This window comes from Lolium perenne, chromosome 3 (assembly GCF_019359855.2).
Source record: "Lolium perenne isolate Kyuss_39 chromosome 3, Kyuss_2.0, whole genome shotgun sequence".
NCBI classification, from domain to species: Eukaryota; Viridiplantae; Streptophyta; class Magnoliopsida; order Poales; family Poaceae; genus Lolium; species Lolium perenne.
In genome coordinates, this window is record NC_067246.2 from 35,926,568 (window position 1) to 35,998,656 (window position 72,089).

Genomic DNA, 72,089 nt, shown 5'->3' on the forward strand with positions numbered 1-72,089 from the left:
CAACAACAACAACCACCCCAATGGCAACAACAACCACCCCAATACTGCCCCCGTGACTGGGAGTAACGCTGTTCCCGTCAACCCCAAAGACAAGTCCACCGTCAACTGCTATGAATGTGGATTGGTGGGTCACTACTCCAACGAGTGCCCCAAGAAGCTTGCCAAGATTGCCGCCAATACCGCAGCACCTGCTCAGCAACAGCGCCGCTTTGCAGGAAGAAGGAACCAGAACAACAACAACGGCCGTTTCTACCACATGACTGCCAATGAAGCCCAGGAAGCCCCTCAGGCCATGCCAAGTATGTTCCCCTGTTAACCCCGCTGCTCAATCCTTCTTAGGAACCTAACTTTTCTTAAAATCTCGGGACGAGATTTGTTTAAGGGGGAAGGGTTTGTAACATCCCAAAAATTTCAAAACAAACAAAATGAATTTCCCTAGTTCCAAATTTTGGAACCAACAAAAACTTTTATTAAATTAAGTTTGATGCATAGTAATCTTGCTAAATTCTTGTGCTATTGCCATGATTGCTTGTTAAAGTATATTCAAATACTCTTAAACCCTAAACCTCACATTCTTTTTTTTCAATCCAAGTTAAAATAAAATAAAAATAATTAAAATAAGAAAGAGGCATATGAGCCTATGGCTATTTTTATAAAACTTTACCCTAGACCTTTCCACTCTATTTAGAGGATTGGAAAACCTTCATAAACCTTATCTAGTACTTCTCAAATCATTTCCAAGTTGAAAACAAAGAAAATAAAAAGAAAACTAAAAATGCCATAGAGGCATATGAGAGCAAAATAGCAAATTTGTGAAATTGAGGATCTTGACCATAAGACTTGTAGTGAATGGTTGGATCACTCCTATATACCATTTCAACATTCAACAACATCAATTGGGTCAAGCATAGTCAAATTAAAAATCAAATGCAACATATGCATAGACGCATATGTGACACATAGCCATTCCACCAAATCTTGACCTATGCACTTCTACCTTGACCAAATGGTGTGAAACCTTCTCTAAACCTAATCTCACATTATATGGACCCTAACCCATGCCCAAGTAAAGCAAGGAGAACAAATTACAAGAGTAAGAAAAATTGACATGTCACCTCTTATGTGTTATGGCCAATTTTGCAAATCTTTGAGCTAGACCTTTTGGAATGGTTTCAATGGTTTGGAAATGTTCCTAAACTATTAAGAATCACTTTAGAGTCAAGAAAAATCAAATCAAAAAGAGAGAAATCAAATAGTGAGAAAATCCCATTTTCACTCACATACACATTTAGCCATTTTGGCAAATCTTCAACCAAGGCCACTTTGGCTTGTGCCATTTTTTGTAAAACACTTATATATGAATAACAAACACAAATGCATCAAAGAAACCCAATTCAAATCAAAGAAATTTGCAAATGCAACTTACATGTGATAATGGTCATGTGACCCATTTATAAAATGTTACCCACTTTACACCCCTGGTTTTGACTTTTCCTAAACCAACATTGACCAACTCTTGCCATGTCATCCAAGACCTCATCAAGATGAACAAGTTTGATGTTGACCATTAGGGTTGACTCTGTCTAGGTTGACCAGAATAGAAGAGACAAGAGGAGACTTTGAAATAAAGAGAAGATTAACCCCAAATTTGAAAACTTGCAAAACAACACCAAATTGACCACCACCACCACCATTCCATCTCTATGATTATATGAATGAGATCCACCAAAGGAATTTCCAAATTTTGAAAACTTTTCTCTTGCGGCCATTTTCACAAGCACCTTGTGGGCAGAATCTAATATGAAGCCCATGCTGCAAATTTGGTTGGACCAAGTCCACCTCTGCCCCTCTCTGCTGCTCTGGAGCCTCCCTGCACCTCTCCTTTACCTCACCCTCCACTTGCCTGCCTTTGCATTGGACCATCTTGACCAAAATAAAACCATGCCGGCCCTCTTGTCACTCACCATGCTCACCCCCTCTCCTCTCCCATCCAAGTCGCCTCAGCATGTCACATACCTTGCCCTCACTCTACTGATCACGACCATTCACCTGCTGACTCGAGAGGACGTCGACATTGGCCAGGACCAGCGCGCCCAGACACGCCCAGAGAACGCCCACGCGCGCCACGGTGCGCATGGTGACGTCCCCTGGATGCGCCAGAGCATCGCCATGCCCCGTCGCCTCACACCTCCCCTCGCTCTCCCCAGGCACAAGTCGCTTCGCCACGAGGCCCTCTACCTCCCAGACACCGCCGCTTGGCCACGGACCCGCTGTAGACGATGCAATCATCCACGACTTTCCGCCGCCGTACTGCCATGACTCGAGGACGATGACGATGACGACGCGACCTTTCCTCCTCTGGCCGCACCACGATGCGCTTCAGCATCGCCTTGACGTCGCCAACAATCCACACCCATGCCTTGCCCTTTCGTCGCCCTGAATCGACGAGCTCGTCGTCGACCCACCACGGCACCCCGCAACACCCCCTCGCCCTATGAATAGAGGCCCTCTCCGATCAAACTGAGCACGCCCACAGCTTCCTCTCCTCACCCTTACTCTCCTCGCCACCTTAGCTCGCTCGATTCGCCACCGCACCACCCCAATCGCCAGGTCACTGCCGCGCACCAACGCCAGCAATCGCCGGAGAAGAAGGCCACCCCGGACGACGCCACTGCTTCCAGGGACTTCCTCATCGACTCCAACGTCGCGGCGCACCACTCCGACGATCGCCGGAGCTCCGACGGCCGCTCCGACCCCCTACCGCCGCCGCTCCAGCAAGCTCCTCCCCCGACGAAGACGACGTCCCTGCGCCGTTCGATCGTCGTCTGATCCAACGACCTTAAGCACTGCGTACCGTTTCGAGTGAGAACTCTCGCTGACTCATGGGACCCCTTGTCAGCTGGCCCGCGCCGCTAGTTGGGCTGGCCTATCTGCGATTCAAATCTTTAGGCCCAATTACGTTCCCGCCAGCCCAAGTCCTTCACATTTCAAACCCTAGTTTTAAATCAAATTTGAATACTGGTGCTGTGTTCAAAAATGCATAACTCCAAATCTACTGAACCAAATTTTACAAATTTTATATATTTGGAAAGCATAGAGTTTTCTCTACACAATGCCACTGGATTGAAACCCATATCTGTTGTAGAATTAAAGTAGCAAAATAAACAAGACAGTGATTGTTCTGCCTTAGAATAATTATTAAAAATCAACCACAAATGCTTTTAAGTAAATTCCAACTCCTATAAATCACATTACACTTGTACTAATTGTTTATGCAAAAATATGCCATGCTTATTTTGAATGATCATGGCCTAGATTAATTAAAGGACTATATGGCTATTTCTAGTCAAAGATATTGTCCAAAACTATTAATAAATCATAAGGGAATTTTTCTCTCACTTAAATCTTGTCACCAACAACTCAAAATGAGGTAGAGACTCTGGTCATTTAAGTCTCATATGAATTGTTGTTGATATTAAATCTTTAACATGTTAGGATTAAATGGTATGAGGTGCTCACCTCATTTAAATCATTTTTCTTAAATGATAAGTGTGAAGAGGTTGACTTTGGTCAACCTAGGTCACATATTATTCATGAGAGAAATTAAATCTTAATAAGATAATGAGAGGAAATTATTTCTCTAAGTAATTAAAAGTAACACCTAAGTTAGTATGAGAAGAAATTATTTTTCTTAAAATAAGAAAGGAACACCTCCACCCACTTAATAGTAGTGTGTGATGCTAGATTAAGTTGTGTAAATCTTGTGTGTGCTTAGTTTAGTATGTAAGTTTGGTATGATGATTGTATACCCCGTATTCGTATTTTAGACGCTAGTACCAAGGAGTATCCAGAGGAGGAGGAGGTCTACTTCCAAGGAGAAGAATACCACTTTGGCCAATTCACCAATCAAGGTAAGATAATACTCTTGCAAAGTGCAAAGCTCACCATGAGCAAGGCATTACCCCATTTACTTTATGTTTATGATCTTATTTCCCAGTTTTACTTTACAAGATTTATTTACTTTTGTTTTATCAAAGTACTTTTTGATTTATGATTCACTTGATTAGTATTGGATTAGTACAAGAGTATCAAGGTTAGCCTAGAAGAAAAGCAAAGTACTTAGCACCCCTCATACTTAGATGCTAGTGCTAAATTAAAAGTGACTACTTTAGTTGGGAACTTGTGAAGTGAAATGACTTTGAAAACCTTGGAATGATGAGTCATTCTATTGAAAGATTTTGAAGGTGAATATGACTGGTGAATGACTTGGTGAATTTTACCAAAACTGATGGTTGGGTTCGGATGCGATACCATTCCAATTTTACAAGTACCCCCACAATACCTGAATTTGGGTAAGGCATTTCATCTCATCTTATTTGGTGCAAGGACCACCTAACCTACAGGCATACAGACTATCATCTCAAGGATTCAAGGAACAACATCATTGCATATTTATTGCCCCGTACAGATGCAAAACAAAAGAGATTTGGTCCACTTATTACTTCATAAAGGTGCACAACAAATAAAAATGTTTGTCTTTTCTTCCTAAAATGTCGCCTGCTCTGCATAAATAATGTTTGGTCTCTTTTAGGAGTATTTGGTTCAGCAAATTTGCCATTACACTTCTATCTTATCTGACCACCAATCAGGGTCTATGCATTCAACACTTCTTTTCCTACTTCCTATTGCCACCAACTGGGTAGACATGTGATTGTGCCCTTTCATACTATTTAGCAAAAATGTTGCTATTTGGTATCCTGCACCTTCATTTTCTCTTCTTTGTAAGCTAACATTGGCCTTCTTTGCTTGCATATTGATTATGTACCATTGAACATGTGCAGGTTCCATCCAACATGTAAATGAGTATTGAGGAGAGCAAAGAGTTAGATAATTACGTGTGCTCGGATCATGCTAACAAAATGACACATAGAGAACTTTAAATTCATACCCAGGCTCACCAAGTTCTGATTCTAAGGTTCGTGAAGTTAACTAAATGTTCTGCCTGTAGATAGCTTTATCTATCTTATAGTACAAACTTCAAGAATTCCATATTCAAAGTTGGTGTTTCTTCCTTTGTTCCTCAACTTTTCCTTGGATAATGTTTGGTGTTATCTAAACAAGTAGTCATGCGATAGTTAAACTTTGTTTCATGAGTTCCTTGAGTCTATGCATGCTTATTCTTTCTTACGAAAAAGATTACTGTATTGTGTTTGCGGGACATTAGTTTGTCTCTTGTCAAGCAATCTTGCATCTGCTGGCAATCTTAAATAGGCCGAGTGTGGTTTTTTGGATCCCCAGAGCCTTGGAGCCCAAAATTTTCAAAAAAAAAAGAAATTATGTAAAATTTAATAGGTATGTAGTCAGCATAAATATATATACGTATAGCTGTTGAAAAATTTAAGACCTTTTTAACAAATGAAATGTGTTTTTCGATTTTCTTTTACATGAACTCCAAGGACCCCGAGCTCTATTTATGTTATCTGGTTAATGTTACTGGTTAATGTTACTGTCCTTTGGTTGACAAGATAAGTTTGGACCTTAAAGTGATTTGTGCGATTATCTTGGAATACATAATTAAAGCTCTGACAAGAGTAACTTGTAGAATGTAGAGAATGTTTGTGATCTGCTTTATGGCCTAATCTTTTAGCAGTGATAGGGTTTGTGTGTATGTGTGTGTGTACAGATTGTCTGGCCTAACACAAGATATTGTCATCCATTAGCATCTCGGTTCCATCTGTTCCGTGTATCTAGACTAATCTGCGATATCCTTTTTCTGGATGGAGGGAGTATATGATATAGCTTTTCCTCATTACATTTGTATCTCGCATCCCTCTTTAATTTGGTATCATAAACTGCAGGTTGAGCCAAAAAGGTGGAAGAGGTAATCGTTTATGGCCTCAGTTCTCCATTGCTAGTACAAACTAGAGGGTGGCGGTTTACATTGCACAAGAAAGGGAACTTGGCTATTTAACCGTCATGTTTGATTGTTTGGTTGTTGCATCTTGTCGAAGTAGCCTATGTGTGGTGTAGCTCGTGTTGTCAACCAGTTCCCTGCAGGATTAGTTACGTGTGTGTGTGTGTTAAATCTATCATTTGTCAGAATAGGAGTGGACGCTACGGGCCTACTCCGTACATGTTTGTACATGTTCTTCGCACTTGTTCCTTTTCACCACTTTTTATCGTATGAACATAGAATGAATACTACACCTTGGCAAAGATGGTAGTTAAATCCTTCTTGGAAGTCTTCATTTACTATTCACAAGTCACAGTCTACTCATCATTCAAACCAAGAACCCTTGATTTGTATATAAAATTAGCAGCACACTGTTCTCTCTGGGGTTACTTCCACAAGTTCAGAGATGAGGTGCAGATCCTCAAATTAGCAAGCAAAACAACAGTGATTTTGGCTTTTTACCGACGATAACAAACAAAAACACATACATAACAAAATTAGTTACAAGCTAAACCAACAAAGTTGTCTAGTATCAGAATTAGGAAACAACATATGACACAAAGCTATCTATTAGAATGGTAGACCTTGTTGGAAAAAATATCGGAGTCTAAGTAGATACAACCCCATGCCAATCATCGAGGAGTCCAATGAAGAAAGACCTGCGATAGCAGGCAGCTTTACCTAGTCTTCGGCTGCCCAAGACCTGGCAAGGGTTCACCTGGAGATCTACCGAGTCAACCATCGGTGCTGCTGGTACCACTCGTCATTTGTCAACCTGGAAGTTACAAGGGCATCGGTAAGAAAAATAAAAGTATGATGCGATCACGCGACTGGAGATGTTTTCTTCATCAACAAACAAATGAGACAACTGATGTGCTATTGTTGGGGAATTATTTCAGTCAGTTGCTCATGTGGGTACGGTGCCGGTTGCAATGAAATCCAAGAGTAGTACTCATCCTCTCAAGGGATAGGTTGGGCAAAGGGAATAAGAATCGAAAAGGATTCCCTCCAAAAAATCAATTGGGTTGGGAACAATATTACTTATTGATACGTCCCCGACGTATCCATAATTTATGTTGTTCCATGCTTGTTTTATGACAATACTTACATGTTTTGCTTGCACTTTATGATGATTTCATGCATTTTCCGGAACTAACCTATTAACGAGATGCCACAGTGCCAGTTCCTGTTTTCTGCTGTTTTTGGTTCCAGAAAGGCTGTTCGGGCAATATTCTCGGAATTGGACGAAATCAACGCCAAACCTCCTATTTTTCCCGGAAGGCTCCAGAACACCGAAGAAGAGTCGGAGAGGGGCCAGAGGGCCACCAGACCATAAGGCGGCGCGGCCTGGCCTGGGCCCGCGCCACCCTATGGTGTGGCGCCCTCAGGTGCCCCCCTGCGCCGCCTCTTCGCCTATAAAATCCCTTTCGACCTAAAAACGCAGTACCAATTGACGAAACTCCAGAAAAGTTATTGTGGCGCCGCCGCCATCGCGAAACTCCAATTCGGGGGACAGAACTCTGTTCCGGCACCCTGCCGGAACGGGGAAGTGCCCCCGGAAGCCATCTCCATCAACGCCACCGCCTCCGCCATGCTCCGTGAGTAGTTCCCCCATGGACTACGGGTTCTAGCAGTAGCTATGTCGGTATACTCTCCCCCATGTACTTCAATACAATGGTCTCATGAGCTGCCTTACATGATTGAGATTCATCTGATGTAATCGGTGTTGTGTTTGTTGGGATCCGATGGATGATACATTATGATTAGTCTATCTATAAAGTTTGTGAAGTTATTGTTGCTGCAATCTTGTTATGCTTAATGCTTGTCACTAGGGCCCGAGTGGCATGATCTTAGATTTGAGCTCTATACTTGTTGCTTAGATTGTATCTACAAGTTGTATGCACATGTCACTGTCCGGAACCAAAGGCCCCGAAGTGACAAGAATCGGGACAACCGGAGGGAATGGCGGTGATGTGAGGGACACATGTTTTCACGGAGTGTTAATTCTTTGCTCCGGTACTCTATTAAAAGGAGTACCTTAATATCCAGTAGTTTCCCTTGAGGCCCGGCTGCCACCGGCTGGTAGGACAAAAGATGTTGTGCAAGTTTCTCATTGCGAGCACGTACGACTATATACGGAAAACATGCCTACATAATTAATAAGCCTGATGTTCTATCTTAATGCTTTGATTCCTATCAATTGCCCAACTGTAATTTGTTCACCCAACACTTGTTACTTGTTATTGGAGAGTTACCACTAGTGTAGATCGCTGGGAACCCCGGTCCATCTCTCATCATTATATACTTGTTCTACATGTCATTGGAAGTAGTATCAACTATTTTCCGGTGCCATTGCTCTCATATTGCTATTAATGCTGCTGTGTTACTGTTACTATTGCTCTCATATTACTGCTACTTTCACATCACCCCTGTTGCTAGTGCTTTTCCAGGTGCAGCTGAATTGACAACTCAGTTGTTAAGGCTTATCAGTATTCTTTACCTCCCCTTGTGTCGAATCAATAAATTTGGGTTATACTACCCTCGAAGACTGTTGCGATCCCCTATACTTGTGGGTCATCAAGACTGTTTTCTGGCGCCGTTGCCGGGGAGGCATAGCTCTACTCATAAGTTCACCTGGGGAGTACACTCTACCTCTCTCTCTGTTTTTATTTTATTTTGTTTTGCTTAGTTTACTTTTGTCTAGTTTATTTGTGCTTAGTTTATTTCTGTCTAGTATTATTTTGCGTATTTTACTTTTGCTTAGTTTATTTTTGTCTTGTTTTATTTGTCTCATATACCCAAAAATCCATAAAAATTTGAAAAACCAAAAAATAAAAAACTGCTGTTATGGGAGAACCTACAACCTACTTGGAGCTTATAGAATGCTATAATAATTATAGAGAATCAAGAACTGGTAAAATAATGGGTGCTATGATAGAAAAATTGAATACAATGGCTAGAATCTTGCTTAGACGCCATGATATAAACTGTTGCTCTCAACAGGATAAGCATTTTAAATTTCAATGTGGCTCTAGTGAGAAATTTTTAATTAAGAGCTATAATCGGAATTGCTATATTCATTATGGGTTCGAAGAGGTAGAACAATTTGTCTTATTTATGGGAGCCTCTGAGATAGAATCCTTCATGGTTGAGAATTATGAAACTTGTGCTATTTGTAAGGACCTTAAAGATTATGTCTCTACTATCCTTAATTCTTGCATAGAATGCTACAGTAGGAATCCTTATATCCTTGATTATAAAGAGAGACACATTAATGCACAAGAATGCACTCACAATTTGCAGGAACCTGTGGAAGAAGAAACTGATGAACCTGAAAGCGCATTGGATGAAAAAGAGGAGGAAATTGATGAACTTGAAAGCTCATTGGATGAAAAAGAAGAGGAGAGCGACGAACAAAAGGAGGAAGAATGGATTAGCTACCCATGCCAACCTTCTAATGAGAGTAACTCTTTATCTCTTACATTATTTGATTGTCCTCCATGCTTACCGAAAGAGGTTGAATGTTATGTTCCTGTGGATTCTCTTGAAATATTACCTATGAGTAAAACTTGTGAGAATAATTATACTACTGTTATTTATGATAATCCATGCTACTTTGATAAATCTTACGATAATACTTTGTTTGTGCCTGATGTCGAAATGCGTGGTACTAAAGAATTTTGCGTAGCGAATGTTTATGATAAAGCTTTAGATGATGGTCCTATGTTACTTGATAATATTAATTGTACTATTAATGAAAATGGGATTGGAGAGGATTTAACTTTATCTATGTGTCCCATATCTCTTGAGATTGATCAACTACCTTGTTATATTATTAATAAAAGTAAGTTTGAAAGTTTTAATTCCACTATTCTTGAACTTGATAAAAATTATGTGTTTGGAAATCATGAAAAGTATGCTGCATGTGATAGTTATATTGTTGAGTTTATTCATGAAGCTACTGAGAATTATTATGAGAGAGGAAAATATGGTTGTAGAAATTTGCATGGTACTAAAACACCTCTCTATGTGCTTAAAATTTTGAAGCTACACCTGTTTTATCTTCTTATGCTTGTCACTTTGTTCTTCATGAATTTATTTGTGTACAAGATTCCTTTGCATAGGAAGCATGTGAGACTTAAATGTGTTTTGGATTTGCCTTTTGATGCTCTCTTTTCTTTCAAATACTATTTCTTGCGAGTGCATCATTAAAACTGCTGAGCCCATCTTAATGGCTATAAAGAAAGCAACTTCTTGGGAGATAACCCATGTGTTATTTTGCTACAGTACTTTATTTTATATTTGTGTCTTGGAAGTTGTTTACTACTGTAGCAACCTCTACTTATCTTAGTTTTGTGTTTTGTTGTGCCAAGTGAAGCCTCTAATCGAAGGTTGATGCTAGATTTGGATTTCTGCGCAGAAACAGATTTCTATCTGTCACGAATCTGGGTCTAATTCTCTGTAGGAAACTCAGAAAATTATGCCAATTTACGTGCGTGTTCCTCAGATATGTACGCAACTTTCATTAGTTTTGAGTTTTCTGATTTGAGCAACGGAAGTATTTTATTAAAATTCGTCTTTACTGGCTGTTCTGTTTTGGCAGATTCTGTCTCTGTTTTTTGCATTGTCTCTTGTGGACTTTAAGCGAGGTTTTCTAGACATAGAGAGCTGTAGCTAATGTTTTATTGAGTTCTTGCAATGTGCCACTACAGGACCAAGGTGGATTCAAATTTTTTGAGTACTAACCCCTCTAATGAAGTTTATGAGAAGTTTGTTGTGAAGGAAGTTTTCAAGGGTCAAGAGAGGAGGATGATATATGATCAAGAAGAGTGAAAAGTCTAAGCTTGGGGATGCCCCCGTGGTTCATCCCTGCATATTTCAAGAAGACTCAAGCGTCTAAGCTTGGGGATGCCCAAGGCATCCCCTTCTTCATCAACTTATCAGGTTCCTCCCCTGAAACTATATTTTTATTCGGTCACATCATATGTGCTTTACTTGGAGCGTCTGTGTGTTTATTTTCATTTTGTTTGTTTGAATAAGATCGGATCCTAGCAATCCTTGTTTGGGAGAGAGACACGCTCCGCTTTTTCATATGAACACTTGTTCTTCGTTTTACTTTTAATGTTCAATGATAAAAGTTGGAAGCTACAATACTTATTATTATTTGGTTGGAAAAGGAAAATGCCTCATATGTCTTGGATAATTTGACACTTGGCAATTGTTTTGAGCTCTCAAGTAGATCATGATTAAGTTTTTGCATGTGGTTTAAACCTATTAGTGGAGAACTACCGTAAAGCTTGTTGAAATTGGTTTGCATAATTGATCTCTCTTAAGGTCTAGATATTTTCTGGTAAAGTGTTTGAGCAACAAGGAAGACAGTGTGGAGTATTATAATGCTTGCAATATGTTCTTATGTAAGTTTTGCTGTACCGGTTCATACTTGTGTTTGCTTCAAACAACCTTGCTAGCCTAAGCCTTGTGCTGAGAGGAAATGCTTCTCGTGCATCCAAAACCTTGAGCCAAAACCTATGCATTTGTGTCCACCATACCTACCTACTATGTGGTATTTCCTGCCATTCCAAAGTAAATTGCTTGAGTGCTACCTTTAAACAATTCAAAATGCTTCTCAATTTGTGTTAATGTTTTATAGCTCATGAGGAAGTATGTGGTGTTTATCTTTCAATCTTGTTGGGCAACTTTCACCAATGGACTAGTGGCTTCATCCGCTTATCCAATAATTTTGCAAAAAGAGCTGGCAATGGGATTCCCAGTCCCAAATTAATCAAACTAAATAGACACTCCTCCATGGTATGTGATTGTTGGACGGCACCCGAAGGATTCGGTTAGCCATAGCTTGTGTAAGCAAAGGTTGGGAGGAGTGTCATCATAATAAAACTAAAATAAAAAGGCACTCCTTCATGGTATGAGATTGTTGGCAGGCACCCGAGGATTCGGTTAGCCATGGTTTGTGAAAGAAAGGTTGGAAGGAGTGCCACCCAAAAATAAAATAATTCATGGGAGCCGCTCTTTGAAGGTTTGTCTGGCAAGGGGGTTAGAGTGCCCACTACCATTCGTTGACAACAACAAACACCTCTCAAAATTTTACTTTTATGCTCTCTTTATGTTTTCAAAACCAAAGCTCTAGCACAAATATAGCAATCAATGCTTCCCTCGTAGAAGGGCCATTCTTTTACTTTATGTTGAGTCAGTTTACCTACTTCCTTCCATCTTAGAAGCAAACACTTGTGTTAACTGTGCATTGATTCTTACATACTTGCATATTTGCATTCATCATATTACTTTGTGTTGACAATTATCCATGAGATATGCATGTTGAAAGTTGAAAGCAACCGCTGAAACTTATATCTTCCTTTGTGTTGCTTCGATGCCTTTACTCTGAATCTATTGCTTTATGAGTTAACTCTTGTGCAATCTTTTGATGCTTGTCTTGAAAGTACTATTCATGAAAAGTTTTGCTATATGTTATCTATTTGTTAGCAACTATAGATCATTGCCTTGAGTCACTTCATTCATTTCATATGCTTTGTAATAGTATGATCAAGGTTATGTAAGTAGCATGTCACTACAGAAATTATTCTTTTTATCGTTTACCTGCTCGGGACGAGCAGGAACTAAGCTTGGGGATGCTGATACGTCCCCGACGTATCCATAATTTATGTTGTTCCATGCTTGTTTTATGACAATACTTACATGTTTTGCTTGCACTTTATGATGATTTCATGCATTTTCCGGAACTAACCTATTAACGAGATGCCACAGTGCCAGTTCCTGTTTTCTCGTTGCTTTTTGGTTCCAGAAAGGCTATTCGGGCAATATTCTCGGAATTGGACGAAATCAACGCCAAACCTCCTATTTTTCCCGGAAGGCTCCAGAACACCGAAGAAGAGTCGGAGAGGGGCCAGAGGGCCACCAGACCATAAGGCAGCGCGGCCTGGCCTGGGCCCGCGCCACCCTATGGTGTGGCGCCCTCAGGTGCCCCCCTGTGCCGCCTCTTCGCCTATAAAATCCCTTTCGACCTAAAAACGCAGTACCAATTGACGAAACTCCAGAAAAGTTACTGTGGCGCCGCCGCCATCGCGAAACTCCAATTCGGGGGACAGAACTCTGTTCCGGCACCCTGCCGGAACGGGGAAGTGCCCCCGGAAGCCATCTCCATCAACGCCACCGCCTCCGCCATGCTCCGTGAGTAGTTCCCCCATGGACTACGGGTTCTAGCAGTAGCTATGTCGGTATACTCTCCCCCATGTACTTCAATACAATGGTCTCATGAGCTGCCTTACATGATTGAGATTCATCTGATGTAATCGGTGTTGTGTTTGTTGGGATCCGATGGATGATACATTATGATTAGTCTATCTATAAAGTTTGTGAAGTTATTGTTGCTGCAATCTTGTTATGCTTAATGCTTGTCACTAGGGCCCGAGTGGCATGATCTTAGATTTGAGCTCTATACTTGTTGCTTAGATTGTATCTACAAGTTGTATGCACATGTCACTGTCCGGAACCAAAGGCCCCGAAGTGACAAGAATCGGGACAACCGGAGGGAATGGCGGTGATGTGAGGGACACATGTTTTCACGGAGTGTTAATGCTTTGCTCCGGTACTCTATTAAAAGGAGTACCTTAATATCCAGTAGTTTCCCTTGAGGCCCGGCTGCCACCGGCTGGTAGGACAAAAGATGTTGTGCAAGTTTCTCATTGCGAGCACGTACGACTATATACGGAAAACATGCCTACATAATTAATAAGCCTGATGTTCTATCTTAATGCTTTGATTCCTATCAATTGCCCAACTGTAATTTGTTCACCCAACACTTGTTACTTGTTATTGGAGAGTTACCACTAGTGTAGATCGCTGGGAACCCCGGTCCATCTCTCATCATTATATACTTGTTCTACATGTCATTGGAAGTAGTATCAACTATTTTCTGGTGCCATTGCTCTCATATTGCTATTACTGCTGCTGTGTTACTGTTACTATTGCTCTCATATTACTGCTACTTTCACATCACCCCTATTGCTAGTGCTTTTCCAGGTGCAGCTGAATTGACAACTCAGTTGTTAAGGCTTATCAGTATTCTTTACCTCCCCTTGTGTCGAATCAATAAATTTGGGTTATACTACCCTCGAAGACTGTTGCGATCCCCTATACTTGTGGGTCATCACTTATCAAGTCCATCAGACGTCTGAAAATCCTCGAAGCACCTTTGAGCCTCTTGAACTGCATTTTTTTATGTTCTGGCAACCAGTGTTCGCCGGCTAATGTAAGACAACAGTTGGTAAAGCATTCTAGGATAGTGCAAAAAAATAGATGAAATTTACTACCCACAAAAGAGCAAGGAAAACAAATAATGACTCTGTCTTAAAACAAAGAGTGGGCTAAAGGGAACTCATGTTGTAGTGAAATGTTCTTGGCCAATAAAAGTATACCACAGAAGTGCTGATTCTTCCTATAAATGTTGCAAGACTACTCAGCCATCCAGGGGGTCTGAGAGGGGCAAAACAATCCTGGTCGCACGTTTCTACTGCTACAGTGATTTTTACATCCCACTTTCTACCTCAGCCGTTAGATTCAGTAATTTCTTTCTCACCCTTCCCTGCTCATTCTGAGTTTGTGACGCCTGGGCCCGTGCGTGCTTGGGGCCACTCGTCTGGGACTGCGAGCGTTCCTGCTCGCGTCCGCGAGAAACCCAAAAACGGTGAAACCCTAGCCATCTGAGAGCCTCTCTCTCCTCTCCAATCCCGTGCCCACTCTTCTCCCCGAATCCCCGCTCCTCTCCTCCTCCCGAATCCGCCGCCTCCTCTCGCTTTCTCTCCCGCTGTGCTGGTCGTCGACGGTGAGCGGCGGGCGCGGGCGGCTTCCCGGAGGAGGCTAGCGGCGCGGGCCGCGAGGCGAGGAGACTGGCTCAGAGGTCGATCTCGCGCCGTCTCACCCTCCCGGCCGCATATGCGGGCACAACGGCAGCGGCTGCCTCAGGAGAGGAGGATGCGGCGGCGGTCCTTGGTGCGGGACATCCGCTCGAACTGGCGCGGGGAGACTGGATGAAGCGACGGCGGCGAGGCTCGAGATCCCCCGCCTCATCCTTCCCTGCCTCTGCACCCGACGATGACGGCCCAGCCATGTTATTTAGGCGAGGAGGCAACAGATCGAGAGGCAGCGAGATGAAGCCTTCAATCCTTCTTCCATGGCGCCACCTCGACCTCACGGATCTTGCCAATGGCTATGACACCAAGGTGAGCGTCTCCCTCTATTCTCGGATCTGCCATGTTTGCTGGTTCACTACCCACGCCCCTTTCTTGTTCGTCAAAGTTTGATTTGTTCATACTTTCAGGTCCTGCGTGTGAACTGTTTGATGAAATTCGTCTGTGCCAATTCTTTATTGCTGCTGATGAAGCAGCTGCCGGCCAAGCAGAGATATTTATAATGTGACGGACTGCTGCCGGAAGAAAAAGAAGACAACGACATCGCTGCCACATGGGATCTCCTTCTATGACGCTGCCGTGGTGGGTTTTGTTAGGTCTGTGCTCAGCGCTTGTTCATTTTCTCTAAAAAGACTTTGAGACACATCTTGTTGAATTTGTATAGCTTTCCGCTGGGAAGGACACCAACATGGTTATAGACTTATAGCTGTTGCTCTTGGACTTGGGATATGGATCGTTGGGTGTTAAAAGCACTTCATAGCAGCTTGGTCATACCATGGATTCTTTGGAAGCTCTTTTCAGAAGCAGAGAGAGTGTACTACACTGGAGGATTAAAAGATCTTCGCAATATTTGCTTTCTCAATGTTAACCTGTAGGTATCTCCTACTCTTCAATGAATCTGTATTATGGTGTTCTTTATGTGTAGTATCATCATCGGGTTTGAGTTCATACTAAATCAGAGAATGTTTCCAGGCACCGCCAGCTGCAGCCATTTTGTGTCATCTTTAAATGATTTGCTTGGAAGTGATTGCTTGCTAGAATAGTCTGAAAATGCCTCTTATCTTTGCTTAGACCATGTGGCTCGGTTCAGATTTTTATTTTCTGTGCAATAATCACTTCTTTTTTCCATTTTGGAGTCCTTATAATGTGCGGAGGAAATTATTCAGCAGCAATGCAATTGGGTAACATAGAAAGACTATTAAGTATGCTCGTGTTAATATTCTAATCGCTGTCAGCGAAGTGTTCCCTTCAAATCTATGAGGTCCCAAAACTGATGTGTTGTGTTGGTATATTTCCCCCTTCTCATCCCATGTACCTGTTCAGATTATTGAATTGCATACACGGGAGCAGTTCAAAAGTTTGCATTGTTGATTCACAGTGTTGGTGCTGATGCATCTTTTCTAGGATGTATCGGTTCTAATGCATGTATGAAAAATTCATTCCCCTTTCTCGCGTTGTGCATGTCAATTCGGTACTGGTAGAACTTCTTATCTTGCTCTTTATTATTATTCTTATTCTTGATATATAGTTACTGAAGTTCAGTTTTATAAATTTATGAATGTATACGAGAAATTAGGTTTCCTATCTTTTTCTACTTTACTCGCTTCGATGACTGGTTTACCTGCTAGAGCAGCATCCCATTGTTCAGTAGAAGGTGAAGTAAGGAAGACATTGGTCAGGTTCTTAATTCATTCATACATTGGTCAGGTTCTTAATTCGTTCATACATACTCTCTGATTTGAACTAGCACATAACAATGTTGCTTATTGTCTACAGCTAATGCCATGTCTCTCTAGAATGCAATATACTAATAACTTTTATCCCAAAATTTCCAGCGCCAGTTGGCCGCGCTGCAAGGTACGCTGAAGATATCTGAAGGATTGATTGGCACTGTCAGTGTCTAGGTACGTAGCCTATGATTCTTAACTTCTCGATGCTTATGTCAGGGAATATATTGCCATGAATATCTTTAGCTTGCACTTTCCCTTTTTGGATAACCAGCACCAAGGCCTTATTCATGGTAGGGTAAATGCCTCTGGTGAAACAAACATAAGCAGAGGTTCATATGCTATTATATTGATTAAAACATACAGACGGAGATTGAAACAAGCATGTAAAAAGAGTTTCATAATGAAGGAAGATAGGAGTGACCCATTTCATTCGACATGGTTCAGAAAAATCTTAATACACTAGGGCTTGCTATAAAAAGTAATCCCATAGAATCTGGTTGCTTTGTGTAGCATCTAAAATCAATTAAGACAAATATTTGTTTAGTTTCATGGCGAGTATGTTTGTTAAAGGGCCTCGATATAGTTATAATACTGTTAATTTATAATATTTAAGATGATTTTATAGTTATAAGCTTTAAGTAGTACCTTGCCATGGCCATCCTAATGGTTTAGTGCACGCTATTGATTTTTTTCTATTTGAAATGGCGTAGTATAAGTTATAAGCTTTAAGTAGTACCTTGCCAGTTGCCATGGCCATACTAATGGTTACAGTAGTACATGCTATTGATTTATTCTGTTTGAATTTCTGAGTAAAATGTTATCCAGATGCGAATGGTACTGTACACAGTTGTAAAAGCTCCCTACGAGTTTGTTACATTTAGTTGGTAATGTTTAGTGTGGCAGCCACACAACACTATTAATTTAGTTGAAATGACATTCTTTCCCCATGATCATTATTGCATAGAGACCATCTTAATTAACTTTTCACTTCATGTAATTATATGTACTCCGTAACATATTTTTTAAGTGACTGTTACACAAAGACATGAATTATGGCATTGCAGAAGCAAAGTGCCATGGTTATCATCACTGTTTTTTAAGATATAGACTCTATGCCTCTCAATCCATTGGGCTTCTGTGAGTGCCGAAGTGTTTCATGATGAATGGTACATATAATCTTGCGACGTTTTTGTATATGAACTTCAGGTCCCATTTATTTGAACACGTGTCTGGTATTATGGGTTTCAGGGAACGACCTATGATCTTGGAATTGTCCATTCGATGCTATGAAGGTAACAGGTGCTCAATTGGAGGTACAACAATACATTCATGTTTGTTTTCTTGATGTAGTTCTGCTCATTTCAGTTGTATGTTTTGCTTTCCTTATCCTTTTGTTTGGTACAAGATGCCATTTGTTTTTAGTTAATCTGTCTTAAATTAAAGTGGCTAGGAGCTTAGGAGATGCTAAACTTGAGCTTATTTGCCAAAACAATGTTACTTTTCTTATCTGCCTAAACACCATGTGAGCTCCTCCTAAATTGCAGTAGTGGGAAATTAGTTGTTTATAGTTATATTGAATTAGGTAGTTCGGTTATATTGAATTAGGTAGTTCGCCTCCTGTCTACAAATGCTAATTTCATCACTCAAGAAGTTTCCATGGATTCCTGAAAATATATGATATTCATGCTCTGTATTTAATTGTAGCTCACAATCTGGTTGAGTGAGGACGGTGGACCAAATTGCAGTAGTGGGAAATTAGTTGTTTATAGTTATATTGAATTAGGTAGTTCCGTTATATTGAACTAGGTAGTTCACCTCCTGTCTACAAATGCTAATTTCATCACTCGAGAAGTTTCCATGGATTCCTGAAAATATATGATATTCATGCTCTGTATTTAATTGTAGCTCACAATCTCACATGTTCAAGATATATCATTACTCCTTGGTATTATGTTATATTAATTTAAGTGTGGTGTGCATTGTTCCAGGAGCCCCCCAAGTGTATGAAGCATGCAAAGAGGACAGTTCTGAGCACAGACGATGTTGACGGTGCTCTCAACCTCAGGAATGTTAAGGTGCGTTCCCTTCCAACAACTAAAAATAGGATGATAAAAATGCAGAGTTGGTAGATAACTATACATAGTATGCCTTGTATATGTGACTTTGGTAGTTAAATTATCTTGGTACATTTTCCCTTGATTTTGTTTTGGAATCAAGTTCAGAAGTTTTCAAGCAGTCTAGCTGACGCCATGTGCTTTATTGCTTTGCATTTTCACTCAGCCTGTATACGGATTTGCTTCTGGTGACCCCTTGCGGTTTAAAAGAGCTGTGTACCATAATGATCTCTTCTATATCGATGACAGGGAGGTCGATTTCAAAGAGGCAAGGATATTATTGATAAATGAATCAGATAAATTTACACTTTCTTTATTTTGATAATGAATTGGACATATGTCTGCCGCATACATATTACTGAAGCTCCTCTACCCAAACTCTCGACACAGCATTTGTATCTCACTGGCTAACTATTGAGGGCGTCCTCCAGCCTGCAATTCTAGATAATCCTCCTATCGATGGTTAGCTCTTATATTAATCACAATGTCTTGTCCTCACTTCTAACATCTCCACATGTTCTGCTCATATTTTTGCTCATATTTTTATCTGCTATAAGGAATATATTCATTCTTTTCAACCTTTTTGCGAGAGGATGAGAGACGATCAGCTATGAAGTGGAAAAATCCATTTTACACACCTATCTATTAGGTGCCACTTTATACATGACGTGCCATCAAATTGATCCTAGCCGCAGTGGTGTCGAGATTCGTGCTGAGCACGTTATATAGCACTTTTCTGCTTTTGGCATCAGGTGTACAAAAGGGTGGTATAGTGATCTTGGAAGCAAATGGGGATCCATGGGCTTCGGATCATTTAGCTTCCCCTGGTTCCCATGTTCATTGGAAATTCCCTCTCTTGCTGATATTAATTTTCTGTCAGCTTGCTCATGTATCTGTACTCGGTGGAATTTACTATATTATATGAACTATCTTTTTTGTTCAGTTTTTAAATTTGTTACCGCACAAGCAGCTATTTAATGGTGAAATACCACATAGTTTGGTAAAGTAGTGGGATGACTGGTTTCTGTATGACCTTTTATTGAATATTATCTTGTCCCACTTAAAGGTTTCTTAGCTACTGGGGTGGTCCTTTGTTGGTTCACTGTGAAAAGAAACAATGTATGATTTATGACATATCCAAAATAATGAGCTTAGTGAAGCATAATGAAGATCCTGACGGAAGGAAACTATGCACAAAGAAATTTTACCAAAATAAGTGTGTGAATTAAAATTTACTGATAGAGTGTGTTTTTTTTGGAACATATCAACTTTAGAAATTAACCCAAGTGCTATAGGTTTGTGAATTAGTAGTAGCTTATGCGGGTGGCTGCAGTTTGTTGATTGGGAACCAGAGCCTCAGTGTTAGTAATGTTGTTACTTAAGATAGGACATAATAGCTTTGAAATTATCCCAAGCAATATATGTTTGTAAAGTAACATCAGCTTACACAGATAGCTGCAATGTGACAAGCTTGCAGATTATTGATGTATTTTCGAATCTTCAGCCAACAATTACAAGCTAAATTTATAACAGAATGCATACATGGCTAAGAGGCCTACCAAAAGGTACAGCCTATATGCTTAATGCTAGAGATATCCTACAGAACACATCGATATTGTTTGCTCTGATTGTTCATGTCTTCATTTTTTGGTTGAAGCACTTTTGGCTGCATATAGATTGAAGCATGGTTTTAAAGGCGTCGCCTAGGCGGTCAAGGTGTCATGCTCGCCTTGGACTGCTGTCGAAGGCGTCCCAATTGAACCGCCTAGGCGTCCAGGTCGTCGCTTAGGCAAGGAAGGCCTCGCTCTGGGCGATTTTGGACGCCATGGCCTGGTAGAGCGGGAAACGGAGCAGCCCGAGTGGGAATCCAAAATTGGAGCAGGAATTGGAGAAATTGGCCGCGGTAATTGAGGGAAATAGAGAGAGAAGACAGGGAGGAACCAATTACTCACAATAATCAGCTGATTGAGAGAGAAATTGGCGGGCTGGGAGGGAAATTGGGGGCGGGAGAGAAGAGAGAGGAGGGAGCAGGGAGGGAAATTGGTGCCAGGGACAAGGGAAAGAGAGGGGAACAGACCAGGGGAATCAGGTTGGGAGAGAAGAGAGAGGAGGGAGCTCCTCTCAAGCTTCTGGCGACTCCTACCCCTGGCGCAGCCCTCTCAAAGGTGTTGCCTTGCAACCCGCCTTGAGCGCCTAGGCGTTGAGGCGCCCCCCAGCCTTGGGACACCTGGCCGCCTTTAAAACCATGGATTGAAGATTGTGAATCCAATCATTTGGAAAAAGCAGCTGGTCTTCTTAGCCCCGTTGGCTCTGATTTTAAGCTCTCCAAAGGTATGGCTCCTACTCAGGTTCTCTATTGTTGCTTATGATGTCATTCTACTGTCCAATAATTAACTAAAATGATCTGGTTCTAATACACCAAGTTCTTCCTGTATCCAGGTGGCTTTGAGAGTGTATATAATCTATGTTGATGTATTAAGCCTTCCATCTTCACCGAGGGAAGCAATGGCTCTATGGGACAAAACGAAGGAGTTATTGAGGACATGGATCCTCTCCATTCTTATCTTAACCCTCTTTGTAACTTTAACAATTTTCTTATTTTATTTGATCTATATGTATGTACAGAATTTTGATTAAGATCCCTGTATTTGATCAATTTATGGAGTTATTGAGCTATATATTTATCTATGTTTTTTCCTCATGAAGTTCTTGATGAATTTCTTACAGGAGGTGTATTGGATTTATAGATAGAAACACAATTTGAAGCAGGAGGCTGCAATGGAACTTTTTACCATGGTGAGTGCTTGCTGCAATCAACCAAGAGTATTCCCAAATTTTAGTCGTATTTCTTAGTTTAACTTATACCAAAATCTGAACAAACGTTTGAGAAAGTAGTGGTTACTCTGTAGGCCTATATGTGATAGTTGTGCACGTCGTTGTGTTTAAAGCTGTTAAGAGGGGTTTCATATTCCTTCAAGTGAAGTAGTCGGTTCATGGGCTGGCGTGCAAGTCATAGTTTGTAATTTTTAGAATTTTGTAGGATAAACATTTGGAATAGGATGTTTTTGAAGAAAGAAGGCATACACCCTGGTTAAATGTGGTGCTTCAGATATATATTATTAAGTTTCTTGTTAACATGTTTACCAAAGAAAAAGTTGCTATGCTTGAAAGGACTCCCAGTAAATTAGCTTATCTTCCAGCTGAGATCTTAAAGATTTCCGACTATTTCTCTAAATGTATAGTGTTAGGATTCTAAAATGACAATATATTCTCTTAGGTTTCTGAAATGTTTAATTGGCTTTGTCCTCTATCAAGTTTGTTAGGTAAATCTTGGGGCGAGCAGTGGATGGCTGATGGCGTGGATGGCCACGATGGAGTACTTGGTCAGCGGATTACATGGAGTGGAGTCGATGAAGGGAGCTGTAGCAGATCAAGGAGAAGAGTTAGAGAGATAGGTTAAGAGGAAGAAATTGTACCGTTAACGCAAATTGTGATGGGATAGACGGTGTCAGCCAATAAATTGTTTACGCGGGGCAAACATTTGCAATAGTTTCTCGTTCCGTGGTAGCAGTGGTATCAGTTAAGAGGCTCAAAATCTCGAACCAAACTTTTTCTATTTGGCCACTCACAATAAGCATAAACATTCTTCTTGAAATTAGTAATTATCCTTTTATGTTTCTTTAACGATGCTATCTCTTTCGATACAATAACCATAATTTGCCGCCGGAGCTTATACATAAGCATAAGAACTGCAAACAATGGTGTGAAATCATACTAAATTATCATATCTTACTGCAGCACCGATGTGTGGAAGATACTAAAGCAGTTAAATTTTGAGGTAATTCTTAATACCAAAATAAGCTAAAACTTATGGTTTAAATTCTAATTTGATTATGCCATTTGCGCGATAGCGTAACGGGTCATCTAGTTGAAAAAACAATCGAGGACTTACTTCCATTGACATCAGCTGCATTGAAAATCACATACATTCGAGGTAAATTCTGAATTGTGAGGTCTATTTACTTTTTATACTAGATAATTTGGGGTGTAAACTGATTTGTTATGAAAAAATCAATCACCAACAAGGTTTGACGTAAATAAAACGATATGTGTTCCCTCATTTCTTTATGAAAAAATCAATCACCAACAAGGTTTGACGTAAATAAAACTTATTTCATAATTGATAGCAACATGCATAAGCAAGCCAAGAACAATTTGTGGTCACTTGTCGACAAGCAAGTCAACGAGGTCAGCGGCAACACTGCAGCGCTCGGTCATCATGATATCCATGGCGGTAACGGGGGGCATTTTGCCGATTCCCTTGAACGCGTTCTCACACTTATCGCTGGCGCCCTTTGCGCTCGACAAGATCTTGGACGTTTCAGCGTAGTCCCCGCCGTCGAAGCAGTAGCGACCGAAGATGTTGAGGTCTATGGAGGCACCGAAATAGGCCTTGTGGCAGACGGTCAGCGCGTGTCCCTGGGACGTACCCTGGCTCTTCTTGGCCAGGTCGTCGATGACATCGGCGTTGTGGTCGGTGGTGTTGATGGTGATCTGCAGCGCGATGTTGGCGAGGTCGCGCACGGTGGAGGCCTTGGCGCTCTCCGGGTCGTCGCGCAGCACGGCCACACACATGGTGGCGTTTTTGGTCTTGTTGCATATGTAGGAGATGAAGCCAGCGTCGGCGTGGGCGGCGGGAAGGGTGGAGAACATCGCGGCGAGTAGGATGAGAGACATAGGTAGGGACATCGTTGCTGCCCTCGCCATTGTGCTCGTATGCAGTTTGCACCTAGGAGTTGTTACCTGTACCGAACGCGTGCAACTCATATATGGAGGACGCTGGACGGGAGAAAATCCTTACGATAAATGATGCTCCTTAATTACGATATGTCCAATCATTTTTCTTCATGGTATGTAGTAGTAATACCATATCAAATTAATAAATGAAGATAGTGCAAGTAAATCAAATGAGTACAATAATGAAGAAGAATCAATGAATGGTACTGCTCACATCCCCCCTAAAGTTTCCGGGAAATTTTTTGACCATTAATTTTATCTATTTTGTTGACTAAATTAATGGTTGAACTTCTCCCGGAGTATGTAATGAGCTTAGGCTAGCCATATTGGTAGTATCTTAGCTAGTATCATGGTCCCACAAAAATATTGATGTGGCAGCTAATTAAGGAGGAGAGATGAGATTAGAGTATCATAGGTGGATACCGTATCATAGCGCATATCATGAGAAAATTAATTCCAAACAAATATTGTACATCAATTTGCATTGAGATTCTAAATAGCAATAAATATAGCATAACTATGATACTACTCCATGATATCACCCACTATAGAGATAGTATCATACAGAAATATCATATGCATGATACTACTATATGATACTTAGCACTATGAACAACCTTATATGTATAGAGCGAGCACGAGAAAATCAAATTAGTAAGGAAGGATAATGAATAAGAGTACTAGCAAATGATAAATTGCTACTTACTGTTATAATCCCTCATTTCTCGAAGCCACGTGAGGTAGCCATTGAAGCAACGATAAAGGTCTCACGATCGTCTCGAATCACCGCTCCAAGGGAAACTGCACAAATATCAATGTGGAAAGATGCACCAACGTTGATCATTAGTTGCCTCGGTTAAGGCTTGGACCATCTAGGCACAAGTGCATTGTTCGGCCGAGAATATGCCTACGCCACATTGCACTAGTAACATATGGGTCTTCAATGACGGTATGATACTGACAGTTTAGAAATCCATCAGCGATTGTCTTTTTCTATGACGATAGGGCGTTTTTGCGTCACATATGATGATTTGGGCTGCTCGGCCCGAAAAATAGTGACGGACGAGGTCTAAATGTCAGCGATCGTGCAGAAATGAGCATCGCGGGTGGTTGGCTGCCCGAATTGCTTAGTCAGCAGTGGGCGGGCATCACAACAACTGGGCTTCGGGCTGGTGGATACACTTGACCCACACTCTACACGCTCATGTTCACGTACTTTTGTGTCTGTCCGCACAACAGTCCAAGGCCTGCAGCACTGGGACCCATATTTGTAAGGAGAGACAACCACCGTCTGCACACATGTACCTGGCCTGCACCACTCGGGCCCGCATGTCAGGTGCCGACATGACCCACCTGCGTGGGGCCACCCGTTCCGACAGCCTCTCAGCATGCGAAGTGGACCAGAACTGTCAGTACCACCAACATGGGTTCCACATATCAGTTGACATGCCAATTTTTTTGCGCACGTGCCAGCACAAGCGTCTGCCTGCTGTCAATTCTGGACGCATGGCCGCGCAGGTCAGAGCCTGCTGGGACCCTTCTCTGAGAGTTTTGGTGGGTCCGGCATGCCAGAGATATGAGGGGGCCGCATGTCAGAGCCTGCTGGAACCCTTCTCTGACATTTTTAGTGGGTCCTGCATGACAGAGATCTGTGGGGGCCACATGTCAGAGCCTGCTGGGACCCTTATCTGAGAGTTTTGGTGGGTCCGGCATGCTAGAGATCTGTGGGGGCCGCATGTCAGATCCTGGTGGGACCCTTCTCTAACAGTTTTGGTGGGTCCGGCATGACAGAGATCTGTGGGGGCCGCATGTCAGAGCCTGCTGGGACCCTTCTTTGAGAGTTTTGGTGGGTCCGGCATGCCAGAGATCTGTGTGGGCCGCATGTCAGAGCCTGGTGGGACACTTCTCTAACAGTTTTGGTGGGTCCGGCATGACAAAGATCTATGGGTGCCGCATGTCAGAGCCTAGTGGGACCCTTCTCTGACAGTTTTGGTTGGTCCGACATGACAGAGATCTGTGGGGGCCGCATGTCAGAGCCTGGTGGGTCCCTTCTCTGACAGCTTTGGTGGGTCCGGCATGCTAGAGATCTGTGGGGGCCGCATTTCAGAGCCTTGTCGGACCATGACAGTTTTAGTGGGTCATGCATGCCATAGATCTGTGGGGTCCGCATGTCAGAGCCTGGTGGGTCCCAGCATGCCCGAGCTTGGTGGGCCAAACATGCCAGAGTATGGACCTAATATGTCAGAACTTGTGGGACCCGTATGTCGGAGCTTGGTGGGTCCCTTGTCCAGACCCCGTCGGGCCCACATGTATCTGTGGGACCTACTGGATTCACTATGTATCCCACCTACCAGCTACGCGTCGTGGTGTCCTTGGGCCAGATTGGCTGACTAAAGGCCCAAGGCCTATTTATTCAATTTGAACAAAGACATGCATATGAGCCCAGCTTATATCGTCTGTTGGACCGACTGGCCAATTACTCTCCGATGTGCCCTTACCTATATTCGGGAGATTAAATGAACACAGACACGCAGAGGAGCCCAGCTTATATAGTCTGTTGCTCCGACTAGCCAGTTTTTTTTAAGAAGTTAGCTTCAATTATTTGTTCTACGGCAAATGAAGGTGGACTTATATTTGGGGCCTCTGCCTTCTTGGGCCTAATATCCGAACAAACTAAACTTTCTGATAAATGTTATACAACGATTCTCAATACAAAAAATGCAGAACGAGTATCCAAGTTTATAATCCAACTAGTAACACATATACAAAAAAGTACGTAGTACTCCATCGTACAGAATCAGTCTCTGAAAAGGTTCTATGTAATTGTGAACACAGGGAGTACTCCCTCCGTCCCGGTGAATTGTGCTCACCTCCAAAATATATTTTTCCCAGTTTAACCATGGATTAAAGCTCAATTACTATTCTTAGTTTAACATACTCTCCTCTTCTTTGACTTGTCAATGTACATGCGTGTATGCACTAGATGTCCTCCATCGGTTCCCATCCTCAAACCAACAATAGCTGCTCTAATGAATGTGGAGTATTAGGGTCGTGATTGGATGAAATATCTTGTGTGAAAAAGTTTAAGCGCCCAATCCCCTGCTGCCTGTCCCGATGAAACTACTATTGAGCCCAATCCACCGGGACAGAGGGAGTAAGTAACTTTAAAATCGGTATTAAATATGGGTATGGCTATTTCTCAGTCGAGAACTAACTTCGTTCTGTCATCAAATTTTAGTTGCAATTAATGTTGCAAGTGATAACTATGACGAATCACATAACCAATCAAACAGTGTAGGACTTTTTTTTTGCTCATTGTTTGTTCACAAGCAGCTAACCAAACCTGCCGCTTGGTAAACAGTGTAGGACTCGACTGAGCACAAACTTAATTCTCAGCTAGCGCAGAGAACTAGCAAATATTAACTAGATTCATACGAGTGGCAGACCACTTATAGAATTTATAATTACATGAGTCATTCCTGGTAAAAGTACAATGGGAACATCAGATAAGATTAACGAGCTGATCGACAACCTCCACCAAACGTTTTTGGGCGCGCATGTCATTGATCTTCTTCCTCAGATCGTCGTTAGAGTTCCTGAAGCGAGTTAGCTTATCCTTTAAATCCAAAAGCGTGTTGCGCATCTCAGAGCGCTTCGTGTAGGCATCCACAAGCTCGCTGTCCGCCAAGATGGCGTCATCTATAGCCTCATTGAGCTTCCCATTTAGAGTTAGATTCTCTTCGCGGAGGCGTTCACAGTCAAGGAGTAGCTCGTGCCTCTTGGCAACCGCATCCTTGAAGCAAGCATTGCCTAGCTCCAAGCACACTTTAGCATCCCAAGTTTTCAATTCAATGAAGACAAAAATTTCAAATGCTCAAATTTTGGAACTAACAAAAACTTTCATTTTTGCATATAGTGCTATACATAGTGTGCATGCTTTCTTTTGTGCAATTGCCATGATAAGTGTTTGTGTGTTTACCAAGGGTGCTTAAACCCTAGTACATGATCTTAGAACGTCAAAAAGGAGGGAAATAAAAGAAATGGGAAAAATTGCAAATCTCACTCACATACACATTTGGCCAACTTTGCAAATCCTCAACCAAGACCATGTTGGCTTGTGCCAATGCTTGGGAAACCTTAATAGATCAATAACAAACATTTTGGAATCAAAGAAACACTTTTAAAAGCAAAGGAAAATTCAAATTTCCATCACATATGATAATGGGCATTTCGGCCCAAAATAAAATGTCACCCCCTTTGAGCCCTTCCATTTAGCAAATCCCAAACTAAACCTTGCCAGCTCTTGCCACCTCATCGAAGAGCATATCAAGGTGAGCATTTCTTGTGTTGACCACCAGGGTTGACTCTGCTTACATTGACCAATATAAGGGTGACAAGTGGAGACTTTGAAACAAAGTGAAGATCATCCCCTTTTTGAAACTTTGCAAACCAGCACCATTTCTCAAACCACCACCACCATTCTAATCCCTTTATTATTCAAATCAATCTCCCCAAAAAGATTTACAAAGTTTGAACAAAATGCTCATGCGGCCATTTCGTCGAATACTTTGCAGGCACTAATCTGGAATTTGCACACACCTCTTTATCCAGCGGATTTTGGCCTAAACCTCTTTTGCTTTGCTCTCATTATGGTCCCTCTGCATCTCATGCATCAAGCCATGTACTTGCCCGTGGTGATTAAAGCCTAGAGAGGGCTAAAGCAATGCCATGTCGTGCACCGTGCCGGCCCTCATGCCATCGATCACCAAAGCCTCCCCCTCTCACTTTCTTCTTGTCCAGCAGAATCTCCTGGCCACCCTGATCATCACCGTGCACGGCCCTGGCACGCGAGAGGCTGGCATTGGCCAGGCCAGCTCGCGCCCAGAACGCCCAGGCATGCCAGCGTGCGCGCTCACCGCGTACTGGACGCGCCAGACTATGGCCTCGACCCATCTCCACCGTCCTCCCCTACACCTCTCTTTCTGCATCAAGCACCGCCACTACACCCTCTAGCGCGTAGACACGCTTGAGCACCTGCGCGTGCACCGTCGCCGTCGTCCTCGTCGACTTTCCGCCGCCAGTACCGTGACAGATTCTTCATCATCGTGAGTGATCCCGTCACATTTTCTCTGCACCAGCTAGCCGTTGAGCATCGCCAGGATGCCAGCTACGCCACGCCATCCTTGCCTTGGCCTTTCGCGCACCGGAGACTCCGCGCCATACTCGACCTTCACGGACACCCGCAGCTCCTCTTCGCCGCTATAAATAGGACCCTCCCGCACCCCAATTCTTCACGCTCACTGCTTCTCCTCCCATCTCTGATTCTCCTCGACCAGTTCGCTAGCCAAATCGTCACCGGAGCTGCGCCAATTCAACGCTGGAGCCCGCCAGTACCCGCGGATCGGCGCTGTCGATTGGAGCTTCCCCAAGCCAGGCCGCCGGTACCAGGAGCCTCGTCGTCCACGCCAACATCGCCGCGCACCTCGCCGTCGACCGCTGGAGCATCGGTAGGCTCTCCCACCCCTAGCTCCGCCGCCAGCACTACGGGTTCTCATCGGAGACGACGATGAGCGCTGGCCGTTAGATCTATTTCTAATCCTACGCCTCAGATTCATCCATACCGTTTTGCTGTAAAACGCTCGCTGACAGAGGGCCCCACCAGTCAGGCAGCCCACTCGCGCGAGACGCGCAGATGGGCTGGCCCAACTTCTTTTCCCCTCTGCGGCCCAGTTTTCCTTCCCGCCTAAAGCCCACACGTTTGAATTTGGATTTAGGATTTATTTGAAATGCTTGCAGATCCTTTGCTAAAACTTAAATAGTTTCAAATCGGCTGAACCAAATTTTGTGAACTTTATATTTTTGGAAAGCTTGGAAATAGATTTAAGCAACCACACTGGTCTCACCCTCAGATTCAGTGTAGAATTTAAATAGTAAAAATAACAAGGCAGGGCCTTTTCAAACTTCAAACTTTATTTAAATTTCAACCATAAGTGATTTTGAGTTTATTCCAACTCTCATAAATCACATTTGACATACTCTAATTGTTTTTGCAAAAAGATAGCATAGTTGTTTGTATGATCGTGGACTAGAGAAAAATAATGGCTATGGAGCCATTTCTAGTCCATTTAAATCATCTAAATTAAATTGATTAAATGGTATGAGAGTTACTCTCTCATTTAAATCATGGTCTTAAGTAATCCAATATAAGGTAATGATCTTAGTTTATAGGACCTCATGTGTGATTACTTAATGATATTAAATTGTTTCCTAGAAGTTTTAAATCACATGAGATATAGTATCTCATTTAAATCTTTTCCCAAATGACCATTATGAAGTGTTGACCTTGGTCAACATGTATTCATACTTTGTTATTTGAGGAGATTAAATCTTAACAAGATATAATGAGAGGACATTATTTTTTCTTAAATAAGAACACCAAGTCAACAACCATGTGAATAAGTTTGTGATGTTAGAATGGCTTGTGTGAACCCTTGTGTGTTTTAGTCTAGCACTTAAGTTTTGCTTAGTGATTGTATACCTCGTATTCGTGTATAGACGCTAGTACCGAGGAGTACTAGGAGGAGGAGGTTTACTCTCAGGAGGAGGAAGAGAACTTTGATCACTACACCACTCAAGGCAAGCTAACACTCTTGCAAATTTCCCAAGTGCGAAGCTCAAATGGAGCAAGGCACCATTACCTTTCTATTTCTACTTAAGGATCCAAATACCAAGTTTTACTCTTGCAAGCTTTTACCTTATTTTTATCAAAGCTTACTTATAGTTAACTTTGGTCTAAGTTTAGAATGTTACCAGAACATCAAAGGTAGCCTAGAGAAAGACAAGATAGATTAGCACCCTTCAGGACTAGTTGCTAGTGCTAAACTAAAAATGACTATTCTAGATGGGAACATGTGAAAACCAATGACTTTGAAAACCTTGGAATGATGAGTCATTCTATTGAAAGATTTTGAAGTTGAAGATGACATGAATGACTTGGTGACTTTGACAAAAACTGATGATTGGGTTTGAATGCGATACCTTTCCAATTTTGAGTACCCCCACAATACCTGATTTTGGGTAAGGCTTAACTAGAAACTTGTGCATTTTAGTATGGGTTCCCTCTAAACAAGCGTCATAGAGGTTATGCCGAGGCTGCCTCCGTTGAAAGTGAAATGACGTGAAATGAGGTGAATGTACGACCCAAGCCCCGTGCAGTTCCCGGGAGAATAGTTGGTTATCACCGGGAGGCCAAGCTCATGGGAGAGGTGCCTATATTAGAGTTTATAAGTGAAAGGTTATGGTTGATGATCCGCATACTGAGTTATGATTATTCCGGGTTATCCCTGACAGATGTAATCAAAAGTTGTGGCACAAGTGTGCAACCTCTGCAGAGTGTAAACCTATTCGAATAGCCCTGTCCACGGTTACGGACGATTGGAAAGGCCATACTGTTCCGTTGTCAGATGTTCCTAAAAATGAATGGTGAAGTGAATGAGGATTTGACTTGAAAACAACATGGTTGTGGGAATGACACTAATGTTCCCACTTGAGTTAAGTTAGGAAAATAAGGAGTCTTTATTTTACAAGGTTTATGAAATAAAATTGGCTTTATGCAAATAAACCTATAGCTTAGCACCTCTGAATAAAATTAATAGTACTTACATTAGTATTAGTTTGCGAGTACTTTAAAGTACTCATGGCTATGTCCCTGGCTATTCCAATGGCCAGACCATGAAGAGGAGCAGCAGTATCAGGAAGATGGACAACATGACGTCTACGATAATTAGGATCATCTCCTAACGTCAAGCGTTGCCTGTGGATTAGATGGACTACTACTACTTCGCTTTCGCTATGTGTTGTGTTGTTGATCATTAGATCAACTATTATTGTAAGTGTGGATCATGTGATCTGTTGTTGTAAGAAGACTATGGTTTGTAATGAATGATGACTCCATGATATCAGCTGTTATGTCTCGCAAAAACCATCTTCCTGGGATTGCGATGTATGCATAATAGGCATCTGGACTTAAAAATCCGGGTGTTGACAAGTTGGTATCAGAGCCATAGTTTGACCTTAGGAGACCCTAGTTAGAATGGACGTCTGAAAATTTTAGTTTCAAAAACCAAATAAGGTGAATATCTTGGAAAATCTATTCACACTCTTATCCTTGAGATCTTTTCCAAAAGAGAAATTCATGCTCTACCCTTCTTAAGAATATACATAAAATTTTGAAAAACTTGCTCACTTCTCTAACTTACTCATCCATTTCACTTTCAGATGGAGCAAGTCGCCAACACCAAGTTCTACCAGTTGAGGAATGGCGGAAGGCTGATCTTCGAAAAGGACTTAAATGCCCTATCAGATTTCCTTGGACGCCCCCACCCTGAGTTCCACGGAGTCGAGGTCAACGACCAGCCCGGAGGGGTACTTCAGTGGATCATCACGGCTGATCTGAGGGGCAAGATGGAGCCTCCTACTTCTGAGAGGATCCTCTTCTCCTTCAGGGAAAGCAACTGGATGGACGGACTCGCTCGTGGTCTGCAGGAAGCACTCGCCCGTCTGTGCGAGCAGGAACTGCCCCAAATCATTGGAAGTCGCTACTTCCAGCTCGCAAGGCATGACTCCATGGGAGTACCGATGGATCTGTCACCTCATTCCGAGGTGAAGTACCATGTGGAGCACCTCGACTTCATGCTGTGGGAGACCAGCAAGGAGCTGGATAACTCCTGCGCCTACACCAACTACACCCACCTCTAGCAGGCTCCGCAAGCCGAGACCATCAAGACCCTTGCCAAGGAGTGCATGACTCTTCGCCCCCAGAATGCAAAGAAGGACTACACCATCGCTCGCCTCCGAGCAAAGATAGCCTCACTGAAGGAGACTGTCGAAGCCCAGGAAAACCAGCTGAAGGACCTGGAAGGAGAAGGAGAAGGAGAAGACATCCAGGGAGATGGATACTCCTATGTGAGCAATGACGATGACTACGAAGAAGAAGAAGATGAAGACCTGGCCTTCCACCCCTATGTGGATGGCTATGAGGAACTGGAAGCCGGAGTGGATGCTCTCACTCCGATAGATGTTGATGAGGTGTAGTCTCACTTGTTCACATGTGTAGGTGTGAGTTTGTATCCCATCCCTTGTATCGTAGAATGATGAATGGTTCTTCAAACCATGGTGTGCTAGTTTGAATGAATGAATGAATGTGTGTTTAAATTTTCATCATCTCATGTTTCAAATGTAACAATTTTGAACTTTACCCCAAAAACAAGCCATAGAAAAATTACCCCTTATCTCATGATCTATCTCCATGTTCAGATGGCCCCTCCAACCCGCAGCACCAATCAAGATGCAATGATGCATATGTTGCAAATGATGGTGGCCGATCGGGAGGCTGAAAGAGCTGAACGTCTGATAAGTCTCCAACGTATCGATAATTTCTTATGTTCCATGCTACTTTATTGATGATACCTACATGTTTTATACATACTTTATGTCATATTTATGCAGTTTCCGGCACTAACCTATTAACGAGATGCCGAAGAGCCAGTTGCTGTTTTCTGCTGTTTTTGGTTTCAGAAATCCTAGTAAGGAAATATTCTCGGAATTGGACGAAATCAATGCCCAGGGGCCTATTTTTCCACGAAGCTTCCAGAACACCGAAAGGGAACCGAAGTGGGGCGACGAGGCGCCGCCACACTAGGGCGGCGCGGCCTAGGAGGGGCCCGCATGGCCCTAGCGTGTGGGGCCCCCGTCAGCCCTCCGACTCCGCCCTTCCGCCTACTTAAAGTCTTCGTCGCGAATACCCCAGGACCGAGAGCCACGATACGGAAAACCTTCTAGAGACGCCGCCGCCGCCAATCCCATCTCGGGGGATTCAGGAGATCGCCTCCGGCACCCTGCCGGAGAGGGGAATCATCTCCCGGAGGACTCTTCACCGCCATGGTCGCCTCTGGAGTGATGTGTGAGTAGTTCACCCCTGGACTATGGGTCCATAGCAGTAGCTAGATGATTGTCTTCTCCTAATTGTGCTATCATTGTTGGATCTTGTGAGCTGCCTAACATGATCAAGATCATCTATTTGTAATGCTACATGTTGCGTTTGTTGGGATCCGATGAATAGTGAGTGCTATGTTATGTTGATTATCAATCTATTATCTATGTGTTGTTTATGATCTTGCATGCTCTCCGTTATTAGTAGAGGCTCTAGCCAAGTCGTTACTTGTAACTCCAAGAATGAGTATTTATGCTCGATAGTGGGTTCATGCCTCCATTAAATCTGGGACAGTGACAAAAAGTTCTAAGGTTGTGGATGTGCTGTTGCCACTAGGTATAAAACATCAATGCTATGTCTAAGGATGTATTTGTTGATTACATTACGCACCATACTTAATGCAATTGTCTGTTGTTTGCAACTTAATACTGGAAGGGGTTCGGATGATAACCTGAAGGTGGACTTTTTAGGCATAGATGCATGCTGGATAGCGGTCTATGTACTTTGTCGTAATGCCCAATTAAATCTCACAGTACTCATCATAACATGTATGTGCATGGTCATGCCCTCTTTATTTGTCAACTGCCCAACTGTAATTTGTTCACCCAACATGCTATTTATCTTATGGGAGAGACACCACTAGTGAACTGTGGACCCCGGTCCATTCTTTTACATCGAATACAATCTACTGCAATACTTGTTTTACTGTTCTCTGCAAACAATCATCATCCACACTATACATCTAATCCTTTGTTACAGCAAGCCGGTGAGAATGACAACCTCACTGTCACGTTGGGGCAAAGTAATTTGGTTGTGTTGTGCAGGTTCCACGTTGGCGCCGGAATCCCTGGTGTTGCGCCGCACTACACTCCGCCGCCATCAACCTTCAACGTGCTTCTTGGCTCCTACTGGTTCGATAAACCTTGGTTTCTTACTGAGGGAAAACTTGCCGCTGTACGCATCACACCTTCCTCTTGGGGTTCCCAACGGATGCGTGATGTACGCGTATCAAGCTCTTTTTCTGGCGCCGTTGCCGGGGAGATCAAGACACGCTGCAAGGGGACTCTCCACTTCCAATCTCTTTACTTTGTTTTTGTCTTGCTTTATTTTATTTACTACTTTGTTTGCTGCACTAAAACAAAACACAAAAAAATTTAGTTGCTAGCTTTACTTTATTTACTACCTTGATCTCCATATTAAAAACACACAAAAAATTAGTTACACTACAAGAAAAGTTCTGATAGACAACGTCTCAAAATCGTCTGTGAGGACCCCGGACTAGCTGTCCGAAATTCCTTGTTATGTATATAGTTCACTATCCCATGATCAGCGCGTCGTGAACACATAACTGAACTGATATCAAATTACACCATCCATTACAAAGCGGAATAATAAAAATTACAATGCGGTCACATGACCAATAATTACATATAGCCTCGAAGGGCCTAACTTAATCATCAGAGTAGCGGAATCACATCAGCAGCGTAGAGCCCGAGTCATCTGCCTTAACCCTACAGGCATCTGACTGGGAGAACGTTCCTAGCTCGCATAGACGTCGTCCAATCCTTCTTCATTTGTCGAATTCCTCCAAGTCTGGCCAAGTAAATAGCCAGGGACAAAGCCGTGAGTGCATTTGGAATTGTACTCGCAAACCATCAAGAAGGTACTTTGCAAGAGTGCAAGATAACAAGTGCTAATCTAGATGACAAGAGGGAAGAGCTAATTTCTCTTGTGGAAATAGCATGTAGAAGAGAAGTAGTTTCTCTTGTGGATGTAGCATGAGAAAGAGAAATAGTTTCTCTTGTGGATGTAGCATCCCAACATCATAGTTGAAGGGGACACTAAGAAGATCCTATGATATCTCTATATCTTTGTTGAAGAAGATACTTCAAAAGAGTTCTACAACATAAAACACTATGATGGGAGTAACCCAGTTTATTTCCTTTCCGACCATCTCCAAATGGCCATCACAACTTTCCAGTACCTTCCTGGTACTCCGAAAACAAGTTCCTTCCTTTCCTTTGTCAAACACTTTCATAAAACAAAACTCTTTAGGCTAAGCAACAGCCATTCCAACCGTCCATGACCGCGGACACGGCTATTCGAATAGATTTGACTCTGCAGAGTTTGCACACTTTCCCCACAAGATCCGCGAGTTCATCATGTGGGCATCATCCCCGCATATCAACTATGCCATGACAAAAACTCGGACATAGCCTTTCGCCTATTCGTCTTAGCACGGGATCCTACCCTATGGAGTATGTACCTCCCCGGCACCGTGGCAGCTCACCTCACTTTGAGCGTGGCTCCACCGCCAAGCTAGGAGACCCATAGTGTCTTCCGGACGGGTCAGCCCCGAAGGCCTCCCGTTATACTATTGTTTCAACCAACGACAATCCGGATTCAGGGGTAACCTTACCCTTATATAGTTGTGCGGTGTCCCATGTTAAGAAGAACAAACTACGAGCTAAGCCACGTCCCACTCCAGGGTAATGTGGTTGCGCGGGTTAATTGTCACGGGTGAATACTTAGACGCCAAAGTTTTTGAAAACAAGATTTTCTTTCCAACCATCTTTGCCAAGATCCTTTCCTTTCATAAACACACACTTGGGTAAGTCCAACTCACCCAAGGTTTTCAAAAATTATTTTCAACAAGGTATTTTTCCAAGGGGGTTCCCAACCTATAGTTCTATGAAGGAACTAAGAGTCACAATGACATGATGCTAGCCATCATACCACTAAGGGGATGATAATTGAGGTGTTAAGGGGATCATACATACTTAGGATAAGCATGTATAGGGACAACATAATTAAGATGATTCAAACAGGGGTCATGATGTTAATCATCATACCACTAAGAAGATGACAACATGGATATGGTCAAGGGGGCATACATGATTAGGGTAAGCATGCATAACATCAACAAGGGGGTTCACATACTTGGGAGCAAGTATGCAAAGCATCAACAAGGGGTTCAACATACTTTGGGAATAAGCATGCATAGAGTAGAGGACCAAAAATCACATATGATACAAGGAACCAAGTGTATAATGGAGCAATGAGCACAACAAGAAGGATAAATAGCAAGAGATCAAAAGATGGCTTGCCTTGGCTTATTTGTCCCTGTACTTCTTCAACTCCATCAATATAAGAATTCCAACAACATATATAAATAAAATCCTCGTCCGATTCCACTTCTTCTTCTTCTCCGGAATTGTTCGCATCTATCGCCGGAAAATATAAAAGGAACACAATCAATCACATTGCATCAACAAGACAACATTCAACAAGCAACAACTAACCATGCAGCCAAGGTATAACATACTAAGGACTTATAGATACCACAAAACAACTTTAAGAGTTTTAATTTAGAAAACCCCATTTATTTACCTAGTAAAGGTATGAGTGCATCACAACTTTAGCAATTGCCTCTCTCGGTTATCACCATGGTATAAACCAATTATCCCCTGGTAGATAACATCATGAAGAGGACAAGAGCATTAGTTTGGCATCACAAACATTCACAACATAATTTCAAACATTTTTGGAAAAGCAGAAATCAGCTTTCCTAATTTAATTTGCTCACTTAACATTATACAAAAATAGGAAGCAAACCATATACCACATCATTTGAAAACTTAAGCAAAACAAAATAGCTAAAGTTAGGTTGCAGAGGTGTTGTTTTGCAAGCATAAAACAAAGGTTGCCCATCTCTACTAAAAAGAGTTGGTCAAGGGTTTTAAATAAACCGAAAAGTTTTGCTTCAACAATGCATGTCACACATAAACATTACTAACAGCAACAAATATGTATGAACAGAGACTAATAATATTTTTCCTATATAGCCAGTACTAATACAAGACTAACCCAATTGGAATCACCCAAAAATATCAAACCTACAATTTTAGGAATGTCTTTGAATCTGACTGTACAGAAAACAAGATCTGTAAGCCATAAATCGTAGAGAAATCCTACAAATATGAGGCCACTTGCATTTGAAAGGTAATTAAACAGAGATGCATACACAATTGGATTTGGGTTCAAATTGTTCCTGAAACTCTCACAAATGGGTTAACAAGATTACTGCATGTCTGTACCATTTGCTTTAAATAAGGAGTTACAGAACAGATAATGGTTTGAAACTGGTTCGAGATGATTAAGAAAACATTCAGTAATCCTACAGAATTGGAATCACTCAATTTGGATTAAAGATGGATTTTTGGTGATTTAAAAGCTAACAGCCATGTCTGCAGAACACACAGAACAAGTTTAACTCACCAATAATCGTACATAAATCATAGAAATATGAGGTCAGCTGCGTATGAAAGGTATTGAATAGGTGGTTCTTACCCAATTGGTTTCATTCAAAAATTGGTTTCCAGGCTCCTGGTTTAATTCGACAAAGTCAGATCTGACCAGATCTTGATCTGTGAACCATTTCAATTTCAGGAGGTCATTTAAAGTGAAACCAACGCCAAAATGAGGTACTGGACAGGGCTTTCACCCACAGTTGAGTTTGCCCAAAAAGGTTTTGGAAAACGGGAGAAATCTAACAAACAGTGATTCTGCATGTTTGCAGAACTTTATTTACCATGCAAAATCCGTAACGAATTTGAGGATGAGACCAACGCCAAGTTGTAGAGCTTTTTAATACCTATCTGTGGAACTTTGAATCACTCGATTTGGATCTGCACACAGGATTTGACGGATTTTACAAAATCGTACCAGAATCTGAAACAGCAAGATAGCAGAAATTACTGCAAGGTTTTGGACGAACTTGGGTCAAGAGTTTGAGATCTGAGGATTGCTCAACCTTCTCCATGCTTGGACCAACATGCACCTGCATCAAGATCCAATCTTGTGAGAGGAGAAAGGAGAAATAGAGGGGGATTCAGCTAGGGTTAGGGGAGAAGAGAGTGAGAGGGAAGCTCTCATGGTGAGGGGAAGCTTGAGGAAGGAGGGGAGCTTCATCTTGGTGGATTTCTATGGCCATGGCCGGCCATGTGATCAAGGGGGAGCAGCAGCTCGTGGGGAGGAAGGAGGAGGAAGGTATGAGGGAGTGGAGTGTGAAAGAAATGAGCAAAGGGGAGTGGAGGTGGCCGGCCAAGCTCTTATATAGAGGGAGGATGGTGGCTGCCTCCATTTTGATTGGCTAAGGTGGGTGGCTGCCCATTTAATTGTTGGGGTAGTTGAGAGGCAAGGCTTGCAAGAGAAGGAAATGAGGAGGGGCTGGCCGAATTTCAAGTCATGGCCGGCTCCTATCTTGTCATGAGCAAGTGAAAAATGTGAGAGAGATGCCCAACATTCATGTGAATAGATCAAGGCATGATGTTGAGGAGGTAATGTCAATGAGTGATTTTGATGATGATAAGATTAGGAGTAAATACCTAAAGATAGAAAGGGGGTATGAGGGTGGCATGTGCCATGTGCCATGATAATAATCTCCACCACTTTGGTTGAGACCAACTTATAATGAAGATGGTTCCCCAGGTATAGTTGATGAATAAAAGTCTCATTCGAATTCAAAATTGAAAGATTGGGGTTGGCCACATGCAACCAGGCATGAGCATGCCAATGGTAGATGGGATGGTGATGGTGGCTTAGTCAATGATAGAGCAAGGTTAAGAGAGATGGTGAGTGAAGTATCCATATACTCACAAGGATGAATATATTGACATAAATCATCAATTTATAAGATCAAGGTGATGATGGAAGAGAATATAAAGTACTCTACAAATGAGAGGTCAATTGGAAGTGGTTTGAAAGTATCAAATTATCATCCATTTAACTAAGAATTGGAGGATGGGGGAAATACAATGTGGTAGACCAGAGGTGTGCATAAGATGTGCAAGTGTTGGAATTTGAAAAAAGATTTATTTGAAAGGCATATGAAACACCTCAATTGTCTAGGGACAATTGGGAATGAACTCACGTGGAATGAAATTTTAAAGTGTTGAGATAAAACTAGTTGGAATATAGGAGTTCAAAATATTCTACTTACTTTCTCAAGTAAGTAGAGTTTTTCTCAAATGTAAAATAAGCAAGAGGAAAACAAGAAATGGTATAAGTACCATAAACAAGCTTTTTGTTAAAAAGAAAGCAAAATAGAGAGTAATGTTTTAGAAAGCAGAAATTGGTAGAAATGGGATGAAAAACAAAATCCGTTTCAGTTCCTTGTTTTCTTTGAATAATTATCTTGAAAGGATTTAATAAAACTAGAAGTAGTGTTGTGATCAAAACTAGAGAAGGAAAACAGTAGGGTTTTTGAGGAGGAGAACTAATTTAGGGAGGAGTGTTCTCAAGGGTAGATGATGGCTACGAAATGTACCCATCCTTCCCACTCTTGGTTTTGTGAAGATTAAACTTGGATTAAAATAAAAACAAGAGGTTAAAAAGGTAGAAGTGATCTAGTGCAGAAACACTGGATAAGGTATGAGATCAAGTTGAATATAGGAGTTGCAAGGATAGAGTGGGACATGCAAGACGTGGAGGTTGAAGAGGATGTAGCATAGATGAGATCCATGCATTGAAGTCAACAGTAACAGTTGTGGGTGCTTAGAGATCAATTGCCAAAGTCTGGACATTTTAAGCCTGTCAACACAGATGGTCGACATGGCCTCAAAACCAACAAGGATGAGTGGGTATAAGAGAGGGATGTAGCTAGGGGAAGATGATCCCAAATTTTGAATTTGGGATGATTGAGCTAGGTTGTACCACAAGGAGAAAAATCAAGAAGGCACACTCAGGTTGCCATCAGGGGAAGAGTTTGATGTAGTAAAAAGGAAAACAACTTTTCCTAGGACACACATGTGTTTTATTAGGCGAGTTGTTTGTTTTACCACTAGAGGTGTTGTTCTAAGAGGTGGCTCAAGACAAAACTCAACAAGAAAAACAAGACAATACATCTACCAACAGATCAAAGCAATTCATCTTAACAGACAGATCAAGGCAATTCATCTTAATTAGTCTATAGAAAAAAGTTTTTGTTCCCCCTAATTTTTGCATTAAGGACGAGGTTGCAAAAGGTGGGGTGTTACAGATCTTCCACCCTTAAAATAATCTCGTCGTGAGATTACTGAGTGTAGAAATAGAGGGGTTGTAAAGTTTAACTAAAGTTAGTCTCCATTCTTCTGTAGATGTGCTGTTGTAGAGAAGGTCGTTGCTTCATCTTCTATCAGACTTGATAGATTCTTGCCGATGGCGAGCTTCATGAAGAGATTGACTACTCCCTGCAGATGTTAGACCTGTAGCTTCTTAACGACCCTAGTGGAGCTCACGACTTCGGAAATTTAGTGCACTCCAATGGTGCCTTAGCAGGGTTGAAAACTTTTTAGAGTTAGCTTAAATTTAGTGGAAGACGAAGTCTTCCACCCTTAAAATTGTTCACCGGGGAGGGGGCGTTAAAAACTGTAAGCTTCGGCCACGGGTCTTGTCGGGCGCTTCTTGGAGAAGTCATTGATCTCCTGTCTTGCGTTGAAAACATCTTCAGAGGGCGTTGTGTAGTCCATGGCTTCAAGAGGGGTTAGTGCAATCCCAAGTTTTCAACGGTGTTTCATAAAGGTAGAAAATTTTAGGGTTAGCTCCACATTTTAGTGGAAGGCGAAGCCTTCCACCCTTAAGATTTTTCATCGGGCTTTCGGAAAAACTCAGAGCTTCTGCCTTGTGGTCCTATCTGGGGCGTCTGAAGAAGTCGTCGATCTTCCGTATTCAGTTGTAGAATCTTCGGGGCGACGTGCAGACCACATCTTCAAGAGGCACTCACGTGTTAACTAAACCATATGGGATGAGCGGTGAGTTAGTAAATTGATGAAACACCTAGTTGGTATCCATATGAAACAACAACAGAGGTCGTCGATGACAATCATCAGCTGGCGGGTCGGTGCTGACTTATACCAGTTGGTGAGCGGGTAAGTTGCACATAGCCTTGAGTCCTTGAGGTATCTTCAGGAGTTTCACTTGAGGAGGACCAGATGAACCATGTGATGTAGCTTGCCGTTGACGCTAATGTTCTCTCATCTAGTTAGACGGTGTGTTAGGGGGTGGTTTTCAAAAAGATATCCTCGAGGTTAGCGCGAGTATATACCAAGGTTAGACCAAGTTAGTAAGTCTTCTGGTAGAGGTGCAGTCACTCTTGAAGGTAGGAGCTTCTGCTTTCTTGATGAAGTGGAGATGCTTCAGCGGATCTTGAAGGTATTGGCTTTTGCTTTGTTGGCGTAGTAGAGATGCTTCAGATGACCTTGAAAGTAGTCGGCGTAGATAGGGGTCTAAGTTAGTTTCCCTCACGATTGAAAAACAACTGCTAACGGGTTTAGAGTTAGAGTCTTTCGTTAATCTACCCAACTAACTAGCAGTTAGCAATACATCGGCGAGGCAAACTTTAATCCTATCATGGAATGTGACACCCATACAACCATAACCAGAGACAAAATACCACTAACAGAGGCTACTGGTATTTTTCCTAGATGCACATTAACAAAACAAGATCAACACAATTGGAATCATTCAAAAATATTTATTTTTCAATTTTTGAGACTCAAAATACTAACCAGAAACAGTGATCAAGTTTTATTTATTAAAAATCGCACAAAAATCCCAAAAATACAAGGTTGGCGGCATCTGAAATATAATTTCATACTGGTTCTAGTGCAATTAGAATCACATCAATCGGAGCTACCAAACTATTTTTATTAGCAAAACAGTACACTGGAAGATTTCCATTTTTAATTTCTGTTTTACAAATTCCAAACAATTAAAAAGGACGGGAACGTCTAAATAGCAAGACATACATGCACATAGCAAACAGATACAAACACTCAAGGCAGCACACTAGGGAACTACAAGCAATCATCAAACCAGACATGGTACTCTAAGTACCCAGAAAGTCCTAATGCGCGGGGGTAGCTCAATCAAAGCGATTGAGTTTGTCCTATCCATCCTATAGGTTTGGGGGCTGGTCACATATGTTGATGTCTTCACATTGTCGGCATCAGCTTCAACTTGGATTCTTGTCGCAGTTGGTGGTGAAGGGGCCGGGTGTTGAGTCGTTGATGCTGAGGCGGAGGAGAAAACTGTGTAGAACTTCTTGTGTCGACATCCCGGAAACATGAGGTGTTCGTAGAGGTAGGTGTTGAGGTGCTCCCGAAGTCGAGATCTTCTCGTGGCTGGCCTAAAAATTACTAGTCAAGAAACTGAGGACTTGATCCCAGACGATTGCAAAAAGTGAAATTCCACAGAGGAACAAGGTCACCTCCTCGACAGACTTTGTTGACAACCAAAGACATGATCTAATTATCCCTTTGTGGGCACACTAAGTCGGCCTCAAATCTTCAATAGCTGCTGTTGAAGATACAAGAGTCTTCCAAAAAGGTTGATCCATCTTCGACTTTGAGTCTCCGGGTCTGAGTCGGGGACATCGTCCAGTATGTAGGTTTGAAGTGGATGAGACAATAGAGTAAGAATCTTTTCAACGAGTTTGGAAATCAGAGAGTGAGATAGGGATCAGAAATTTTGAAGGGATGAGAAAAATTGGAAGCTATTCTTCCGTCTATTAAAGGAAATTTTTTTGCTTTGCAAATAGTTTAGCCCAAGTAATTGTTTCCTAATTAACGTCCATGCTAACTAAGGTCTCCTACAGTCAGGATAGCTCTGATACCAGCTCTGTGAGGACCCCGGACTAGCTGTCCGAAATTCCTTGTTATGTATACAGTTCACTATCCCATGATCAGTGCGTCGTGAACACATAACCGAACTGATATCAAATTACACCATCCATTACAAAGCAGAATAATAAAAATTACAATGTGGTCACATGACCAATAATTACATATAGCCTCGAAGGGCCTAACTTAATCATCAGAGTAGCGGAATCACATCAGCAGCGTAGAGCCCGAGTCATCTGCCTTAACCCTACAGGCATCTAACTGGGAGAACGTTCCTAGCTCGCATAGACGTCGTCCAATCCTTCTTCATTTGTCGAATTCCTCCAAGTCTGGCCAAGTAAATAGCCAGGGACAAAGCCGTGAGTACATTTGGAATTGTACTCGCAAACCATCAAGAAGGTACTTTGCAAGAGTGCAAGATAACAAGTGCTAATCTAGATGACAAGAGGGAAGAGCTAATTTCTCTTATGGAAATAGCATGTAGAAGAGAAGTAGTTTCTCTTGTGGATGTAGCATGAGAAAGAGAAATAGTTTCTCTTGTGGATGTAGCATCCCAACTGTGGGGACCCCGGACTAGCTGTCCGAAATTCCTTGTTATGTATACAGTTCACGATCCCATGATCAGTGCGTCGTGAACACATAACCGAACTGATATCAAATTACACCATCCATTACAAAGCGGAATAATAAAAATTACAATGCGGTCACATGACCAATAATTACATATAGCCTCGAAGGGCCTAACTTAATCATCAGAGTAGCGGAATCACATCAGCAGCGTAGAGCCCGAGTCATCTGCCTTAACCCTACAGGCAACTGACTGGGAGAACGTTCCTAGCTCGCATAGACGTCGTCCAATCCTTCTTCATTTGTCGAATTCCTCCAAGTCTGGCCAAGTAAATAGCCAGGGACAAAACCGTGAGTACATTTGGAATTGTACTCGCAAACCATCAAGAAGGTACTTTGCAAGAGTGCAAGATAACAAGTGCTAATCTAGATGACAAGAGGGAAGAGCTAATTTCTCTTGTGGAAATAGCATGTAGAAGAGAAGTAGTTTCTCTTGTGGATGTAGCATGAGAAAGAGAAATAGTTTCTCTTGTGGATGTAGCATCCCAACATCACAGTTGAAGGGGACACTAAGAAGATCCTATGACATCTCTATATCTTTGTTGAAGAAGATACTTCAAAAGAGTTCTACAACATAAAACACTAGGATGGGAGTAACCCAGTTTATTTCCTTTCCGACCATCTCCAAATGGTCACACAACTTTCCAGTACCTTCCCGGTACTCCGAAAACAAGTTCCTTCCTTTCCTTTGTCAAACACTTTCATAAAACAAAACTCTTTAGGCTAAGCAACAACCATTCCAACCGTCCATGACCGCGGACACGACTATTCGAATAGATTTGACTCTGCAGAGTTTGCACACTTTCCCCACAAGATCCGCGAGTTCATCATGTGGGCATCATCCCCGCATATCAACTATGCCATGACAAAAACTCGGACATAGCCTTTCGCCTATTCGTCTTAGCACGGGATCCTACCCTATGGAGTATGTACCTCCCCGGCATCGTGGCAGCTCACCTCACTTTGAGCGTGGCTCCACCGCCAAGCCAGGAGACCCATAGTGTCTTCCGGACGGGTCAGCCCCGAAGGCCTCCCGTTATACTATTGTCTCCACCAACGACAATCCGGATTCAGGGGTAACCTTACCCTTATATAGTTGTGCGGTGTCCCATGTTAAGAAGAACAAACTACGAGCTAAGCCCCGTCCCACTCCAGGGTAATGTGGTTGCGCGGGTTAATTGTCACGGGTGAATACTTAGACGCCAAAGTTTTCGAAAACAAGATTTTCTTTCCAACCATCTTTGCCAAGATCATTTCCTTTCATAAACACACACTTGGGTAAGTCCAACTCACCCAAGGTTTTCAAAAGTTATTTTCAACAAGGTATTTTTCCAAGGGGTTCCCAACCTATAGTTTTATGAAGGAACTAAGAGTCACAATGACATGATGCTAGACATCATACCACTAAGGGGATGATAATTGAGGTGTTAAGGGGATCATACATACTTAGGATAAGCATGTATAGGGACAACATAATTAAGATGATTCAAACAGGGGTCATGATGTTAATCATCATACCACTAAGAAGATGACAACATGGATATGGCCAAGGGGGCATACATGCTTAGGGTAAGCATGCATAACATCAACAAGGGGGTTCACATACTTGGGAGCAAGTATGCAAAGCATCAACAAGGGGTTCAACATACTTTGGGAATAAGCATGCATAGAGTAGAGGACCAAAAATCACATATGATACAAGGAACCAAGTGTATAATGGAGCAATGAGCACAACAAGAAGGATAAATAGCCAGAGATCAAAATATGGCTTGCCTTGGCTTATTTGTCCCTGTACTTCTTCAACTCCATCAATATAAGAATTTCAACAACATATATAAATAAAATCCTCGTCCGATTCCACTTCTTCTTCTTCTCCGGAATTGTTCGCATCTATCGCCGGAAAATATAAAAGGAACACAATACATCACATTGCATCAACAAGACAACATTCAACAAGCAACAACTAACCATGCAGCCAAGGTATAACATACTAAGGACTTATAGATACCACAAAACAACTTTAAGAGTTTAAATTTAGAAAACCCCATTTATTTACCTAGTAAAGGTATGAGTGCATCACAACTTTAGCAATTGCCTCTCTCGGTTATCACCATGGTATAAACCAATTATCCCCTGGTAGATAACATCATGAAGAGGACAAGAGCATTAGTTTGGCATCACAAACATTCACAACATAATTTCAAACATTTTTGGAAAAGTAGAAATCAGTTTTCCTAATTTAATTTGCTCACTTAACATTATACAAAAATAGGAAGCAAACCATATACCACATCATTTGAAAACTTAAGCAAAACAAAAGAGCTAAAGTTAGGTTGCAGAGGTGTTGTTTTGCAAGCATAAAACAAAGGTTGCCCATCTCTACTAAAAAGAGTTGGTCAAGGGTTTTAAATAAACCGAAAAGTTTTGCTTCAACAATGCATGTCACACATAAACATTACTAACAGCAACAAATATGTATGAACAGAGACTAATAATATTTTTCCTATATAGCCAGTACTAATACAAGACTAACCCAATTGGAATCACCCAGAAATATCAAACCTACAATTTTAGGAATTCCTTTGAATCTGACTGTACAGAAAACAAGATCTGTAAGCCATAAATCATAGAAAAATCCTAAAAATATGAGGCCGCTGGCATTCGAAAGATATTTAAACAGAGATTCACACACAATTGGATTTGGGTTCAAATTGTTTCTGAAACTCTCACAATTGGATTTACAACTTTACTGCATGTTTGTACCATTTGCTTTAACTAAGGAGTTAAAGAACAGATAATGGTTTGAAACTGGTTTGAGATGATTAAAAAAAACATTCAGTAATCCTACAGAATTGGAATCACTCAATTTGGATTAAAGATGGATTTTTGGTGATTTAAAAGCTAACAGCCATGTCTGCAGAACACATAGAACAAGTTTAATTCATCAAAAATCATACACAAATCATAAAAATATGAGGTCAGCTGCATCTGAAAGGTATTGAATAGGTGGTTCTTACCCAATTAGTTTCATTCAAAAATTCGTTTCCAAGCTCCTGGTTTAATTCGACAAAGTCAGATCTGACCGGATCTTGATCTCTGAACCATTTCAATTTCAGGAGGTCATTTGAAGTGAAACCAACGCCAAAATTAAGGTACTGGAGAGGGCTTTCACCCACAGTTGAGTTTGCTCAAAAAGGTTTTGCAAAATGGAAGAAATCTAACAAAGAGTGTTTCTGCATGTTTGCAGAACTTTATTTACCATGCAAAATCCATAACGAATTTGAGGATGAGACCAACGCCAAGTTGTAGATTTTTTCAATACCTATCTGCGGAACTTTGAATCACTCGATTTGGATCTTCACACAGGATTTGACGGATTTTACAAAATCGTACCAGAATCTGAAACAGCAAGATAGCAGAAATTACTGCAAGCTTTTGGACGAACTTGGGTCAAGAGTTTCAGATCTGAGGATTGCTCAACCTTCTCCATGCTTGGACCAACATGCACCTGCATCAAGATCCAATCTTGTGAGAGGAGAAAGGAGAAATAGAGGGGGATTCAGCTAGGGTTAGGGGAGAAGAGAGTGAGAGGGATGCTCTCATGGTGAGGATGAGCTTGATGGAGGAGGGGAGCTTCATCTAGGTGCCTTTCCATGGCCATGGCCGGCCATGGTAGCTAGGTGGAGCAGGATTTCGTGGGGGAGAGGTAGGAGAGGAGTGTGAGTGAGTGGTGGAAGGAGTGGAGAGTCAAAAATGAGAAGCAAAGGAGGAGGGGGTGGCCGGCCAAGCTCCTTTTATAGAGGGAGGATGGTTGGCTGCCTCCTCATTGATTGGGCTGGTTGGGAGGCTGATCATTTAGTGATTGGGTTAGGTGGGAGGCAAGGCTTGTAAGAGAAGAAAGTGGAGATGAAGAAATTTCAGCTCATGCATGCCAAGAGCTTGGCATGTCCGGCTACTTCTTGATATTACAAGAGGACAAGCAAAGTGCAATACCATTTCATGCATGTCGGCCAAAGTTGAGTGTAGGGGATGATTAGCCAAAAGTGGCTTGGGGATGTATTCAAATTTGGGAAAGAGGTGACCATACACATTGGTGCCCATGTTGAGAAATAAAGTACTTTGATCATATTGTCAATTTGGCCAAGAGATGATGGTGGTGATGATGGTTTAGATAATGGTAGAGCAAGGCTAAGAGATATGGTGAGTGAAGTAACCATATACTCATAAGGATGAATATATTGACATAAATCATCAATTCATGAGGTCAAGGTGATGATGGAAAGAAATGAAGGAGTGAGGTATGTATGATGAAATATATGTTGGAGATATGCCCAAGAGGCAATAATAAAAGTGGTTATTATATATCTTTATGTTTATGATAAAAGTTTATATACCATGCTATAATTGTATTAACCGAAACATTGATACATGTGTGTTATGTAAACAACAATGAGTCCCTAGTAAGCCTCTTAACTAGCTTGTTGATTAATAGATGATTAGTTTCATAATCATGAACATTGGATGTTATTAATAACAAGGTTATATCATTATATGAATGATGTAATGGACACACTCAATTAAGCGTAGCATAAGATCACGTCATTAAGTTATTTGCTATAAGCTTTCGATACATAGTTACCTAGTCCTTTCGACCATGAGATCATGTAAATCACTTATGCTGGAAAGGTACTTTGATTACATCAAACGCCACTGCGTAAATGGGTGGTTATAAAGGTGGGATTAAGTATCCGGAAAGTATGAGTTGAGGCATATGGATCAACAGTGGGATTTGTCCATCCCGATGACGGATAGATATACTCTGGGCCCTCTCGGTGGAATGTCGTCTAATGTCTTGCAAGCATATGAATAAGTTCATAAGAGACCACATACCACGGTACGAGTAAAGAGTACTTGTCAGGAGACAAGGTTGAACAAGGTATAGAGTGATACCGATGATCAAACCTCGGACAAGTAAAATATCGCGTGACAAAGGGAATTGGTATCGTATGTGAATGGTTCATTCGATCACTAAGTCATCGTTGAATATGTGGGAGCCATTATGGATCTCCAGATCCCGCTATTGGTTATTGGTCGGAGAGAGATCTCAACCATGTCTACATAGTTCACGAACCGTAGGGTGACACACTTAAGGTTTGATGTTGTAATAGTAGAACTTGAATATGGAATGGAGTTCGAAGTATTGTTCGAAGTCCCGGATGGGATCCCGGACATCACGAGGAGTTCCGGAATGGTCCGGAGAATAAGATTCATATATAGGAAGTCATTTTATAAGTTTGAAAATGATCCAGTGCATTTATGGAAGGTTCTAGAAGGTTCTAGAAAAGTCCAGAAGAAATCACTAAGGAAGGAGGAGTCCCGGAGGGACTCCACCTCCCCATGGCCGGCCAACCCTAGAGGGGGGAGTCCAAGGTGGACTCCACCAAGGGGGCCGGCCACCCCCCTTCATGGAAGGGTGGGAATCCCACTTGGGTGGGAGTCCCACCTTGGGTAGGTTTCCCTACTACATGGAAGGTTTTTGGTTCGGGTCTTATTCGAAGACTTGTAGTCCAACACTTGGGGTTCCACCTATATAATGAGGGCATAGGGGAGGGGGCCGGCCACCACAAGCCACCAACCTGGCCGCACCCCTTGAGGCCGGCCACCCCCTCTCCCAAACCCTAGACGCCCCCTCTCTCCTCCACCTCTCCCGCACGCTTAGCGAAGCTCCGCCGGAGTTCTCCATCGCCACCGCCACCACGCCGTCGTGATGCCGGATTCAAGGAGGAGCTACTACTTCCGCTGCCCGCTGGAACGGGGAGAAGGACGTCGTCTTCATCAACACCGAACGTGTGACCGAGTACGGAGGTGCTGCCCGATCGTGGCACCGTGATAAAGATCTTCTACGCGCTTTTGAAAGCGGCAAGTGATCATCTACCGCAGCAACGAGAGCCTCCTCTTGTAGGCTTTGGAAATCTTCATGGGTTAGTCTCGTTCATCCCCTCGTTGCTCCCATCTTCTAGATTGCATCTTGGCTTGGATTGCGTTCTCGCGGTAGGAAAATTTTTGTTTTCTATGCTACGAATGCCTACAGTGGTATCAGAGCCGTGTCTATGCATAGATGGTTGCACGAGTAGAACACAATTGTTTTGTGGGCGTTGATGCTTATGTTGTCTTTAGTTTGAGTACTTTGCATCTTTGTGGCATAGTGGGATGAAGCGGCTCGGACTAACTTTACATGACCGCGTTCATGAGATTTGCTCCACGCTCGACATGCAACTTGTATTGCATAAGTGGCTTTGCGGGTGTCTGTCTCTCCTACTATAGTGAAGATTGAATTTACTCTTCTATTGACAACACTAGTATCACCGCTGTGGTTCATGTTCGTAGGTAGATTAGATCTCACTCGAAAACCCTAAACCACGTAAAATATGCAAACCAAATTAGAGGCGTCTAACTTGTTTTTGCAGGGTTTGGTGATATGATATGGCCATGATGTGATGATGAATATGTATGAGATGATCATTATTGTATTGTGGCAACCGGCAGGAGCCTTATGGTTGTCTTTAAATTTCATGTTGAGTAGTATTTCAAAGTAGTTGTAATAGTTGCTACATGAGGTGAACAATCATGAAGACGGCGCCATGGACCTTGACGCTACGCCGACGATGATGGAGATCATGCCCGTTGATGATGGAGATCATGTTCGTGCTTTGGAGATGAAGATCGAAGGCACAAAGACTAAAGGGCCATATCATATCACATATGAATTGCATGTGATGTTAATCCTTTATGCATCTTATTTTGCTTAGAACGCGACGGTAGCATTATAAGATGATCTCTCACATTAATATCAAGATAATAAAGTGTTCTCCCCTCGTATGCACCGTTGCACAGTTCGTAGTTTCGAAGCATCTCGTGATGATCGGATGTGATAGACTCAACGTTCACATACAACGGGTGTAAGCCATGTTGCACACGCGGAATACTTGGGTTTGCTTGACGAGCCTAGCATGTACAGACATGGCCTCGGGACAACGGAAACCGAAAGGTTGAACACGAGTCATATGGATGATACGATCAACATGTTGATGTTCACCATTGAAGCTACATCATCTCACGTGATGATCGGTTTTGATGTAGTGGATTTGGATCGTGTACCACTTAACAACTATGAGGGATGTTGTATTAAGTGGGAGTTCATTAGTAATTAGATTAAAACATGAACTAATTATCATAAACATAGTCTGAGTAGTATTTTGAATTAATTTTGTAGTATTGGCATCCGTTTTCTACCAAGCGCTAGTCTTGTTATTGAGATAGAAATACTGTTAAAATTTGAAAATAAACTTTACGGACTGGTACCGTATTGTTAAAGAATCAAGAAATGATTAAGTCCTATTGCAAACTTTTAGTAAACCTCACATTGTTGATTCAGAGAGTTATGGTTTCAATTAGTACCTAAAGTTATCTTGTCTCCATGAAACTTGAAGTTCAAATCTGTTTGAAAAATAAGGAGCTGGAAATTTTGTTTTCAGAAATAATCAAGGTATGAGATATATGTGATATCTAAGACCTTATTGCAAGATGATAGAATATAATTTGGTGAGACTGCATAAACTCATAAGTTTTATGGGAATGTAGGAAGGTTGAAGACGCAAGGCGTCCCAATCCTCCAACTATTGGGGCACTAACGATATTCGCATATCCATGAAGTGATCATCCTTAGTATGCACCGTTGCTAAGACTCGTCGTTTCGTAGCATCACGTGATGATCGGGTGTTATAGATTCTACGTGTGCATACAACGGGTGCAAGCCAGATTTGCAAATGCGAATACTGAGGTTAAACTTTACGAGCCTAGCATGTACAGACATGGTCTCGGAAAAGTCGTCATGATATGATGGATAAAATTATGAGTGAAATTGTTCATCATATTACAAAGTTACTAATAGTGAAATCTGAAACACTTGTCATATGATGATCAACTTCAAAGTAAGAACCTCAAGGTTATTGGTATTTGACCAACAAACCTAGAAGTTATTGAAGGTGAAGTATTTTCTGAATAATGAGGAAAGCTAAAAGAGAAACTACAAAAGATATTTTGGCAGAAAGAAAAGAGAAGACTAGAAAGTCTAGCTCAGGTGTATATACATGATATACATGTTATGGTTGTATTCCTAGTTTGGTCACACAATGAAATTCTTGGGTATTAGTACCATATTGGTTGGTATGAAATGTCATACAAAACAACGCAATACAAGAATACAATGGCCTAAGTGACTGACAAGGAATATGATAGGAATGCACTTCTGGAACAAAAATAAAGTGTTATTATGTTCGTCGTTGGCATCCTATCTAGCCCTTAGAATTTATAATAAAGAACTTAATAATTGTTATTTTGCTCTGGTCAAATGAAAACAATGAGTTGTTGAAATTATGACATTACTCCATGTACGATGGATAAGCTATTATAAATCTTAATGGTGAAACACACATACATAATACTGACGCTAAAATGCCATAAGGCAAATGATTTGAATTCCACTTATTTGTGGAACCGCAATTTAGGTCATATTAGAAAGGAACGCATGAAGGAACTCCATGCAAATGGATTTTTGGAGTCATTCGATTTTTGAATCGTTTGGCGCTTGCAAATCTTTTCTAAAGAGAATGACTGAAATACCGTTCATAGGCCAAGAGTTGAACGGGCAACTAACTTAGTGGAAAAATACATGATGATGTATGTGGTTCACTTGGCATAGGTTGTGCGGGAGATTCTTCTACTTCATGAAAACTTCCAACAATGAATTGAGTATATATATGTGGATATATTAGATAAGGAAGAAGTTTGAAACATTTGAATGGATTCAAATAAATTTCAGCATGAGGTGGAAATCATCGTAATAGAAAAGTCAAATATCTATAATTGGATCATAGTGGAAATATTTGAATTACGAGTTTTAGCGAACATCTAAGAGAGTTATGAAATTGTTCTACAATTCACGTTTCTTGGAGTATCATAGTGATGATGGAGTATCCGAGAGATGTATCCAAACCTTGTTGGATCAATGATGAGATAAAATATTGATGCCATTATATTTTTTGTGGATTATGCTTTAGAGACTACCGCTTTTACACTGAATAGAGCATCATCATGATCCGTTGAAATGACACCATACGAGTTATGGCATGGGTATGAACCCTAATATTCCTTTCTTAAATTTTGGAATGCATAGCATAAAGTAAACAAGTTTACAACCAAAATCGGATGAATGTCTTTGTTGGTTATCCCACATAATTGATTGGGAATTCTTTCCACTATGGAGACAAAGACAAAAGTGTTTGTCAATGTTTCTTACTTCCAAGAAATTGTTTTTAGCGAAGTATTTGAGTGGGAGGACAATAGAACTTGATAAGGTTTACGAACCTGAGCATAATGATCAGAGTAGCGCAGCATCGGAATTGGTTCCGGAAGCGGCCACGACGATCATGGCTCCCATGTCTACAAAAATGTTATAGTCATGGAGATCGAAGTACTTATTGAACCTTGTACGTATGGTTTACTTTGTGATCAAATAAATGATTTGTGAACAAAGGATTGTTTTTGAACAATGATAAACAAACTACATACAAAGAAGTTATGATGGGCCCTGACTCCATTAAAATGGCCATACGCCATGAAATCCAAGATAGATGAATACTTTTTGAAAGTAAATGGATCTATAAAATTGATGGACTTGGTTGGAATATCCTTGAATAAGCTCGACTTGTCGAAAAGTTGTTTACGACAAAGTTCAAAGAGTTGACTACGATAAGATTAGATCTTCCGTAGTAATGCTTATAGTCTATGTGGATTATTCTAGTAATCGCAACATATTTCTTTCATGAGATATGATAGTAGGATGGCAAAATACATTACTTAACAGAAGTGTGTATTAAAGGTGTATACAAGATACAACCAATTGTTTTGCTAGTCCGTGGAATACTAGATAGATATACGAACTTCAATTGGATGAAGTGAGTATCGCGGAGTTGGAATCTTCACCGGATGAAATAGTCAAAGAGTTTTGGATTTCATCAGAAACGGTGAAGATACTTGCATTTGCAAGAAATTAAGTGGGAGCGCTGAGACATATTTATAATACTTTATTTAGGTGACATATAGTTGGTTATAAATGATGTAATTATATACTTGATTATAAAAGGTTTCATTGAGAATTAACTTCAATGAAAGAATATGGACAGAAACATATTTAGTGTCAAGATCTATGAAGATAGATTGAAACACATAATAAGTTTAAGTCAAAGTACATAGAATGGATATTGAAGTAGTTCAATATAGAAATATTAAGAAGGTGTTCTTTTCATGTGAAGTTTTAACAAGACTTGAGTGTATCTGACACTCAATGAGTAAAAACACATGAGTGATTATGGATCACAAATAATATGTACACAATCAGATGTCCTGTGCTCTAAAATGTTATGAGCATATACCAGAATGATTGATGTGATGATCATTGGACGACAGTAAGAATATCCTTGAGTACTTTAGAAGAACCAAGGATATATATATAATTTTATATGGGGTAATGTCAAACAAATCGCTGTAAGGTGTTGCACCGATATTTGTTTGGTCACATATAAAAATGAAATTCAAATCTCAATTAGGCTAAGTATTGTTTAAAAGGTAACACAATGCTAGATTTAGAAGAGTTCTAAATAGTGTGACGGATTCTACAAACATAGGCAAAGCATGACATTGTTTTGACAATGACTGAGGATGTTGAGTCGAGAAGTTCTTTGAGAACTTGGTGTAGTTCCGATAGTGTCAGAATTTTGAAGCTATATTGTGTATGACAATATTAGTGACATATTTCAGACCGCGGAATTAAGGTTCCACCAGAAGACCAAACATATTTAATGCCGACTCATTTGGAAAATGAGTGATGCGTGAAGACGCAAATGAATTGCAAAATACATACGTTTCTGAGTGTGTCAGAACCGTTGACTAAAGCTCTCCCTAGGGCAAAGTATGACCAACACCAGAATGCCATGGGTGTTAGGTACATTACAATGTAATCTAGATTATTGACTCTAGTGCAAGTGGGAGACTGTTGGAGATATGCCCAAGAGGCAATAATAAAAGTGGTTATTATATATCTTTATGTTTATGATAAAAGTTTATATACCATGCTATAATTGTATTAACCGAAACATTGATACATGTGTGTTATGTAAACAACAATGAGTCCCTAGTAAGCCTCTTAACTAGCTTGTTGATTAATAGATGATTAGTTTCATAATCATGAACATTGGATGTTATTAATAACAAGGTTATATCATTATATGAATGATGTAATGGACACACCCAATTAAGCGTAGCATAAGATCACGTCATTAAGTTATTTGCTATAAGCTTTCGATACATAGTTACCTAGTCCTTTCGACCATGAGATCATGTAAATCACTTATGCTGGAAAGGTACTTTGATTACATCAAACGCCACTGCGTAAATGGGTGGTTATAAAGGTGGGATTAAGTATCCGGAAAGTATGAGTTGAGGCATATGGATCAACAGTGGGATTTGTCCATCCCGATGACGGATAGATATACTCTGGGCCCTCTCGGTGGAATGTCGTCTAATGTCTTGCAAGCATATGAATAAGTTCATAAGAGACCACATACCACGGTACGAGTAAAGAGTACTTGTCAGGAGACAAGGTTGAACAAGGTATAGAGTGATACCGATGATCAAACCTCGGACAAGTAAAATATCGCGTGACAAAGGGAATTGGTATCGTATGTGAATGGTTCATTCGATCACTAAGTCATCGTTGAATATGTGGGAGCCATTATGGATCTCCAGATCCCGCTATTGGTTATTGGTCGGAGAGAGATCTCAACCATGTCTACATAGTTCACGAACCGTAGGGTGACACACTTAAGGTTTGATGTTGTAATAGTAGAACTTGAATATGGAATGGAGTTCGAAGTATTGTTCGAAGTCCCGGATGGGATCCCGGACATCACGAGGAGTTCCAGAATGGTCCGGAGAATAAGATTCATATATAGGAAGTCATTTTATAAGTTTGAAAATGATCCAGTGCATTTATGGAAGGTTCTAGAAGGTTCTAGAAAAGTCCGGAAGAAATCACTAAGGAAGGAGGAGTCCCGGAGGGACTCCACCTCCCCATGGCCGGCCAACCCTAGAGGGGGGAGTCCAAGGTGGACTCCACCAAGGGGGCCGGCCACCCCCCTTCATGGAAGGGTGGGAATCCCACTTGGGTGGGAGTCCCACCTTGGGTAGGTTTCCCTACTACATGGAAGGTTTTTGGTTCGGGTCTTATTCGAAGACTTGTAGTCCAACACTTGGGGTTCCACCTATATAATGAGGGGCATACGGGAGGGGGCCGGCCACCACAAGCCACCAAGCTGGCCGCACCCCTTGAGGCCGGCCACCCCCTCTCCCAAACCCTAGCCGCCCCCTCTCTCCTCCACCTCTCCCGCACGCTTAGCGAAGCTCCGCCGGAGTTCTCCATCGCCACCGCCACCACGCCGTCGTGCTGCCGGATTCAAGGAGGAGCTACTACTTCCGCTGCCCGCTGGAACAGGGAGAAGGACATCATCTTCATCAACACCGAACGTGTGACCGAGTACGGAGGTGCTGCCCGATCGTGGCACCGTGATAAAGATCTTCTACGCGCTTTTAAAAGCGGCAAGTGATCGTCTACCGCAGCAACGAGAGCCTCCTCTTGTAGGCTTTGGAAATCTTCAAGGGTTAGTCTCGTTCATCCCCTCGTTGCTCCCATCTTCTAGATTGCATCTTGGCTTGGATTGCGTTCTCGCGGTAGGAAATTTTTTGTTTTCTATGCTACGAATTCCTACAATATAAGTTGCTCTTCAAATAAGAGGTCAATTGGGATTGATTGGAAAGTATCAAATGGTCATCCATTTGATCAAGAATTGGAGAATGGAGGGGATTCAATGTGGTAGATCAGAGAGATACACAAGATGTGCAAGAGTTGTCATTTGAAATAGAACTCAATTGAAAAGTATTTGAAACACCTCAATTGTCTAAGGACAATTGGGAATGAACTCAAGTGGAATGGAGTTTGAAAATGTTGAGAGAACTAGTTGGAACATAGAAGTTCAAAATGTTCTACTTACTTTCTCAAGTGAAGTAGAGTTTTCTCAAATTTAAAGTAATCAAGAAATGGTATAGGTACCATAAACAAGCCTTTTGTTAAAAATAAGGCAAGATAGAAAATAATGTTTTAGAAATCAGCACTTGGTAGAAATGGGATGAGAAACAAAACCCATTTCAGTTTCTTGTTTTCTTTGAAGAATTATCTTGAAAAGATTTAATAAGACTAGAAGTAGTTTTGTGATCAAAACTAGAGAAGGAAAAACAATAGGATTTTTGAGAGAGAAAACTAATTTAGGGAGAAGTGTTCTCAAGGGTAGATGATGGCTACGAAATGTACCCATCCTTCCCACTCTTGGTTTTGTGAAGATTAAACTTGGATTAAAATAAAAACAAGAGATTAAAGAGGTAGAAGTGATCTAGTGCAGAAACACTGCATAAGGTATGAGATCAAGTTGAATATAGGAGTTGCAAGGATAGAGTGAGACATGCAAGACGTGGAGGTTGAAGAGGATGTTGCATAGATGAGATCCATGCATTGAAGTCAACAATAACAGTTGTGGGTGCTTAGAGATCAATTGCCAAAGTCTGGACATTTTAAGCATGTCAACACAGATGGTTGACATGGCCTCAAAACCAACAAGGATGAGTGGGTATAAGAGAGGGATGTAGCTAGGGGAAGATGATCCCAAGTTTTGAATTTAGGATGATTGAGCTAGGTTGTACCACAAGGAGAAAAATCAAGAAGGCACACTCAGGTTGCCATCAGGGGAAGAGTTTGATGTAGTAAAAAGGAAAACAACTTTTCCTAGGACACACATGTGTTTTATTAGGTGAGTTGTTTGTTTTACCACTAGAGGTGTTGTTCTAAGAGGTGGATCAAGACAAAACTCAACAAGAAAAACAAGAGAATACATCTACCAACAGATCAAAGCAATTCATCTTAACAGACAGATCAAGGCAATTCATCTTAATTAGTCTATAGAAAAAGTTTTTGTTCCCCCTAATTTTTGCATTAAGGACAATTAATCAAGGTTGCAAAAGGTGGGGTGTTACACCAACATCACAGTTGAAGGGGACACTAAGAAGATCCTATGACATCTCTATATCTTTGTTGAAGAAGATACTTCAAAAGAGTTCTACAACATAAAACACTATGATGGGAGTAACCCAGTTTATTTCCTTTCCGACCATCTCAAAATGGTCATCACAACTTTCCAGTACCTTCCCGGTACTCCGAAAACAAGTTCCTTCCTTTCCTTTGTCAAACACTTTCATAAAACAAAACTCTTTAGGCTAAGCAACAGCCATTCCAACCGTCCATGACCGCGGACACGGCTATTCGAATAGATTTGACTCTGCAGAGTTTGCACACTTTCCCCACAAGATCCGCGAGTTCATCATGTAGGCATCATCCCCGCATATCAACTATGCCATGACAAAAACTCGGACATAGCCTTTCGCCTATTCGTCTTAGCACGGGATCCTACCCTATGGAGTATGTACCTCCCCGGCACCATGGCAGCTCACCTCACTTTGAGCGTGGCTCCACCGCCAAGCTAGGAGACCCATAGTGTCTTCCGGACGGGTCAGCCCGAAGGCCTCCCGTTATACTATTGTCTCCACCAACGACAATCCGGATTCAGGGGTAACCTTAACCTTATATAGTTGTGCGGTGTCCCATGTTAAGAAGAACAAACTATGAGCTAAGCCCCGTCCCACTCCAGGGTAATGTGGTTGCGCGGGTTAATTGTCACGGGTGAATACTTAGACGCCAAAGTTTTCGAAAACAAGATTTTCTTTCCAACCATCTTTTCCAAGATCCTTTCCTTTCATAAACACACACTTGGGTAAGTCCAACTCACCCAAGGTTTTCAAAAATTATTTTCAACAAGGTATTTTTCCAAGGGGGTTCCCAACCTATAGTTCTATGAAGGAACTAAGAGTCACAATGACATGATGCTAGCCATCATACCACTAAGGGGATGATAATTGAGGTGTTAAGGGGATCATACATACTTAGGATAAGCATGTATAGGGACAACATAATTAAGATGATTCAAACAGGGGTCATGATGTTAATCATCATACCACTAAGAAGATGACAACATGGATATGGTCAAGGGGGCATACATGCTTAGGGTAAGCATGCATAACATCAACAAGGGGGTTCACATACTTGGGAGCAAGTATGCAAAGCATCAACAAGGGGTTCAACATACTTTGGGAATAAGCATGCATAGAGTAGAGGACCAAAAATCACATATGATACAAGGAACCAAGTGTATAATGGAGCAATGAGCACAACAAGAAGGATAAATAGCAAGAGATCAAAAGATGGATTGCCTTGGCTTATTTGTCCCTGTACTTCTTCAACTCCATCAATATAAGAATTCCAACAACATATATAAATAAAATCCTCGTGCGATTCCACTTCTTCTTCTTCTCCGGAATTGTTCGCATCTATCGCCGGAAAATATAAAAGGAACACAATCAATCACATTGCATCAACAAGACAACATTCAACAAGCAACAACTAACCATGCAGCCAAGGTATAACATACTAAGGACTTATAGATACCACAAAACAACTTTAAGAGTTTTAATTTAGAAAACCCCATTTATTTACCTAGTAAAGGTATGAGTGCATCACAACTTTAGCAATTGCCTCTCTCGGTTATCACCATGGTATAAACCAATTATCCCCTGGTAGATAACATCATGAAGAGGACAAGAGCATTAGTTTGGCACCACAAACATTCACAACATAATTTCAAACATTTTTGGAAAAGCAGAAATCAGTTTTCCTAATTTAATTTGCTCACTTAACATTATACAAAAATAGGAAGCAAACCATATACCACATCATTTGAAAACTTAAGCAAAACAAAATAGCTAAAGTTAGGTTGCAGAGGTGTTGTTTTGCGAGCATAAAACAAAGGTTGCCCATCTCTACTAAAAAGAGTTGGTCAAGGGTTTTAAATAAACCGAAAAGTTTTGCTTCAACAATGCATGTCACACATAAACATTACTAACAACAACAAATATGTATGAACAGAGACTAATAATATTTTTCCTATATAGCCAGTACTAATACAAGACTAACCCAATTGGAATCACCCAAAATATCAAACCTACAATTTTAGGAATGTCTTTGAATCTGACTGTACAGAAAACAAGATCTGTAAGCCATAAATCGTAGAAAAATCCTAAAAATATGAGGCCACTTGCATTTGAAAGGTAATTAAACAGAGATGCATACACAACTGGATTTGGGTTCAAATTCTTCCTGAAACTCTCACAAATGGGTTAACAAGATTACTGCATGTCTGTACCATTTGCTTTAAATAAGGAGTTACAGAACAGATAATGGTTTGAAACTGGTTCGAGATGATTAAGAAAACATTCAGTAATCCTACAGAATTGGAATCACTCAATTTGGATTAAAGATGGATTTTTGGTGATTTAAAAGCTAACAGCCATGTCTGCAGAACACACAGAACAAGTTTAAGTCACCAATAATCGTACATAAATCATAGAAATATGAGGTCAGCTCCATATGAAAGGTATTGAATAGGTGGTTCTTACCCAATTGGTTTCATTCAAAAATTCGTTTCCAAACTCCTGGTTTAATTCGACAAAGTCAGATTTAACCAGATCTTGATCTGTGAACCATTTCAATTTCAGGAGGTCATTTGAAGTGAAACCAACGCTAAAATAAAGGTACTGGACAGGGCTTTCACCCACAGTTGAGTTTGCCCAAAAAGGTATTGTAAAACGGGAGAAATCTAACAAACAGTGTTTCTGCATGTTTGCAGAACTTTATTTACCATGCAAAATCCGTAACGAATTTGAGGATGAGACCAACGCCATGTTGTAGAGCTTTTTAATACCTATCTGTGGAACTTTGAATCACTCGATTTGGATCTGCACACAGGATTTGACGGATTTTACAAAATCGTACCAGAATCTGAAACAGCAAGATAGCAGAAATTACTGCAAGGTTTTGGACGAACTTGGGTCAAGAGTTTCAGATCTGAGGATTGCTCAACCTTCTCCATGCTTGGACCAACATGCACCTGCATCAAGATCCAATCTTGTGAGAGGAGAAAGGAGAAATAGAGGGGGATTCAGCTAGGGTTAGGGGAGAAGAGAGTGAGAGGGAAGCTCTCATGGTGAGGGGAAGCTTGAGGGAGGAGGGGAGCTTCATCTTGGTGGATTTCTATGGCCGTGGCCGGCCATGTGAGCAAGGGGGAGCAGCAGCTCGTGGGGAGGAAGGGGGAGGAAGGTATGAGGGAGTGGAGTGTGAAAGAAATGAGCAAAGGGGAGTGGAGGTGGCCGGCCAAGCTCTTATATAGAGGGAGGATGGTGGCTGCCTCCATTTTGATTGGCTAAGGTGGGTGGCTGCCCATTTAATTGTTGGGGTAGTTGAGAGGCAAGGCTTGCAAGAGAAGGAAATGAGGAGGGGCTGGCCGAATTTCAAGTCATGGCCGGCTCCTATCTTGTCATGAGCAAGTGAAAAATGTGAGAGAGATGCACAACATTCATGTGAATAGATCAAGGCATGATGTTGAGGAGGTAATGTCAATGAGTGATTTTGATGATGATAAGATTAGGAGTAAATACCTAAAGATAGAAAGGGGGTATGAGGGTGGCATGTGCCATGTGCCATGATAATAATCTCCACCACTTTGGTTGAGACCAACTTATGATGAAGATGGTTCCCAAGGTATAGTTGATGAATAAAAGTTTCATTTGAATTCAAAATTGAAAGATTGGGGTTGGCCACATGCAACCAGGCATGAGCATGCCAATGGTAGATGGGATGGTGATGGTAGCTTAGTCAATGATAGAGCAAGGTTAAGAGAGATGGTGAGTGAAGTATCCATATACTCACAAGGATGAATATATTGACATAAATCATCAATTTATAAGATCAAGGTGATGATGGAAGAGAATATAAAGTACTCTACAAATGAGAGGTCAATTGGAAGTGGTTTGAAAGTATCAAATGATCATCCATTTAACCAAGAATTGGAGGATGGGGGAAATACAATATGGTAGACCAGAGGTGTGCATAAGATGTGCAAGTGTTGCCATTTGAAAAAGGATTTATTTGAAAGGCATATGAAACACCTCAATTGTCTAGGGACAATTGGGAATGAACTCACGTGGAATGAAATTTTGAAGTGTTGAGATAAAACTAGTTGGAACATAGGAGTTCAAAATATTCTACTTACTTTCTCAAGTAAGTAGAGTTTTTCTCAAATGTAAAATAAGCAAGAGGAAAACAAGAAATGGTATAAGTACCATAAACAAGCTTTTTGTTAAAAAGAAAGCAAAATAGAGAGTAATGTTTTAGAAAGCAGAAATTGGTAGAAATGGGATGAAAAACAAAATCCATTTCAGTTCCTTTTTTTCTTTGAACAATTATCTTGAAAGGATTTAATGAAACTAGAAGTAGTGTTGTGATCAAAACTAGAGAAGGAAAACAGTAGGGTTTTTGAGGAGGAGAACTAATTTAGGGAGGAGTGTTCTCAAGGGTAGATGATGGCTACGAAATGTACCCATCCTTCCCACTCTTGGTTTTGTGAAGATTAAACTTGGATTAAAATAAAAACAAGAGGTTAAAAAGGTAGAAGTGATCTAGTGCAGAAACACTGGATAAGGTATGGGATCAAGTTGAATATAGGAGTTGCAAGGATAGAGTGGGACATGCAAGACGTGGAGGTTGAAGAGGATGTTGCATAGATGAGATCCATGCATTGAAGTCAACAGTAACAGTTGTGGGTGCTTAGAGATCAATTGCCAAAGTCTGGACATTTTAAGCCTGTCAACACAGATGGTCGACATGGCCTCAAAACCAACAAGGATGAGTGGGTATAAGAGAGGGATGTAGCTAGGGGAAGATGATCCCAAGTTTTGAATTTGGCATGATTGAGCTAGGTTGTACCACAAGGAGAAAAATCAAGAAGGCACACTCAGGTTGCCATCAGGGGAAGAGTTTGATGTAGTAAAAAGGAAAACAACTTTTCCTAGGACACACATGTGTTTTATTAGGTGAGTTGTTTGTTTTACCACTAGAGGTGTTGTTCTAAGAGGTGGCTCAAGACAAAACTCAACAAGAAAAACAAGACAATACATCTACCAACAGATCAAAGCAATTCATCTTAACAGACAGATCAAGGCAATTCATCTTAATTAGTCTATAGAAAAAAGTTTTTGTTCCCCCTAATTTTGCATTAAGGACAATTAATCGAGGTTGCAAAAGGTGGAGTGTTACATCGTCCGCTAAGGGTCAGGGTGGGCATTCGGTTTTAACCGAAATTTCGGTTCGGTTTTTGCAGTTTTTGAACAAATTCGGTTTTAAAAAATGGTAACCGAAATTGGCATGAAAATTTAGGAAATCAAAAATTCGGTTAACCGACAAATTCGGTTCGGTTTTCGGTTAAAACCGAATGAACCTACTCACTTGAACAAATAGTAGGCATCACCGAAGAAAGCAAATAGTGATTGACATATCAACACAAAAAGCATCAACTGCGCAAGAAATCGACAAATGAGCACCAATCGTGGAGGGATGCTATTTGGTAGGCTGCGACACTCGTGGCATAGGTGCATCACTCGTGAGCGAATAAAAGGGGTAGCTAAGACTTTGAGCGACGTGTTCTATTATGCAGGCTTCACGCTATATTCGAAAAAAGCTAGTACATCAAAGACCAAAGTCATACATTGAATGAACATTTTTTGGAACATCAAACGCAATTGGGCTTCTATGAAATGATCGGTTTATGCACAAATTGATGGTAGGTTACTCAATTCGGTCTATTCGGTCTTGTTCGGTTGGTAGGGCTAAAAACCGAATTCTACCAAATTTAATTCGGTTAGTATAAATGGAAACCGAAAAAATAGCGGTTAATGGAAAAAATACGAGATTTCGGTTAGTTCGGTTTCGGCTTCGGTTCGGTTTTCGGTTTCACGGTTTTTATGCCCACCCTGAGCTAAGGGGTATTTTTCGTCGCCTATGGGCCTAACCCGACGATATGGGTTCTGTTGTCGAAACTGCGTCAGGCAAAGTCCTACCACGTATTTTTCGATCCGTCGCGCTTGGGTGCCCTTCCGCCACGGAAAATCGGACCGTTGCAGAAGTGTTTCCGGGAGCCCGTTGACTGCTGACGTCATGCAAACTGCCACGTGGCAGACGCCGTTAACTGGCAGTTAACGGCGTTAACCGCTGAAACCCCGTGGTAGATGGTAGGCCCACACGAGGCCTGCCACGTCTTAAGCGGGCCGGCCCATTAAGTTTGCGGGCCGGGCCAGCTGACTTAGTTTGACCGGTCAACTATATAGCTGGACTGGTCCATTAGTTACGTGGGCCGGGCCTAACCTCTAAGGTTGACTGGTCAAAACATTAATGGGCCAACCCACTAAGCATGTGGGCCGGGCCGAATGCACTCATTTGACCGGTCAACAGGCAAAAATGGCCGGCCCACAAGACATGTGGGACCCACTTTCCTGTTATCGGGCCGGCCCATTTACCTAGTGGGGTCCACCTTAAAACAACTGGGCCGTCCCAAGAAGTTATTGGGCCGGCCCAATTAGCATGTGGGTCCCACTTTCCTGCTATCGGGCCGGCCCATTTAGTACGTGGGGTCCACAATAGATCAAATGGGCTGGCCCAACAAGAAAGTGGGCCGGGCCAAAACACAGGTGGGTTCCACTTCCCTGTTAAAGGGCCGACCCATTTAGTACGTGGGGTCCACCATATAGCAAGTGGGCCGGTCCAACACGCTAGTGGGCCGGGCCAAAAACACAGGTGGGTCCCTCTTTCCTCTTAAAGGGCCGGCCCATTTAGTATGTGGGGTCCACCATATAGCAAGCGGGCCGGGCAAAAAACACAGGTGGGTCCCACTTTCCACTTAAAAGGCCGGTCCATTTAATATGTGGGGTCCACCACAAAAGCAATGGGCTGGCCCAGCTAGTTAGTGGGCCGGCCCAGTAGTGGGTGGGGTCCACCTTAAAGCAAATTTGCCGGCCCAATTAGAGTGTGGGGGCCACAGTAAATCAAGTGGGCTGGCCCAATAAGTAAGTGGGCCAGCCCGTTTAGTTGCTGTTTATATGCCGGCATAATAGGCGCTTTAGGATTTTGCGGGCCGGCACATATGTGATTTCGGTTAATTGGGCCGTTTAAGGGATGGGAATTCGTGTTTTAGATACTGAGAATATTTACGCAGCAATGATTTCTGTCGGATAGCCTCACTTACCACAAGCAACAAAGAAAAAATGCGCGAAAGAACTATAAAAACTAACTAAATATTACATCAGCTGCACGGCTTTGAAAAAATATTACAGAACCCAGAGAAATTGAATGGTAATTAAACCTAGCAATACAATGAAGCGATCCGGCAATATTTTAAGTTGTCCATGCAACACCTATATCTGAAACAAAGACATTACAAGTTAAGACAGCAACAATGGAAAGGCAAAGACACTAAAATATTGTTTGCCAAAGAATTTGGAACTCATCATTTCGTCGTTATAACAAGATCATTGTAATGCGCACAATAAGCAAACAAAGAGTGCATGCCGCATACCAACAGCCAATATAACCGAGCATGTTAGAATGAAACAGCAGACTTACTACTGTCGAGTTCCATGCAAACCAACATGTTCAGTGAGTACAAAATTGGCATGAACAACATAGTAGCAGGCTATAAATTTTGTAACAACGACTGAGCAAGATGAAGTTATGATGGCTACATCTACAGAGCAGGGAATGTAAACCAAAAATAGAAGTTACGATGGCAAAAGCTAAAGAGGAGGGAATGTGAACCAACATGTGCCAAGTGCAATTACTTCATTTTGGCTGTGAACTAAATAATACTCCTGAACTTATAGTGAAGGGGATGCAAATCAAGATGTTTCGGGATATAAACTTGTAATGAGCAACACATAGAGTATAGTTAATGCTGGAGCTTAGGATGGACCAGATACAGAATATAGTGGGATCACCTGTGAACTTGTATAAGAGGGAATGCAAACCAATATGTTCAGCATTCCATATGTGAGCGTCATGCCAAGTCAGAGAAACAAGTCAATAATGCAGCTTTTGAAGAACAAGATGGCACGCAAAATTATTATCTAGTAATATGACAAGTTTATTTGTACTACAGGCTAGATAGCAGAGTGATAGCATGCCAAACTAAGTCCTTACTTTGTTAGCTTACAATGAAGTAGATACAAAACAATGGCATCACCTGTAGTACAGGGAATGCAAGCCAACATGTTCATGGAGTAAAAAATTGGCACAAACAACATAGTAGCAGGCCATATTTTTTGTAACAACGACTGAGCAAGATAAAGTTATGATGGCTAGATCGACAGAGCAGGCAATGTAAACCAAATATAGAAGTTACGATGCCAAAAGCTATAGAGCAGGGAATGCGAACCAACATGTGCAATTACTTAAAATTGGCCATGAACTAAATAATAGCAGGTTGTTACTATAATACCTATAATTTTTGTAACAACGACTGAGCAAGATAGAAGTTATGATGGCTACATCTACAGAGCAGGGAATGCAAACCAAAATGTTCAATCGCTTAAAGTTAGCAATGAACTAGAAAATAGCAAGGTGTTACGGTCATAGCTAGGAATGAACTAAAAGAGCTTCAGACAAAGAAGCATCTGAACCCAGAACAGGGCGCTAAAACAAGGGACTTACATTAGGAGAAGCACTCCGTGGGAGTCACAGCAATTCTTCCTGGGGTTGATAGATCCGGTGATGAAGTACGCTACATGTGCTACTTGGGGTTGGAGAGACGGCCATTACACTTCATGGTTACTCCTCTCATCTGCAAAAACGTAACGGCGCGTCGTTAGCAGAAACAGGTTCCCCCAAGATTAAACAAGAACTTGCAGGCAAGCAATAGAAAAGCGACAGTAGAAGAGTTTAGATCTTGCACGACGCCGGTGAAGCAGATCCGGTCCATGCACAGCGGTGTCGGTGAGCAAGATCCGATGCGGTGGACGACGGATCCGGCGAAGCGGCTCCGGTGGGGTGGACGATACCTCAGCTGAAGCGACTGCGGTAGACTGCTGGATGAGCATATGGTTTCGAGGTTCGGCGGGGATGATCCGGTCCGGTTGATGACGGCGTCGATGAAGCAGCTCCGGCAGGCAGCCGGATGACGAGGATCGCGAGGCCTCGGGTAGGCCAGGGAAGTCCGGCGGGGATGTTCCGGTGCGGTGGTCGTGGAGGTGGGAGAGAGAGGGACTTGGGAAGTTCCGGTGGGTGTGGTCTCAGAGGAGAGACTGAGGGAAATGAATTCTTTTTAGGTTAGTTTCCGGGGCTAGGGAGGTGGTGATCGAAAAAAATGACGGGTAGACCCCCCACCAACCGACTTATACATGGACATTGTTGTCATCTTTACGAGGGTAGAATGGGAAGTTAGAAGCGTGTGAAATATTTGTATTTTTCGGGCGGGAAGTTTTGCCGCTGGAATGAGATTTCGAATTTGGCTACAGTCCAAGTAATACAAAAATATGAGACCGTACTAGTACGGCCAAATGTCACATCAAGTCATCATCACGTTGAAAATCGGTTACCACGATCATAATCATGATGTATCTTGAAAATCCATTTTGAAAAGCCCTTTATTTCAGGATTGGTTGGAGATTTTGCAGCTTGACTGAAAATTGATTTTGAATACGGCTATGGTGCAAGTAATACACTCGTGATTGTAATATATAAGGCCAGGGGTAGACCATGCTACTTTGTAGCCCTGTTCAGCAAAAAAAAAGGCCAGGGGTCACATCAAGCCATCATCATAAAATCATTTACACCCAAGTTCTTTCAAAGTTCAATCCAAAAACGCGTCTGAAATATTCCGGATTCATTTTGCGGGGGGGTTTTGCCTCTCGACTGAGATTTTGAACTTTGAACTTTGCTACAGTAGAAGCAATATTAGTACTAGAAAAATGGTAGACCGGCGTAGTGCCTCTGTTCAAGAATCCAAGGCCTACGGTCACATCAAGTCATAATCACAACCGAAATCAGTTCCCATGTACTATCTCCTAAAAAAACTTAAATTTGAAAACGCTTAGCGAATATTTTGGAATTTATTGGCGGAAGATTGTTGCGCTTGACAGAGATTTTCAATTTTGGATTTTCGAGGAGTTTCCTTGGCAAGGGATGCGGTGAGCAAAAAAATGACGGGCAGACCCCCCACCAACCGACTTATACATGGACATTGATGTCATTTTACGAGGGTAGAATGGGAATTTGGAAGCATCTGAAACATTTGTATTTAGTGGGCAGGAAGTTTTACAGCAGTATTGAGATATTGAATTTGGCTAAGGACCAAATATAATAACAATAAATTGTAAGACCGTACTAGTACTATGTTGAAGGCCGAGTTACACATCAAATCATCATCACCTTGAATATCGGTTACAATGATCACTATCTATCTTCAAAATCCCATTGAAAACGTGTCTAAAATATTTCAGGATTGGCGGGACATTTTGCCGACGAACTGAAATTTGATTTTGATTATGACTATGGTCCAAGTAATATAATACTAATATTATTTTTGGAGGTGGACGGAGGGGAAAACCCCACCGTTTGTTATTTATTCCCGAAAATAGCCAAGTACACGAGAGAAATATACTACTCCAGGAGTAGTAATACTAAGGCTAGCCATAGTGCTAGTATCATGCGCATTGGTCTCACAAAAATGCTCATGTGGCAGCTAATTAAGTAGGAGAGAGGAGATTAGAGTAACATAGGTAGATACTGTATCATAGCGCAAACAACGAGAAAAGTTAATGATAAACAAATCTTGTACTCCCTCCGTCCCAGTTCGCAAGGCAAAGTTTTCAAATATCTTGGCCCAAGATGAATTCTCATTGGCTCTAAATTTCCATGTAAAAACGTTAACATCGGCGCTGCAATTAATTGGGAAATCAAAAAGAACTTTATTTTCTACCCTTTAATTCACACATGGTGCGTGCAAAGTACTAATGAGCCTAGTTTTACACGGTGGGATATGAAAGGAGGAGTCTTTTGCATGCAATAATAAATCAGTTTTACTCCCACATTAAATGCAAATGTGCCTAGGAGGTGAGGCATTTTGGGACAAATATTTTTTGGTACTTTGCCTTGCGAACTGGGACGGAGGGAGTACACAAATTGGCATTGAGATTCTAAAAAATAATAAATATAGCATGACTATGATACTACTACATGATACTATTCCTATAGTGGGTATGAAATTAGCATCATTAGAAAGTGATTTTTGTTTGACAAAGAATTACTTTAAATATATAAAGATTGTTTGTATGAAATTAGCATCATTAGAAAGTGCTTTTCAATACGAATCCAACGATATTAATTACATATAATATAATCAAGATTGTGTTGCTCAATTTTTATTGTCAAAGTTCGTCTTGGAATACGCGTGGGCCTTATTCCTTGGGACGGAGGTAGTACTTACCACTATGACTAGTCTAATATAAAAATGGTAGACCATGCGAAGTAGCTCTGCTCAGGCATTTATTCCCAGCGGTCATATCATGCCATTATCACAAACAAAATCAGTTACTCCCATGTCCTCCGAACTGCAATTAAAAAATGCCTCTGAAATATTTCGGACTTAATTGGCTAGTGGTTTTGCAGCTCAACTGATTTTGAGTTTGAGTGTGGCTACAGTCGAAGCTATATCTGTATCTGTCCATCTATATCTATATCTGTCCACCTATCCACTATATATAGAAAAAATCTCAGTTTTTGAAATCAGATAAGCCATCACCATGATGCACAAGCAATTATTGGCCGTTGGCACATCAGTTCTCCAACGCTTGATCCAACGGTCAAAGTTCCCTTTTTTAATAGAACGGTCAAAATTCATTTGATTCGCTCGGGAACTGCGCGCGCCAAAACGAGTCTAGGGTCACATCAAGTCATAATCAGAACCAAAGTCGGTTCCCATGTTCTCCAATTCAAAACGCGTACAAAATATTTCAGTGTGTGAAATAATTGTATTCGATAGGCAGGAGGTACTAATTGCTACAGTTTCGAGATTGTGAATTAGACGGTTGTTAAGCTATTGATTATATGCAGTCGAAATTTGGTACTGTAGCATACATAAGTATCTCTGTTCACAACTCGCCTCTGAAGCGAGAGCATTTGTTGAGTTGCAGCACAACACAAAGGAGAAGCCACTGTTCCGTTCATTGCACTCAATACAGCAATGAATGAACTAGACCAGTTGACAAGCTTCTAGACCTGGGCTATATGTAGAAAGCTGGAAATGAATGGATCACAGAAAATCATCAGTGTCAAGCTTTAATGCACTAGCCAACGCGACCAAAAGTACGAACTGATGGAAAGGGCTAGGCAATCCACTTTATACATCTCAACATAGCCAACGCAACAAAAAGTCCAAACTGACAGAAAGGGCTAGACCGGGAGAAGAGAAGAGAAGGTTTGCGAAAGCGATGACTCGAACTTGAGACTATGGGCTCTGGTACCATGTCAAAGCTTCATCCACAAGCCAACGGAACCACAAGTCAGAACTGATAGAAAGAGCTAGGTAATCCACTTATAATATTAACAATCAGCAGGGTTCCGGTTCAAAAAAAATCCACATCACAACAAGGAAACGACCACCAAGATCATAGCAATTGCAGATAAATGCACCTACGAAATATGCTCAGACTAAGGAACCATTTTACAAGACCAAGATACTGACCTGCCACGCTGTCCCCGTTCATCTCCAATTATCTAGCAGATACTCTTCTTACTACTTACTAGCATCCCTAACCTGCTCCAGTAGGGCCTCCTTCTGTGCTGCTATCGTTCTAAAATTGTCGACTTGTAGTCTTAGCGCAGCTGATGCAGCTCGTTCTACTTGGAGTTGCTCCTCTAGAACTTGAGCATGCAAATACTTTGACTTGGACATGGACTTGCACTTCACCAGTCCAGCATTCCGTAAGAAAGTGTTTTTGGCAATGCCTTTCTTTTTTATTGCCATGGAAAATGCCTTCACACATTCTTCATCGGTTTTTTCCAGACCGTTTTTACCGGGTTTTGCCATCTCTAATTTCATATCTTCCTGCAAAAAATTCAGTTCGTACACATGTGTAAATATGATAGTTACTACAGAGAAACTTGCTGATAGTAGATTTATCATGTGTATGACCTACTTTTATTCCTACAGTTTGGCATGTCTGATTCACATCACATGAATTTTAATAACCATCTATAATATCATATTGACATGTACTTTACTACTCCTACAAGTTGGGATGTGAGTCGTCACAAAATTTCAATCTTAGAGAAGACTTACAAGAACACTCTGTGCGACTTCTCCAATCACATCAAGTTTGTTCTTCTGGCATGCTTCAAAAATCTCTGGCAGAGTCATCTCTTTGTTTCGTTCCCTTTTACTTGCATTATGTAACATCTGCATTTTAGTACTACCATTTATAAATCGAATAACGTGGTTGAAATGGAGGATCATAATATAAGCTGCACACTGGTGTATATACTCTGCATGATCTTTTACTAAAATATTTCTAAATAGCAAGATAAAACAACATGTCCTTACTTTTTGCCGAATGTGCACTATAAGGTTACGAGATCCCGTACGGCTAGGTAAAAGTAGTTTACCGCGGTTTTTCTGATTCTGTTTAGCCAAATTCTGCAAAAAGGATACTAGTGAGACACTGCTATAAATAAGAATCCAAGATGTGATCTGGTCTCAGTCTTACAAATCATACCATATTCTTTGGATCAGACCAGTGCTTCACAAGATCTCCCCACTGTTTGTCAGTCATTTGCTTAAGAGGAGATCTAGTTGGAACACTCCCAGTAATCTTTCCAGTGAAGTATTTCTTCTTTAGCCTGCTGCGATACTGGCGCATACAGTCTGAGAATAGACTGTTGAGAACATGCTTTACTTCCTCTTGGTCCTCATCGAACTCGAACTTTAACTGTTCACAACAATATAAACCGTTGGTGCGATATACATAGAGCCAACAACAAGCTAGAAGGAACGGGACGTGCCAATGTGGTATACTAGTATGAGTAACATTACCAAGAGAAAGATGACTTACGAGTAACCTGTGC

The 72,089-nt window shown here is 41.5% G+C and overlaps 1 protein-coding gene and 4 long non-coding RNA genes across 5 annotated transcripts; 2 read left to right on the top strand and 3 right to left on the bottom strand.

Moving 5' to 3' along the window:
• The first annotated feature begins 15,327 nt into the window (after nucleotides 1-15,327).
• On the top strand, nucleotides 15,328-18,189 carry LOC127340740 (uncharacterized). The gene is made up of 3 exons (XR_011754736.1): nucleotides 15,328-15,766; nucleotides 15,868-16,799; nucleotides 17,874-18,189. It is a non-coding gene; the product is annotated as an uncharacterized lncRNA (long non-coding RNA).
• Nucleotides 18,190-20,803: 2,614 nt separating this feature from the next.
• Nucleotides 20,804-22,375, top strand: LOC127338048 (uncharacterized). Its single transcript, XR_007874173.2, has 3 exons — nucleotides 20,804-21,070; nucleotides 21,179-21,535; nucleotides 22,055-22,375. It is a non-coding gene; the product is annotated as an uncharacterized lncRNA (long non-coding RNA).
• Nucleotides 22,376-22,960: 585 nt separating this feature from the next.
• Nucleotides 22,961-23,506, bottom strand: LOC127339067 (pectinesterase inhibitor). Its single transcript, XM_051364966.1, has one exon. It carries the CDS (start codon nucleotides 23,504-23,506, stop codon nucleotides 22,961-22,963), a length of 546 nt encoding a protein of 181 aa, XP_051220926.1.
• Nucleotides 23,507-34,904: 11,398 nt separating this feature from the next.
• On the bottom strand, nucleotides 34,905-37,026 carry LOC139837507 (uncharacterized). Its single transcript, XR_011753993.1, has 3 exons — nucleotides 36,918-37,026; nucleotides 36,635-36,751; nucleotides 34,905-35,120 (listed from the first exon to the last, which is right to left on the bottom strand). It is a non-coding gene; the product is annotated as an uncharacterized lncRNA (long non-coding RNA).
• An 850-nt stretch (nucleotides 37,027-37,876) lies between these two features.
• Nucleotides 37,877-38,515, bottom strand: LOC127340738 (uncharacterized). The gene is made up of 3 exons (XR_011753994.1): nucleotides 38,305-38,515; nucleotides 38,119-38,215; nucleotides 37,877-37,954 (listed from the first exon to the last, which is right to left on the bottom strand). It is a non-coding gene; the product is annotated as an uncharacterized lncRNA (long non-coding RNA).
• Nucleotides 38,516-72,089: the final 33,574 nt, after the last annotated feature.

What these genes read in the sequence shown, in the direction of transcription:
- LOC127339067 (XM_051364966.1), bottom strand. Translation starts at nt 23,506, where the DNA reads ATGGCGAGGGCAGCAACGATGTCCCTACCTATGTCTCTCATCCTACTC.